At 40.9% G+C, this 59,292-nt stretch overlaps 2 long non-coding RNA genes across 2 annotated transcripts; both read left to right on the forward strand.

Moving 5' to 3' along the window:
• The first annotated feature begins 11,175 nt into the window (after positions 1-11,175).
• Positions 11,176-35,103, forward strand: LOC146766632 (uncharacterized). Its single transcript, XR_014957314.1, has 4 exons — positions 11,176-11,541; positions 13,390-13,512; positions 13,589-13,690; positions 20,672-35,103. It is a non-coding gene; the product is annotated as an uncharacterized LOC146766632 (long non-coding RNA).
• Positions 35,104-41,760: 6,657 nt separating this feature from the next.
• LOC146766633 (uncharacterized) lies at positions 41,761-58,345 on the forward strand. Its single transcript, XR_014957315.1, has 2 exons — positions 41,761-46,466; positions 47,085-58,345. It is a non-coding gene; the product is annotated as an uncharacterized LOC146766633 (long non-coding RNA).
• Positions 58,346-59,292: the final 947 nt, after the last annotated feature.

The raw sequence follows: 59,292 nt of genomic DNA on the forward strand, positions 1-59,292 counted from the left end.
TCTTTAGTATAACTATACCATAATACATTAATATACTATTTAAAGGAGATACAAAAACTACATGCCTACTTTTTCTAACTTGCAACTCGTGACCCTCTCTCGAGAGTCCAGGCACAGGTGGGTTGGATTGGCCAGAATTGGCCAGACTCAATCCATTCAGGCTCAAACAGTCCTCACCAGAATCCAATCAAGCAATCACCCCAGGTAAACAATTATTCAAACACATTCCACATGGGAAAAACAAGGAGCAGAAATAGAAATTGTTTTCTCTTTCTTTTCTCTGTGCTCCTCTATGAAAAATCCTGAAGGAGAGAAGAATGTGTCTGCCAAATCTTCCTCCTGGATTTCATTCTTCCCTTCAAAGCTTCTCCTACCATATGTAGGAATATCTCAGAGTTTTCCAGTGGAATGTTAAATAATATAGCTACCATCTGGCACATGACAGGGTGCCTGTCATCCTCTCCCTGAAGGGAAATGTCTATGATGTGAAGTGTCATGGCTGTGTTTGTGCTTGTTAAACACACATTGCTACGCAACTGTGTTAAAAAAGGAATAATGAGAAAAGTGGTCAAAATAGGAGAGAAGGAGCCTTGTGATGATCCTGCATTCCTGGGGGAGTTTTCTAGATCTCTGGCTGTTTCTGCCAGATGTCTGACTCCAGAGAAGGCAAACTCTAGCCTTTGCTGTAGAGAGCTCCACCATGCCCAAGGAATGAATATGTTGACCATAGTCCTCATTACACAAGGAAAATAGCCTTTTACATTTTGGGTATACACTGGGGACAGTCTGAAGGCAATCTTGGAGCCCTAAGGCCTTCAGTGCCTGTTTCTGGGTTAAACACCCTGTGTTTACACAATGTGTATGTGCATGCATGTGCAGAAGTGGCAGCATACCATGGGGCTGTTGAACTGTCATTGCTCACTAATTGCCAATGTACCTCAATGGTTCACAATTTGTGCATAACAAACTACATTTTTCTATAATGAAAAAAATTATTTAGGTGTTTAAAAATTGATGGAATTAATGTTGAAGTTGGGAGACCAAATTCACTCAAAAAAAACCCCCAGCAGCTGTTGAGCTGTTCTTTTACTCAGCATCAAAAGTACTCGTGTGATACAACATGGTAATTGAAACTAGACTCCTAAAAATTCTTCAGTCAAGTTGAGGCTGCCATGGTGTGAAGCAGCAACTTTAGAAGTGAGAACTGCTTGTGAAAGAATTTCTTAAATACAATATACGCTGTTGGGATAATTTTCCCCAAACATTTAAAAGTATGTTTCTATGCCCAATTTTGTTCCTTACATAAAGTGGGGGTTCCTTATATAAACTGGTTGTGTTTTTTTTTTGTAGTGAGAAAGGGTATTGATGTGAGGCAGCAGTTACAAGAGAAAGCTGTAACCAGGTAGTCAAAGTAAGAAATACCACTTAGCAAGTTCCTTTGTGCTGCAGGACATTTACAGAGTGCAGATGGTGCAGGAGCCATGCTTTTGTGTCCCCAGGTTGAACTCTGAGACGCTTTCCTATATGATGCAATAAGACGAATTTTCCTTATGCTATCCTAGCAATGCAGCATTCTCCCTCTTTAAACATACTGTACTTCTCACCATTCATGTTTTTGTCAAGTTGCTCAATCTCTTTTCTCTGTAAATAAAAATGAGGATTTTTTAAAATGAGAGTACCATGTGAGAATTTGTATGTGGTCCTTTGATGTGAACAAAAGCTGCTTTCCCATGCCTAGTCATCTGTCTCCTATGTAAATAGTTCTGATTGCCAAAATGTTACTGTTGAATTTTATAAGCCATTTGTGAGCAGAGGGAGAATGCATGCTTATTGCAGAGTGTTTTCCCATCGTATTCATTCTACATGAGTTTTGAAGGCAATATTAAAGAGTATGCTTTAAAGCAATTACCATAGAAATAGTAACAATGCAATTAAAATATGTAGTACAGTTTCTGATATTACTTGACAGTATATTAAACTGAGAGGGATAATCTTGCTGTAGATCAGACTTTTTTTTTTGCTTCAATGAATGGCCACTAATTTGGTTGGATCCTGGTGCAGATTTTGGAGAATATTGGGTTAGATGAACTGAATGACTCGGTATGTTTCAATCTCTGTCCAGAATTATTTATTTATTTAAGTAAAATTTCCTTGGATGATGGCTGGGCTCCTGTCAACTTTCCAAATGGAACATCTCTTTGCCAATCACCACAGCTTTACTGTTATGCTCTTTATTCACAGGCAGGCTCTAATGAGAAGCCTGTATTCCTGAGAAAGAAAATGGGGCTAAAATTCATATATATATGATATAATTTCATGCATGAAAATCCAGGGGTTAAAATCTCCATCTGCTGATCAACTGTCGCTATACTTTGGTGGGTTCAGAATCTGTCCTGTATCAAACAGGGATCTGCACAAAATTCCTCTGATTGTCTTTGCTTCTTGAATTCATATTTGGAATGATGGCTCCACACCTCTCTTTCAGTAGTTTTCCATGTAAAGCCCTTTAAACCTTCAGAATATTTTGAAATATGGATCCAGGGTTCAGTATGTAGGCCACTTTGTGGGTAGCCAGGGTTGGTTGCTTTGTTTGTTTGCCTTAAAATCATACAGTTATCTAACTCTACATCCTGAGGGGAGTTCGCTTCTCCTTCATGATCATTTCTGTTCAGAGCTGAAACAGATAAACAGCTTTCAGAAAGCCCTAAGTGTGATAAAGCCAGGTCTCTAATACTCTGATTCCAGCTACAGAAAGAAAATCATGGCTGGATACTGTGTAGACAGACATGTAACCCTGTAGGACTATGATCCTTTTCCACAGATCATCAGGACAGCAAGACATCTACTGACAGCTTTGATATTCTCTGCTTCTTTCTCACAAACAGATACTGCAAACTATTGATCAAATTACTGCAAATGAGCACCCTCTTCTCAGCACCAACAAAGCCAATCTGATTGGTCATGAATGGATGGCAAAATGCCACTGAGGCTCCTCAGATTTTTTTTTCTATCCAAAAGCCCCTCTCTGCAGGCACTGTGAGCAATATAGTGTGTGTATTTCTTCAATATTTGAAAATGCTACTTCTTTGTGCCTGGTTTTGCTTCTTGTTAACAAACCAGACTGTTTCTGGGTCACCTTTCTTCTCTGATATTCCTTTCCATAATGAATTATGTCAAAAGGACTTATTTATTCTGCATAGATAAGGTCTAACTGAAGCAACAGGAAATTTCAGCTTTGTTCTGCTTTCTATCCAGTTTTATATCTAAATTGACTAAGGCATACAGAAATCAGATTAAATGACTTCCTTCAAGTCACACAGTGAGCAACTCATTTTGGATAGAATCCCAAGAGGATGCTTGTGGTTCCCAGCCCTCCTCTGTAACCTCCAGACCACATTGTCTCCCCAATGCACAGTGCAATGAATTCAGTCTGAACATTAAATTACAGCTTTGGCCATGAAGTAAGAGTTCCTGGGGCTCCCATATTTGCTGTAACTTGAAATTTCCAAAAGAGCTCCTCATTGTGGCTTCTGCAGCCTTCCCTGTTGGCCATGTCCATGGCAGTGGGGCCCAGTGTGTCTGCAGAGGGTTTTCAAGGGCCACTGCAGCTCTTCTGCCAGTTCTCATGTTAGCTGCACAGCAAAGTAAAATTTGTGGTTCTTTGTCACCAGAAGAGGATGGCAAGTCATCATAGTGATTTGTTCCAATTTTCCTGGCTTTTTCAGCCAGCCAAGTCACTCAACATGGGCAAGTTGATGGTGGATTTCCATCCCCAGAACAAATGTTTACTACTGGGGAACTCTGTGATCTTGCTGCGAAGAAGGAGATAATGAGAGGGGACCTTAAGATCACATAAATGTCTGTCTTTAGGGAGGGTTTGAAAATAAATGCAAAATGCCTTTGGTTGTCTCAGTAGCCATGCAATCCTTCCCATTAATTATAACAAACATTATATAGGAAGATGCCCCTCTAGATTACCTGAAGTCAATATCCCTTTATATCCCTACAGGCCTCTGAGAAAGGCTTTCTTTGATGCATCACACTCTTGTGATTTGGAAAGGCTGAGAAAACCAGCCACTTGAATGTTCTCTTGACTGCCAAGTTTGAAATCTCATATTCAAAACCAGAAAAGAAATACTGCAATTCAGATTTTCAACTGTTCTTTGAGTTTCTGTAACTCAAAGATCACTGAAAGTGGTCTCCTAGCTTGTATGTGATAGGAATTACATTTAAAACATCTGTGAAAAATTGAGCTGTCCCCTTACAAAGCAGAAAGATGTACCAGGCATGTTTTTCCTGTGTGAAACTCTTAAAGACTGTTGGTAACTTCTGAAACAGAATAGTATAAAGCATTAGCTTTATACTATTCTGTTTCAGAAGTTACCAACAGTAACTTCTGAATTCAGATAGCAAAACCTATCAGGATAAGTTCTGCTATCCACTGTACTGGAGTAAACCTCTTTCAGTTTCTGATTCCTTACAGAAATCTGTGGAGTAGAATAGAAATGATGCACTCTTTGCAGAAACCTCCCCTTTCCTCAGTAAAATAGTCAAGTTGGTTCAATTTTGCCCCAGAAGAATAATAGAATTGACTTCATGTTATTTTACTTGGTGATTTATTTATCTTATACAGCAAACTGTAAATTGTTAGTGAATTTCATTTTCTAACTTTTTTGTGCCTGAATAAAACATAGTAGTCTTCCCATCTTTTGTTGTGCCTAAAAAATTATGTTGATCTGCCCTGGAATAGTCACCTAAGTTTTAGTTCAGATCTTTAATGCGGAACTGGGGGAAAATTTGCTACACATTAAATGGTAGTAATGTATTCCACTAGATAAAGAAAAATAATTTGCTGATATAGCACCAGTTTGTACACATAGTCTAATAGATATCTAGTTCCCTCTTCTTGTTCTGCTTTCCCTTCATGTCACTAAAGAGAAATTGTAAAGATATCTTACAATTTTTTTTTAAAAAACAAAGAGACCAAGTCCCTTAAAACTGCAGATAGTAGTATATCCAAAATGCTCCTAATGAGTAACCCGAAAGCCAGAGCTAATTCTTTATGTGAAGTCAAGTTCCCACACTGATGTTAAGTGTTCTTTCAGCAGCTCTGATGTCAGACCACAGACAGTCTTCTTTTTGTGCACTCTATATAATTAACACATTCTTGTAGTCACTGTCATCTTCCCTCTCCTCCCCTGCTGTCTCATCCCTAGCTCGGGCTGCAATGAGGCAGAACGGGCTTTGCCAGCTCATCTGGCTCTGAGCAGCCTCTCACCTGCTTCCCTTGTGCACGGGGCACTTGGGATCTTGGGAGTCTCAAATATGGTTAAACTCCTAAAATCAGGCAGGGTTTAGAGAACCCTGTCTAGTGTGAATGAGCTCCTTCCTAGCTTTACAAACACAAACTTATCTATCTTAAACCATATTAAACCATAGTTTACAGTGCTATGACTGTATAGAATGCCATAAATCATAATTTAAGAAAATCAGAAAGCTTCTATGCAATGTTGAAGTTTATTGAAATTACTCTGTTTGTTAAAATCAACATGCTTTACCCAAGAGCAAGGGATTTTGATATAAACATCATAGTTTCTTGAAGGTTTTTTTTTGTTCCATTCAAGATTATTAGTGTAGATAGGAAGGGACAGAAACCATACTGTTTAGTCACAACAAGGACAGTGTGAGCTTGTTTGTTCACTAGCTGCCAGAATGGGAGGGAGTTGCCTCTACTTTTCTCCCTGTTTGTTTACTTTAAATAGTTTCACTTCTTTGAATGTTAGCAGGCAGGAGCAGGATCTGTATTTATTGGTTTATAAACTATTTGACAGCAAAATAGTGGACGAAAGACTCTTCCTGCCTCCACATTTCCCACCCTTCTCTACAGCTAACCTGAAGGATAGATAAATATGTATTAATGAAAAAGCTCTTGTTTTCAAGGCTGAGCAGCCTAAACTGTGGCACAGAAATGGATTCTGTCAAGGAGGGAGCAGTTTTGGAGGTAGAAGAGAAACATTGTGGTAACCCTGGCACTTGTTTTGTGTACGTACTAAGAGGCATGATCTTCAGAGAACACATGCATCTGACCACAGCTTTAGCTCAGGCCCATCTCCAGCTTGAGATGCCAAGTAGAGCATTGCTGTAACTGGAACCATTATTTCCTGGAGGATGCAGGTTTCACACACTGTCCTGCTGTGGCCAGGAATGCCAGAGGTCTGCATCACCACAGAGATTGCACTCTTATATAAGTGATATCCTAAGGAAAGGCCATGGCAACAGCACATCCCTCCCAGGGAAAGTGGCTGACTGACCTAGAAAAAATGGTGAGAGGAAGAGTTGTTTATAATAAGCCTTCATTGAATTAGGAATCTGAACACTGGTCAAGTTTTACAAGAGAACAAAGTCCAAAAGAATCCAGCAGAGGTGGGTCCCTTGGCCAGCAGCAATAGTACAAACAATTCTTAGATAAGCAAAAACACTCCAGCTCTTTTACCAAGGCAAAGGCTTGATCTGTGTGTTTGAGGATTCACATGAAATCACAAGAGACAGGGCTCTGCCTGGGAGATCAATATAAGTTATTGTTATTCAGCACCTGGATAAAATATTGTAGCAGAGCACAACTAGTCTGAGAGTGGGAAAATATGTGCACAGCTTATCAAATACTTCTACTTAATTGATCAGTTTCTCACTAAATTTTGAAATATGGAAAAAGTTCAGGCTATTCTAGTAAGCCTGAATCAAGACTTCATTTGGAATTTAATGGTGCTCCAGGCCCCTTTCACAGAAGAATTGTTCCATAGGTTCAGAAATTGGTGCATCAGGCTTACAATAAACATGCAGTGACATGGTACAGTACAGAGGGTTTTCCTTTTAAAATGTGGATTTTCACTGGGTCTTAGGTAATGTCAGGAATTGAGGATTTAATTTATTCTGTCCTGTATTGCTTTCCCTGACCCTCAGTGCCCTGCTCATTAAGAGTTTTCCTTCCTGGTATGTTTTAACTGGGATCAAATTGGGAAAAATAGACTCAAGCTTATGTGAGCAAGAACATTACTATCTGCTTCTGTCCATTCAAAGATAAATTGGAAGTTACCTTAGAGTGGCTCACAATTTCTCCAGCTATGCTATTCTTTCCTTTTGAGTGGGGACATCACTGGCTCCTTGTAGTATTTCTCTGTGAAGTTGTAGACATTAATTTTGTCATCCTTGAGTTTAGTAAAAAATAATGGGTTATTTTCTTGCAACCCATTCTGTGCCTGTAATTCAAAGAGACTTTGTGTCTTAACCTACTTTGTATGTCCACAACTCCACCACTGCAGCTCATTTCATCACTCAACTTTTTCAAAACTCAAATGTGTCTTGTCAGTGCCTTCTGATCATAATGTGATATGAGGCCCATAAAATAAGAAATTGTTATTCCAAACTTTTCTGAGTATATGTTTCTGCAGGTTTAGCAACTGCTGAGCATGTGTAATGTCACTCCTGTCCTGCACAGATAAGTGTGAGTGTCCCCATATGCACAGATTTGAGACACAAAATGCAGATATATTCTAATGCAAGAGAAACAAATAGCTTTCTTGATTTTTCTTTCTGTTGTTTGAAATGCCTTTTTGGCACACTCTATACATACTTCTTCTGGCCACAGAGCAATACAGCTGAAAAAATTGTCACAAAGTTCAACAAAGAGAAAGTGAGAGCCAGGGCTGAGTCATTGCATGCATGAGAGCTGGGAGGAGGAAATGTTGGACTGTACTGACAGAGATTCAGAAAATGCTGAGGAATAATCTATCCCAGAGAATGCTGGCAAGCTATCAAGAAACAAAACAAGAAACAAAATAAACCATGGCTCCACAAAGGGATGGAAACCACCCCCCACAAAGTCAGCCAAAAAAACTTTCCATCACAACATGAATATCAGTCCAGCTCTCCCTAGTTTTCCCAAGATGAAGCAACTGCAGCATTGATACTTTTAGCAGCTAATTTAAAATACTGATCTAACAGATGCTCAGTGCTGGGCTGTTCACAAGAGCTGGCACACAGGTACTGCTCAGGAGGAGCTTGGAATGTCCTTTGTGTCAGTAGCTGGGGGTGACAGTGTGGCAGACAGCAGCCCCTCTGACAAGGCTTGTCCCACAGCACCTGAATGAGGGTGCAGCAGGTCCAATGAGAATACCCAGGTCCAGAGAAGAGTCCAGCGATCACCAGACAAGTCTGGAGACTAGGCAGGCCCAAGGTCAAGTGAAGAAGTCAAGACAAAGTGGAAGTTCAGCCAGGTGCAAAGCCAGGTGCAGTGAGCCTATCATATACTTCAGAGGAAAATCAAACACATCTCCCAGTCCAACGGGCAGAGGGTGTCCAAGTGGAAAGTCCAGAAGGGACAGCACAAACCCTGCTTCTCACATCTTCCCTGTTTTTATGGAAATTGGATTCAAGGGTATGCAGCTGTGTGGTATTAGAGCAGCCTTTGGATGTAGGCAAAATGAATCTTTAAAGATGGGAAGAGGTTGTAGGAAAAGATTATGGAGGAAGGTGATTATGAAGATATCTCAAGACATCAATGTGTAGCTTTTACTCAGAGAGCACAAGGAGCCTTGAGAAACCTGGAGCTGTGTCCCATGCCATCCTGCATGAATTTGCAAGATAGTGACTTTTTGCCTTCTGCTATGCTTGTAAGTATTGGTGCTAGGTGCAAGCTCTGCACAGGTAGTTTATTCACACCTAAGATCCTTGTCTCAAAGGGTAGGACCATCTCAGTGTCTCCAAAGGAAGACACAAGGAACACTCTATCAGATAGCAGTAACACAGCTTTATTTACTGGGAAATTTCCTTTCTTGTCCTTTACTTTTTGCGCAAAATTTTGCTGTTTAGAAAACAAGCTGTTTTCTTAAACACAACACTATGTATTTTCAAAAACTACACTTGGGATATGATTCACAAGCTTATTGGTAACCAATTCATTTTTGTGTTCTTTTTAAGTTTATGTGTGCCTTAAAGTACCTGCTAGACCATTCTTTTATGTGTCAGTCTCTAAGTGGTTAAACCAAGCTCCACTCTCCCACATCCTGGATAACCTAGCAGGACAAGCAGAGGAGGTACCAGCACTTGTGACTTAATGGGAACAGAGGGAAATTAATTTAATTCTTTAATTTTATCATAGTCACATTCTCCTGATCACTGACTGTGAGTCATGTGGAATACTCTGGCCTTCATTTCAGTGCATTTGTTTCTTATTCCTGTGGTTACTGTATTAAGGTTACTGTGGGGTGTGGGTTGTATTTATCTTAGGAGAGATTTTTGATTCTAACAAATCAATAGCAACATCTTTGCTAAGAACTTCTATCTGCATATTTTCATTTTAGGGTGCCTTTAACAAAGTCAAGGTTTGAAAAAATTCCTCTTTCTAGAGTTTAGTGTTGCTCTCCTGGATTGAACACTCCTTTGATATGTTGCCCCTGTCCCCAGCCAAGGATATTGCATGGATTCTGTGGTGGCAGTTGCCACTAGCAGCCCCACTAGAGCTGCTTCTTGAGCTGTGCCAGACCAGGCTCGAGTGCTTCCAGGACAAGGGTCAGAACATCCTCTCCCCTGTGTGCTCAGAACGAGTTGTTCCAAGAAGCAATTCCCCAAAGGTCAAACTTTCTGATATAAGACCAGTTCAGAAGAGAGCAGTGGAAATCCTACATAATGATTTTATTGGACTCTTGTCCCTTTCATCTCCCAGAATTTTGTGCTCAGCAGTGTTTAGTAGAGATCAGTAGCAAGTAACTCTCATGAAAGGTCCTGTAGTCTTCTGAAAGCAGAGATCTGTTTTCACTGCTCAGTTCTGGCTGCACAAAATGACATTAAGACTTCCTGAATCTTTGAACTGTTCCTTTTCTCTATAATCCCCATTATCCTTTGGCTTCCACTGAGGAGTTTCACAGAGAATAACTACAGCTGAGCAAATAAAGGGTTCCCTCATTCTCTAGACAGTATGGTGAAGATTGTAGAGGAGGAGGCTTTCCTGGAGGAATCCCTTGTGATCATAGAGGCAGTGTGATTTGATTTGAAAGGATTCATGCCATTGCAGTGGTAATTTTTTTTGTTACAGTCAGACTGTGATTCTTATATAATGGCCACCCTGTGGGTCTGAATATTCAGTGTCTTAAAAGCTCCAAAGTGCTCTGCTCTAGCCCTTCTGAGGTAGCCTTAAGAGAATGTCTTTGAGGTCTGGGTGGAAAGACAAGGATCCAGAATGCTGGAAAAGGGCAAGCATGAAAGCCTGCCATAAGAAAGAGGTGCAAAGGAAAAGGAGGAACTATTTAAGGCCCTGTATTTTGAATGCCACAGTAGAATCATGGAGTAGATCCTGGAGTGAATTTGATACTGCATGACGTAACTCTCAGATATATAATGAGCTTGCTGGTGTTTTCTAGCTGACATCTCAGCTGTATGCTCAGTTGTGCATTTGGGGGGTACTTTCTCAAATACAGGCTAGTGAATTATTAACTATATGCAACTCCACTACAGAAATTGCCATTTTTACATCTTCTAGTGCATACAAATGATAAAACACAATCTAATCACAAAACAAAGGCAGGAACAGCAATTTTTGTAGTAAATGTCTGTTTTCCAAGTCCGTGTGCCTTCCTTCATTGGTATTTGAATTTAAGTTTCATCTTGAAAGTTTAAACTTACCCTGTGTCCCCCAGGGCTGGTGGGCAGCTGGCTTGAACTTTGGGGCACCAGAGTCACATGGTCCCTGCAAGATGATTTATGTAGCAAGCAATCAACTCCACTTCCCAAAAGCTGCACTGAACACCTGTCTTAGAGATATTTTAAGTTGTCACAGATTTAAGAGCCCCCATAGTAGTAATTCTAAAGGAGTTTGCATTCTCTGGCTTATGTTGAGCATCAGCCACTTGGCACTCCTGTTGTCAAGCCCTTGTTGCTGCTGGCTCTGTTTCTGAAGAGAATTGTCCAAATTAAATAAAGGAGGAAGATAGAACTGGATTTCTTGGTGTGCTGAGAAATGCTCAGTCCTTCCCTGTGGAGCAGGGAGCAATGAGCACACCACAGCCTGTGATGGCCTAGTGCCCTGGGAGGTGTTTATGCATGGCAAGAGCTGATGAGGTACAAGGGAGGCTGTTTGCAGCAATCTGCTGGCCAGGTGTGCTCACACCTGGGGTCTGCCTGGCAGATCTCACCACCAGCTGTGGGCACTGCTGCTGCCTTCATCAGCAAGGGGAGGTAACCTTCAGTGCAAGCCCTTTGCCATGGCTTGCATCTACAGTAAGAGGCAGCTAGAATCTGGGAGCTGTCTTGTCATGAGCTTCCCTGGAGATTTATCCCACAAGTGACCCAGACTGTGAGCTCCAAGCAGGAACTTGGAGTGGAGTCTTGCTCTTTCTTTTGTGGGTGAGAGTCCACCAACATTCCCAGGAGCAGTGAGGTGGATAAATGTCTTCTGTGCATGTGGGGCAACTGAGGGTGACAAGTTCATGGCCCATTTCAGGGTGTCTTAGCACCTGCATCTCCCAGATATATTTTGGAATATTTGGGGTAAGCTGGCCTATGCTTGTAATTCAATGTATTTTAATAACTCCTTAATATTTAATAAAACTTCCTCATTTGAAAAAAATACCAAATATTCTCTAACTTGGGGAGAAGATGTCTTTCTGGCCATTTTAAGTATTTAATGGTGAAAGGAATGGCTCTTAAAGTCTCAAAAGGAGTATTGTAGAAGACATCATAATTCCATTAAAGGCTTTACAGAGCTGGAAGTGGTTTTCAGGACAAAAGAAAGTTTAGAGATTTTTTTTTTTTTTTTTTTTTTTTTGCCAGAAGAAGTGGTAATTATATGCTTTGTGTTTCACATGAGCTTTGTGGGTTTTAAAATGTTCTCATAAAACAAAGCTGTTATCCTGGCTGGCAAATGGGGGCAGAGAAGTGGGGCATCCTGGCCCTGGAGATCTACCTTTTCATGACCCTGAATCCTTCTCTGCCAGCCCAGCAATCCTCCAGGTGAACTGAGTCAGAATGAGAAACCCTGGAAATGTAGGACGTTGGCAACAGGAGCTGATGAGCCTTCCATGGTCCTACCTCCATGTCAGACCTCTTCTTTTTAGTTTTGGTATGCTTTGGTTTCCCATCTGTGCAGCACAGTGCCTCAGGCAAGCTGGCAGACGCCTGGGCATGTTTCCACTAGAAGACGGATTTCCACTGTAGTTGGCCTTTTCTACTGCTAAATGCTTTGGTTTTAATGAATCAGCATTTTCCTATGGAAAAACATTCCTTTGGAGAATTTCCAGTCAGAACAAAACCTGGATCCAACACACTACAAAATACCTCCAGAATGGGATTTATTCTCTGTAGATGTACTTATAAGCAATTTTACTCTTCCTTAGTTTCTCTCTATTATAATCAAATAATAACACAGGTGCAAATATCACAGGTAAAGGTATTTATAGTGAGAATAACTATTTTTGCCACTGAAAAGATTATAAAGTACATAGATATTTCCTAAATATAGGACCTGGGAGGGAGGTAAAAATCTTTCCGATTCCTGAGTGGTGAAGTTATTAATTTTGAGACCCTATTTTGCAGTGCAGCAATATTAGAGGTCATGGAAAATGAAAATAATTTAAACAATTCAGTATTTACTTTGCATTCCCTTAGTAAAATAGACTTAAAACTAAGCACATATTATTGAAAATCATAAATTTGATCAAACACTTGTGAACGCATGTTTATATTCGGCTCTGGTTGATTTTGACTTCATGTTTCTTTTGGCTATCTATCCTGGACCAAAACATAGCTCATGCTGTTGGAAAAGAGCAGTGGCCATAAATTGGTGTGGGTGTGAGCAGCAATAAATACAGCCCTTCTCTCTTGTCCTCTATAACACAGTAGGTGTGAAACAAGCCATTAGTTCAGACTTATATTTATGGGAAGGCAACTGTACATTTGTCATGCAAATTCCCATCCTTCCTTTCACAAATCAGCCATTACTTTAAAATGAGCTTAATTATATTGTTTGATTGCATGTGTAACAAGTGTGGTCCCTTCCTTTTCATTGGATTAACAGTTTAATGCTTCTGAACTCACCTGTCCATGAAGGATTTGCACAGGATCTTTTGCAATCCATTTCAGCTCCCTACCTAGAGTGCAGCTAAGCCATAGAAAATCCTTTTGCCTTAAGGTGAGGTAGCAAGTTAAGGGTGATTCAGTTACTTCTGGCATCTCTTTTTAAGCAGCTGAAGTTGAAGGATGAGCTCTGTGCATAACCTCATCTTTGAAGATCCCATCTCTGAATAAAACTATGCATGAAAAAAAAAAAAAAAAGAGGGAAAAACTCATCACTTAAGTTGCAATTCAGAGACCAGTCTTCTTCTGTCATTCTTATTGTAGGCAAAGAGGCAATGCAACTTGATAGTTGTGTCATCCTGTGAAAAGAGGTTCTCCTGTGAAAAGAAATCCTCAAGCTGCCCCTACAATGGAGATGGTTTGTGACTGAGGGTCATGGAATTGCAGGTATGGCTGAACTGAGGTGAGTTGATCTGTGACTACACAGGCTCTGCCACTTACAAATCTTGTGTTTCAATGGCAGTGAAGTTAATGACTGGCTGAGTCTGCTGAATGAACTTTTGGAGGGGCAGGATTTCATCCCCCTTCTAACCAGCAGTCCCTTCAGAGGAGACTTCTGTGGCAGGTAAGAGCTTATCTCTTTGCACATTTAAAATAGCTTGTTGCTTAATGCTGTTTGATTCCTCTGTATCCCTCCTGTTGGGTCTGCCCTGTTGTTTTTGCTCTGTGGAGGCAGAGGAACTCTTTAGCTAACTGTGATGAGATCAGAGATGCAGCTGAAAAACAGTAACAGAAAGATAAAATCCCTTTATTTGACATCTGCCAAAAAGAGAGAGAAAAACAAAGAAAACTAGAAAGAAGAAAAATTGTCTATTATACCTTTTATGGTTCTGAGCTGCAGGAGGCAATTACAAATACAGCAGAGCTACTTGGAAATTTTAAGTAGCTGTTTACTGACTGTATGTGTGGATCTGGAAAGAATAAACATAGCGAATTGTGGAATTTTGTTAGCCTACTTTAACTAAAAATAAATCTGAGGCACTAATTTCCAATCAGTGTGATCCAAAGTCCAAGCATGTTTAGATTCAGAATGAATGATTTCTATCCTTCTCTAATTGGAAACTCATCTACTTAGAAGACTTTATGCTGAGGGAGCAAAACCTGACTTTTTCCCTATGTAGAAGTCACACAATGTAATTTAAAGAACTTTCAGTGCCAAAAGCAGTACTCCATTTCCTTAGAGACTTGGCATTTGTAGCATGGAGTTCATCAAAGCAGCTGACTCAGCTTCAGCTGAGCTCAGAGATCACTGAGTTGAGTATGTGGCTGTTCTTCTTTAGATCCTGGTTAGGAAGACAACTCACTGAGTTGTGATGCCAATCAAACCTAGAGGTGAACACCCTCCTAAAGGAGAAGGGTTCAGCTGTCCTAAGCCACAGCAGGGACAGAAGAACACAGGAGAATGGGGTTCCTCTTTGGCTAGATCAGTACATATTTAATGTGAAAGTGCACCTGCCTCAAGAGGCTGCTCAAAAATTCTGTACTCTGCATTCTTTAAACACAGACTAAGTTCTTTTGCCTTTTAGGGAGCAGAAGAAGCCCAGTATTAGTGGAAAAATTTCCAGGGGTTAAGACTGAGTTTACTTTTCTCCTACTTAGACTGCAAAGGAGCCTGTCTTCTGGTTGAAAGCACAATTTGAACTTATCTATGGGGGTGCAAAGTTCTCTCCAAATCTGATCTCAGCTTGTTATAGGACTAAGGCTTTCCTGTGAAGACTTTGATAGTTTGAAAAGCACTGATTCAGCATATGCACAGGGGGCTGGGTAATTTTCAGGACATGCTTTGTTTGCCTATAGTGGCTTGAAGCATCAACTGAAGCTTGAGTTGGAAGTTCACTGCTGATTTTTCCCAAAGAGTTAAAACATTTCAAACTTCTTAAGCAATCAATATATTATATAGGTAAAATCACATTTATAAATACTTTTGTAACAAACTGATGTTGTCATAATTTTCTATGAATATAGTTGTTAAAATTACTCCAAGGTGCCCAAATTGTAATCCACACCAGGTTCTTTTTATTTATTCTAGACTGTAAATACTGCAGGTATTCCTAGCTCAGGTTGTTAACTGGAGTCTGAAAGGATCCACATTTACTGTTCCTATGCAATCATTCAAATTGCTTTTCTGCAGTAACTTCCATTAAACTTACATTTTGGGTTTTTTCCAGTTTAATGGAACCTTTGGCTCAGATGGCTTTATATAAATCTTTAATGAATATGTTGAACCTGGATCACTTGAACTGCTTTCAGATGATTTAATGCTTACTTCTGCTGTTATCAAGATCCCAACTTGTGACCAGGCACCAGTATTTTCCTTTCTTGCAGAAAAATTATACTACTCAGGAAGGGAACTCAGGGAGGGAAATATAGCTTATAAGCTTATGTCCCTCTAAGGAGGGACAAATATTTTTATTTCATATATACATATGGTTGTTAAATACTTTGGAAAATATGTTGTTTTCTGAAACTAATGAAAGTTTGTTAATAGTAGAAATGGTTTAGAGCAATTCAGCTATTCTAGCAATGCATGCAGAAGTTTTGGAAAATTTTCCACAATTTATTCTTTCTGTGAAAAAAAACATTGCTTTGTTAGCAAGCCAGCTCCTGCTTCCAGCTCCATTTTAGGCCAAACTATCTTGAATTGGTCCCAGAACCAGCTGTCTTTTTTGATTCAGATCAGAATGGACACAGACTGAGCTTTGAGTAGTGGCTTGAGCTTTTCAGTGGTTTGCTACTGCTTCAATTTTGTATTTAAATCACTAATGATCAGTTGATGATTATTATTCCAAGAGTGTTTAAAGTCCCAGTGTCCCTTTTGTGAAATGAACTGGTATAGAGACTAGCAGAAAAGTAATCATAGCCTTAATCCCCTCTTCTGTCCCTGGCACAATGAAAAAACTAAGGAGAAGGTGAACATCCTCATTCCACATTTTGGCTGGATTTATTAATAGATTTGCATTTATTAAATGAGTTTTTACTGGGCTTTCATTGTGTCATAGGTCAATATTCTATATGGGTACTCAAAGGGTGGTTCTGGAAGTGGAAAGCAAATTCTTTTTACAGCCATGATTTATCTTCATCTTGAATACTGTATCATATTAACAAAACATTTATAGTGTGAGAGATGCATAAGTCAAAGTATTACATTAATAGTTTAAACTAAAGATGGGCCAGAATTTTTCTCTGGTGTCCTCTGATGTGTATATGTAATGGACTGAACAACCAAAAGGAAATTTGAATGTGGTAAATCAAATTGTTGCTCAACCCACCAGCAGGAATCAGGAGAAAGTTTACACAGCTGCCTCTCAGCAACTGCTAATAAAAAAGTATATTTCTACTATCCTGTAATATTTTTACCTGGGTGAACAGCAGCACTTGGCTGGAACAAGTGGAGGAAAATGTGACTTCTTTCTTTTTTTTTTTAAACTTCCTTTTAATTGGGTATTATTTGCAATATTTGCTTACTTGGGGAGTGCTGTGTTGGAGATCACCATGTGGCTGCCTGAGGAGCTGCTTTCCTCCTTCTCTGGTGGCAGTGGGAGCCCTGGGGGTGGCTGCTGTGTGCACTGGGTCTGGCACTGGACCGAGCCAGGACTGCCTGGCCAAGCACTAACACCAGCGACCCAGAGCATTGCTGGGGTGCCCTGTCTAGATCTCCTGTCCAAACGGCCAGCTTGCATTCACAATGATGTCCAGCTCTGTCATGGGTTTTGGATTATTATGGACATATCTTTTTATTGCTTTGTTTCTCTGTTTCCCCACAATACAATGAAATAATGCTATTTACCCTCTCTGAAGAGTGTGGCAATTTTGCAGGAAATAGTATCAAAGTTAGGCAAGACTTTTATTTTTAAATATTGGCACTTTGATTTCTGAATACTTTAATTTCTTGTAACCAGGTCTATACAACCTCAGTTCACCTCCTCCTGCTGACACCTTTAGATGTCTGCTCCACAGCTGCCACAGAGATTCTGCAGGGTTCTGGTATCATTCTGGGCAGGAGATAGTCAGGCTTTGAGATAAGCAGGCTCTCTGTGGATGCCTCTCTGGCTTTTTGCATGCATTGGAAAGAGCAGCAGAAGGAAGGGAGAAGGGAGGAAGGAAAGTACAGGCATTTCAGAGAAGAAATAGGACTGAGTCTTTGCTGTAGAGCTCTGATACTATGCTTGTCTGATCCCTACAACAAAGTATTGGCATGTTATAATCCATGTGGTTCTTTTCTCAGTGTGAGGCAGTGATTTACAACTCCTTGATCACAAGCTGCAGCTTTCTCTTCCCCTCCTCAGTGTTCCATCTCCATTACCCTAAATGTGTTAATGCAGAGATTGTTTGGTACCATCAGATGTGCTGCAGGAGGACACCTGCCAGGTGACAAGTGCTCCTTTCCACACTGCTGTTTGGGACTCTGCATTTTGATTGTCTTTTAACTGAGTGAGGTCCCTGGACAGAAAAGTGCTGTGGTGAGATTCAGTTGATTCAAATGTATGTGACACAGTACTCACTGGAGTATATACAGCAGCTGGCTTAGAAATTCAAAGCTGCTTTCTCTAAGTACAGGAGAATATTTAATATATTTAGAGAGGGGTCTTATCAAGGTTACTAAAATTCTCTGCACCACCCTCTGTAATTTCCTTTAGTCAGGAAGTAGGATGAGGGTCTCAGTACTGCACCCCTCTGCTGTGGGTGCTGTGTTGTGCAGGGCTCTGCACCCCCACCCTGAGCTCAGGCAGGGGTTCTGTGCTCATGGGTATCTGATAAGGGTTCTGCTTGCCAGCCCTGCTCTCCACACAGCTGGGGGTTTCTGTATGCTGGGTTCTGGGGCAGAGAAATTGAAAGGGTTAAAAATCTCATCTTTTGGTTTCTCAGATAGCTTTGGCATCTTCATAATGCCAAGTGAATCAGCTGGGGCAGAGCTCAGCACCTACAGAGCTGCAGTGAAAGCAGTTCTGGGCTGGCTCTGAACAAGATGATCTCAGAGTCTGCATAAGGGGAAGGAGAACTGCCTGGGTTGGCTTGAAGGAGGTGCTGAGCCTTGAGGCAGGAATTCTGAGATCCCAGGGGTGACCCAGCCTGCAGCACTCTGCCCAGCTGATCTCTGCCCATTGACTCAGCAGAGCCAGGACTGACAGAGGCACTCGGTGGGGAGCTGTCATCCTGCAGCATAGCCAGAGCGCAGAGCTTTTCTACACAAAATATTTACATTTCTTACAGCTGCCTAGAGCATGGTGCTCTTTCTGCTTGTTTTGGTTAGGCCAGGTATGAGCTTTTCTTTAGCTTTTTTTTTTTTTTTTAATATTGCTAAATTGTTTATTAGCACAAGACAATTGAAGGTTATTGCATCTCCTCAATGCCATATGAGTTTAAAGCACCAGCAAGCAGCATCTTTAAGCTTTGCACATCCTCATTGTGTGGTATTGTGGTTAATGTTGCAATGAAAGACCAGTCCCTTGCTATGCAATATTGAGCAGAAGAGGATACAATTCAGTACTACTACCCTGGTAGTTAATTCCATACTGGAGCACTAATGTGAAAGGAAAAATAACCCAGACCAAATCTGCAGCTTCTAAAGTGGTTTAGCTTCATGGAATTCACATGAATAAGCTGCAGATCTGGCACACAGTGATACAGCCTTTCTCAGCTGAAGTGGAGCAGTGACATGAAATCCAGGGCTTGGACAACCCAAGCCCTGTCCCTGAATCATGGAGATGTTAAGATCAAGAGCTTACTGTGTGCAAAGAAAGCACATTTTTATTTCTTTAGCAGACATAGGATACTCATACATAGTATAAGCAGCAACAGTACAGGAGGTTTAATAATTTTGGTTCATATGCAGTTTGGTTTAAAGCCTTTTGAATGTAATTCCAACCAGACAATGTGAGGAACAGGGTGGTGTTAAAAGGCTGTCAGGGGAAAACCCATATTCACACACAAGATGAAGTCTGTAAAGAAAATTGTTTTCTATTTAATATTTTGATTTTTTTTTCCTCTCCTGCCTTCATCTGAACTTAAATCACATCCAGTAGTATTATTAAAGGACCTTCAGCCATTCTGCATTGCACTGGGGGTGGTTTTGACAAGAACTTTATTTTTTTCCTCAGCTCAGACATGCGTGGGTGATATTTCTCCTGTGCTTCTGCTGTTATTCATAAATAATCCAGGGTGTTGATCTATATGTTGAGGAACTTAGTAATCAGGAAATTTGAAAAAAGTAATGACTCACCTGAACCTTCAAATTAAAGATCAGCTATGATTCACCTGGACTCTCCTAATTGCCTCATTTTAAGTTTAAGACTGTAATCTGTTTTAAATCTAGTTACCACAGAAAAACAATGAAGAAGCCTTGCATATAAATGTATTTTGTTGGGTAATACCTGACTTTCTCCTCTAGAGGAACAGATTCATAATTCTGAAACATTTTTATCAAAATAGGCAACCTAAAAAAAATTTTAAATATGTAGCCTCACAGGACATTTATTCTACTTGTCTTATGCTATATTGTCCTGTATTATATTTGACTTATTATTTTCAAGAGTGAAGAAGTCTTTTTGTAAGCAGGGAAGAAAATCTTGAGATGGAAAACTTCTTATCCAGCCAAAGAAAGTGCAGTTATAGAGCAGCCATCTAAATCTTCCACACCATTGTAAAAAAATACCACTCAGTTGTTTCTAGTTTAAAAAAAAGAAAAATAAATCACAAAGAAAAGTTCTTAGAATATAGCAAGTCTAAATAAGGACACTTTTACAAACTAATTAAGATTTTCACATGAGAATCACTGGTTCCAAGTCAGCCCAAATCCTTTCTAAGCATTTAAAGAATCATTGTCATAACTATGCATTCTCTTCTCTTTATTCCTGTGTAGCTTGCAAGTCAATTACTTCACTGTGAGCTTGTGTTTATGCACCTGAATTTAGGCTGCTTTATTTGTTGAGGGTGATTATAATTCACTTATCTACTGGCAAGGAGGCAGATTCCTGGGTACTATTCACAGTGCATTGGTACATTGGAAAATAGAAAGAAAACTGAATGATCAGGGTGAAAACTGCTTGGGTGTTAACATTTCCATGGGGAAGAGAACTGGGGTCTACTGCAAAGTTATTTATTATTGCAAGATAGGAATCTTGTCCAAACAAAGTCTAATGCTGCATCATAGAACCTATGTAAAACAAGTCTGAAGGCAGTCTTGAAATCAAAATTAGACTTGAGGGGGTGTTACTACTTTTTACTGCCTTTTTTTATATTTTTGATAGAAGAGCAAAATCTCTAATGAAGTAAAAGCCAAAGCCACATTCACCACACATTAAGATGCAAAACTAGAAAAACTGATCTGAAAACAAGTAACTGTAAAGTCAGAAGTATCACTGTGGCAGCCTGTGTATGCTTTGTAGGTGAACACCCTCGTGTCCCATTTTTGTTTCAAGGCCAATTACAGTTAGTCTGTATGCACAGAAATTCTAAAATTCTCAGCATCCAGGACTCCAGCACAAGTTCCCCCTGAAATCTTCCTTTAATAGGGGTTTCTTGTTTTATTTTCTTTCCACTCTTGAAGCTCAGGCATCTACCTGACCCAGCAGGGATTTGAAATTGGGTGCAAGTTGTCTGTCGCTGAGGGAAAGGAAGTGAGGTTGTTTTGATCCCCATTCCTCAGGCAAAGGGGTAAGTTTCTACTGTTCTCAAAAGTTACTATGTAGCTCCAATATCCATTAATTGAAAGAGAATAATAAATTATATTAGAATTGCTTTGGATGGAGCTTTAACAGTGCCTGGATTACATGTTTTTCTGTGGGCAAAATATTCAGTAGAAGTTAATTCATATAAGATAAAGCGTTCATGAAACTTGAACAAATTCTCTAAGGGTCAGTCCTTTTAAGTGCTGTCTTAACTTTGTCAGGTTGAAGAGTCAAGTCCCCAAAGCTGTGAAGCCTCAAGTCCACGTTCCATTGGATTCTGTGTGCTTACTGGCATTACTGTGTGTCCATGGAACAGGGCTTTGACCTGGCCTGTGGGACCAACAAGACATTATTTTCTTGTCTGACAGAGAAATCCCTCTGCTTTTGTGGCCAAGGCTGTGTGAAAGCAATGCCACAGGACTTGCAGGAAGAGCACAGAAGAGGAACATTTCCCCAGATGTGAGCAGATAATATACTGTGCTTTAGAAGACAAAGCAACAGAAAATTATTATCAGTGTTGGCAGCATTAAGTCCTGCTCCATCACCTTGCTTGTACAGGAGTCCAGCAGCCTTCAGCTCCCTAGTGGCACAATGCCATTTTTTGCTAGCCAGTCTTTGCTGAGATGTATGGAAAGGGTTTGGTAGAGTCTGCAGGGTGTACAATGAACAGAACTTCACTACAGTTGAGGATGCCTTGTTGTGCACTGAAGAAATACCCATTCAGAATTCAGTTTTTCTGTGTGCCCAAACCTAGCCTTTTTAATTTTCCCTTGGGGATTTCACTAGCAAGGGCTTCTTAAGAGCCTAATGAGAAACACTAGGCAGGCTCCACAATTGCTGTTGGGATCTTCCCAACTTCATATGGGAGAGACCACAGTGAGAGGGAGAGCATCATCTTATGAACAGAAACATGTTTGTTCTCCTTTCTCTGAGAGGCTTTTCACTGAAAAAAAGAAACATTTAAAATTTTTTTCAGGGCCTTCTTTCCATTTCCCCTTTCCTTTGAGTTGCATCAAGAACTCTAAAGCCCCTTTGCTATACTCTGTGTTCCCTTTTTGCTTAGGAACCCTTCTCCAGCACCTGCTTGGGTTCACAGATTAGCAGTTCTGTCAGGACTCAGTTTTGCTTAAACTGTTTCTTTTTCACTCCATTTCAGGTGTGTGATGATTTTAAGTGAGTCCAAGCACACTTCACTGGTTAGGTTTGAGCAAAGTAGGCTGTGGGGAAACCATGGCAAACTGGCTTACCTTTGGATCCAGGCTGTGCATGGCAAGGAGCACAGCAGAACAGCCCTGGGAGGGGTTCAGGGCTGCCAAGAGATACCCTAAAGCCTCAGGGACAAGAGGGGCTTTTTGTCTCTGTAATGACCCCACTATTTGATAAGCTTCTAAATCTCTTTAAAAATCCACTTTGGTTGAGGACACTGAGGAGATGGTCAAATCTACCTGATTTGTCCCCTTTATTCTGGTATAACAAAAAAGGTTGTAACAAATACGTATAACAAAAAAAAAATGCTAAAATGTCAACATAATTAGTCTTTTCAGTAGCTTTTTTTTGTTAGCTTACATATAACTTCATAATGGCAATTAATCCTGATGTCAGAAAATTCCATCAACTTTTTTCCTAAAAGAAAAAATAGTTTTATTTCTGATAAATTCAAACAGATTCAGAAGAGCAGCATTTCATTCAACAATCCTACAATATTTACACTACTTTTTTTGGTCTCTTGCCTTCAGTGCATAAGCATTTGCTGCAGTGATAATGACATCCCACAGCCATGATAATGGCAAAGTTTCTGTCAGTGTTCTTTGCAGCTCTTTGCCACTTTGGTGAGTATTGCTCCTGTGCAGAACTGCACAAGTTTCTTGTCTTTACTTTTAAGAGAGGTAGCTGTTTTTCTCCCAGCAGAAACTCTACTTAAGCAGTTTGTGTTCTGCTAAGCTTGTTTCGGGAAGCTCCTGGAAATTTCTTCCCTGTCAGAGCTTTCTGCTTTGCTCTTTGACACAATAATCTTTAAAGTATCTCACAGGAGTATTTAATAAATTTAAGCCCCAAGTGGTATGAGATTGGCATGTGGAGCTTCTAAAATTGTGTGAATGAGAAATGCCTTTTTGGCCTATTTGGAATCACGTCAGCTGTCATAATCTTCTCTGCTTAACTTTACAGATGTGATAAGTATGCCTCAAATTTTGTGTATGTAACTGCACAGATTGGAATTCACTTTTTTTTTTTCATCCAGTAGTATGTAAGTGATTTCCCATGACATTCCACTTCTGGTTTGGTGGTCTTGGAGAAGCTGTTTGCAGTGATGTAGTAACTTCCTCAGATGCTGGTAAACCTTATGCACACACCTGTCTGGCTCAGGTTTTGCTGTATCAGGTGAAAGGAGGCACATGGTACTTAGCTTAGGGACTAAAACTGGGCTCCAAGGGGCAACCGCAGATGGGAGGAGCCTTTCTTGAGACACGAGGTGATGCATGTTTTACAAATCCTCTCAGTAAAACCTGCTTGCTTGCTTTCATCTTATAGCTAAATTCAGTTATAATAATTATAGATTGCCTACTTAAATCCCTTTTGCTGTTCAATTAGTTGCTGTATTTGCCTCACACTTATTCTTAAACCATAACTCTGCAGTTTCTTCAACAGCTGTCATACTTCAGTGCAGACTAACCTCTTTAACTTAGTGGGGAGTATGAGTGTGACTGTTTCATACATGCTTTTTATGATTATAGTCACTTGCAAACTGCTTTAAGTTCTATAGGGATAAAAGACTACATAAATCTCTGATTATGGTTATTATGACTATGCTAACAAGAGCTGGCTGAGGAACAAGAAATTCGGTCTTGCAACAGCCTCTAAGGTTTTGAAATTCCCCATTGGAGCATGATCAAACCTTATACTGTCTGTGAAGTAGAGCTGTTGAAACATCCATTTTCAGATTCCTAAGTCAGACCCTTTTAAAATTTGGGATCTTTGTGACTTCACTTGAGATCCCATATACCACCCGAACTAAACTCCAGATGTCACTAAATAACATTTCATAAAAAACATCTTGTCAAAAACATTTTGAAGGGCTGTAACATTCACATCTAGTGTTTCCACTTCAAGGAGAAAACAGCACACATTCTTATCCTCTACTTGGAAAATGGGAACTTACTTTATTTCTTTATGTTTAGCACTTTGGAAACAGATCCTCATGGAGATGAGATTAGTAAATAATTGACAGGGGTGTGTATTTAGGGTGTCTACCTTAAAAGAGTGTAACAACCAGTCTGAATGTCACTCTCCCTTGGCTTTGTGCACTGCTCGCTTTCTTCAGTCACTTGTGTGACACTTGCCAGTTTTCAGTAACCACAGAAAACAGGTCTGTAAAACACACAGGGAGAACTATCAGATAATGCCAGCATGCAAAATGCATTGTGTTGAAATGGAATTACTGGGTGACCTCTGGGAGAGTGGCTGGGGGAAGGTGGATAACTATGTGTCTTGAAAATAAATTGTCCTTTCACTGCCTCAAAAAAGGAATGTGTGAAAGCTGTCAAAGGTCTGTTACCAACAGGAGTTTCAGACATGTTGAGAAAGCAGAGCAGATGCACAAGGTCTGCAAGGCTGCCCACACATATCTGCAGATCAGAGCATGGGGCAAACAGCCCGGGCAATGCTCAGGTGAAGAATGGACTTTTCCTAGTAAATAATTTTGCCACTGTCAAAAAGGCTTGCATCCAGATTTCATTCTATGTGCCCTTAAACATTGCAGAGATAATTATGTCTTCAAATATTAGCGCATTTCAAATGGATGTTTTTGTTCTTTTACACAAAAGAGATAACAGGCACACCTCAGATATGGCAGGGGAAATGAAGTCTGGCTGTATGCTGTGCACTTGGAGCCTCCTCATACCTAAGAATGGGAAGTTGCCATCAGTGTCATGTGAGACTTGCCCATTATGTTTTTTTCTCCATACTCCTAAGCATACTTTTGAAAAATGAATGTGTTCTTTCTGTTGGAGACTGGGCAATAGCACAGCAAATAATCTGTTCACAGAATTACAGGAGAGACTTCTACCTGCATCCAGGTCATTATTCTCTTGGTTCTGCTTATATAACATCCATTTCTCCCCCGTTCTTCAACCTTCTCATGTGGAGAATTCATTGTATTGATTAATTTCCAAATATCCCCAGGGTTTTTGCCATCTAAAATTTCAGCTACTTGCCAGCTCATAACAAGCAAAAATATCAAGTGAGGATTGTATGAGCTCAAGCTCTCTTCTGTATTTTCTGGATGATGAATATTTTCAGCACTGCTAATCGTTTCCACCAACCCTTTTTTGGAAACATGGAGGACAGAGATAATGGTCTAAGTGAGGAGGGGCAATAAACTTTTTTGACTTTTTATGTAATATAGTGATGTGGTAATATCTGGGACATGTCCATATGGTCTGGTTGTTTGATGTTGAGCACTCCTGTGTGTTTCAAAGCTGCAGCTGATCATTCCCAGGAGCAAGAGCACAAAGAAAGTGACTGGAAGGGACAGCTTGAATAATCAGAAATACCCTTTTGAACGGTTTCTCCCAAGTACTTCTTCTGTTTCCATCTTGCCAGTGTTTCTTTTCTCCTGTTGGGACACCAAGCCCCACAGAACAGGTGGAATGGCAGCAATATTCATGTACTTAAAATTAACAAGGAAGGCACAGATGAATGTTTGGGTGGGTTTTTTTTTGTTATTGCTCTTCCTTTTTTTTATTTGGCTTGGGGTTTGAGGTTTTTTTTTTTTTTGTTGTTGTTGTTCCTATTAGATTGTTTTTCTTTTTGTAACAGCTAGTTAAAGCATTTCTTGCAACAAGGCTTATCTACTGCTTCTCCAGCAGACAGGAGTGTTTTGTTTATTTTAGCTAGATGGTTAAATCCTTTAAGCCTCCCAGAAACTTACTCCTGCATTTCAAAGAGCTCTGTGATTACAAAGTGAAGAGAAATATAAATATGCAGAGTGAACTGTCACCCTAGCATTACTTACTTATTACTTACTTACTGTGTATTTGCCTCTGATGATTTGAGTGCCTTTGTCTCAGATAATTTCTGTAGTCTTCTGCTCTTCTTGGACTGTTGCTCTTATTGGCATTCTCATGTTCCTCATAGTAGTTTTTTCAGGATTTCTTCTCTTCCAAACCTTGTTACCCTTGCTACAAGCAGTAGTGTCACACAGCCCCCCCATGTCCCACTGTTCCTTTACTTCTCTCCCTTGGCTGCCTTCTCTCCAGTTCCTATCCAGGACCTGGCTCTGCTCAAATTCTCTTGTGTTTTTTTTATCACTGACTGATAGAGGGAAACACTAGGAAGACATCAGACACTCATGGATTGTGCAGATGGCAAAATGTAATATCTTTTTGTAGAATGTAAAGCAATTGCATAGCTAAGGCATAAATCCAATAAATGAATAGGGTCCTGTTAGTTAAAGGACTTCAGAGATTGCCTCTCCTCCCACTAAAACCTGGGTTAACATGTCAGTGCAGGAAATGACAATCTGCCCATGAAAAAGGAATGTTATTTAAAGTACTACATTACATAGGAAGCTAATTCAAGAGCTGCTGTTTTTATGACTTTAACATTCACAAATTAACCCCTAAACACTTCCCATATGTAAGTGCAGCATGCACAATAGATACATGTTAACACTGCTTTGAGACTTTTTTCTTTAATTTCCCAAAAGGTTTTTTCCCTTAATCCCTTTGCATTTAGTGCCCTGGAATCAATGAAGATTGTTTGGTAAACCAGAAAAGCAGGTGGTTGGCTGCAGCATCTTTGAGGGCTTTTCACCAAGTAGCTGATGAGGTGGATTAAGACTTGTATGCCATGTCCCATGGACAGCCTCCTCACCTTTCCCACAATCCAGGCCTTGGTATCTTCTGGAAAGCTGATTTTTCTGTCCTTCACTGGCTGCATGAAGAGGACCCAGAGGCAGATTCACAGGGGAACAGGGCCTGACCTGTGTCCAGAGCAGCTGTGACCTGTGCTCAGCGCTAGCGCAGCCTTGGGCACAGGAACCTGAACCAGTCTTCCTCACCACCAACCTGAGTCCATCTTCCTCACCACCAACCTGAGTCCATCTTCCTCACCACCAACCTGAACCCATCTTCCTCACCACCAACCTGAACCCATCTTCCTCACCACCAACCAGAGTCCATCTTCCTCAACACCAACCTGAGTCCATCTTCCTCACCACCAACCTGAACCCATCTTCCTCACCACCAACCTGAACCCATCTTGGTCAACACCAACCTGAATCCATCTTGGTCAACACCAACCTGAATCCATCTTCCTTACCACCAGAATTCTGAGGTGGGCAGCTGGAACCAACCCTGGTAGCAAGCTAAAAATACAGCCAGTGGAGCTGGAAGCATGAGGGAATGTAACCCAGCTGGCTCATAGCGTTTGCAGATAGACTCCCCTCGGGTTAATCACTCAGCAGCTAGAAATCAAATGGAGCTGATGCCTGAAATGCACTGTGAAAACAGGAATAAAAAAAGGAAAATACATTAAGCCAATCATTATGACAAGGAAAATAAACATGCAAATAAATCATAACAGATTGAAAAGCAGTAACTTATAAGGATGTGTTTTTGTTGTTTTTTTAATAGTTCCCACTGAGCTAAGAGGAGAAATTAAAAAGGAAAAGCTTAACTGATGTTGAAATCAAATTGCAGCATTCAAAAGAATGTGATTAGAATATTTGTTTATCCACCCACCTCAAACACTCTTCTCCTCTTGGGGACACAAATATTGCAATCATAAGAACAATTTTAATTTACGTGGGAAATACATCTTCATTTTGCCCTACTTATAACTTGCTGAAGGGAGATGAGAGCCAGTGCTAGAAAGTAAGTTTATGGGAAGCTTCACTTGATAGATTTGAGGGAGAAAACATTGTGTGATCAGTAGGAAATTGCACTTCTACTGCCAGCAGTGGTGTTGTGGGTGTGTGGTAAATCCTTATGGCAGTTTTCATGTGAATGAAAGCATTTGGAGTTGCTTGTGCAAATGAAATGAGTGGGATTCTGCCAGTGCTCAACAGCTGTGATGAAGTGCTCCATTTAGGGAAAGTATTGCTGGTAGTCATATCCATTGTCTTAATTTTTCATGTGCTTCCATTAAAGAATTCTAAGATAAAAGTTTTAAGTCAGAAAGAGAAAATAAACTCAGATGACATGCCATCCTCCTGTTTTACTCAATAGTCTTTAGAACTATTATGAATTAAAATACTGCTGTGTTCTTCTTTGCAACTGTTTTCACTACAAAATGTGCATTTGTCAAAACCATTTTTAATGAAAGATGAACTAAACAATGGGATGACAGCTAGAATAAGTGAATGAGGACTGAAATGAGCAATCAGAATGATTCTTTCTCAAGGTTACTTTTAAAGTTTTAGTTTGTGACATTTTCCATGTAATGGCATATGAATTAGTATAAAAAGCCTGTTTTAAAATGCCAATATAGGAAAAAATATTCTTGGTCAGAACTAAATCAGCACAGCACAAGTACTTCAGATCTGTTGGGAAGTTGCCTGAGCTCTACTGAGAACATGGTATGTAAATTCAGGACTTTATCTTTCTCTGTATCAGTTTACCACAGTGTTATCTATACTTCTGTTCTGAAAGATCTCTGCTGAGATGGACACACCTTCATTGTTCCCATTTTCTCAAAAGGAAGCTGTTCATTAACCCTGATATTTCCATGTATCTTTCCAGAAATTGGTTTCACTTGTTCTCCAAAGTCTACCCTATTTTTGGATAGCAAAAGCCAGTGTTTAAATTTCTCTTTTAGAAGGTCAGATTAATGAAAAGCTGACATTTGTTAATGTGTTTCATTTCAATGAACACAGACTTACTCCTTTGTCTTACTTTAGGATGAGACAAAAACCAGTTTTTACTGTAGGTCTTGAATATGTATGTGGGCCAGTATAAATATATTTGTGAAGGAGTACTTATTTTGTATCCCACTATTTTTACTCATACCCAGCCTTCTTTTTGCTATTTACAGCTGAAGATTTTTTTCCCTGAAATATGATTGCAGAAGAATATATATACATCTTGATGCAGTTGATAAAGAAATAGAGGTAGAATTTCCTCTTCATCTTTCTGCTTTAACTGCTAATGAGTACAAGGAAAAACTTTGAAGACAAAAATGCAAAGACAGTTCCCTGAATGACCCGTAGCAGATAATTTATGCAATGTTGGTTTGCTTCCACTCGGCCCAAATATGCATTTCCCATTTCTGCCTGAGAGCAATGCAGTCATAGGAGCAAATTATGTATCCTAGTGCTCTTGCAAGGGTGTGTGAGCACTAGGCTGAAAACCAGAGACATCTAAATTGAGATTTTGGAGGTATTGGAAATAGCACGTCTCATCTGGAGGTTTAGGCTCACAGAATATAGAGGTGTAAGCTTTGGTAGAGTGTCTGCTTAGTGTATGAGTTTGCATTTTGATTGTAAAGACAAGGAATATTGGCTTGAGCGGGATCTGGTCTTTGTTACTTGGTTTAAAGAAACACAGGGTTCTTTAGTAATGATGCCCAATTCTCTTCTCATACTTTTCTCCAGTTAATTATTTTGAGATTCCTGGATTTACCAAGATCTAACAAAATTTTACCAGGTGTCTGAGACCATATGTTTAAGAAACCAAAGATTGTCTTTTTCCTTCATCCAGCTTTCTTGTGTCAACTGTGTCTTATTTAACATCAAAATTTTGCTGGTAAAAGAAGTGTCAGATCAAAGTTTTAATGTTTACTTTTTTTTAACCTTTAAAATTTTTTTTCATTTTTTGGGGTTGTTCTCTTGTTAAATCTCCTTGTTTCTTAGCGACTATCTGTGCCATGAGCTCTTTCTGTGGAACAGTGTGGCTAAGGTTTTCACATGCAATGCTCTTCCTGTGTGGAGGGAGATGGATTTCCTGGTGTTACTGAGTGACATCTAAGAGTCTTTCTTGGTTCAGAGCTAGCAACGACGTCATGGGAACAGGCAGCATCAGGAGGATGGAAATTTTCCAGATGTCTTAGACTTCCTTTAGGCAACTGGGGTCTGGTGAGTTTAGCAGCCAAATCTGCAAGTTTTCAAGCTGAAATCTGGATTCTCTCTGCACTGGGTTGGAAACCTTCTCCCCTGCTCCCAGCACATGGTGAGACACGTGTGCTTAGCTTTGCCCTCAGCTCCCCCAAGAGTTATGGCCTCAGTGCCAAAGTCATTGAATGCTACTGATGGTGTTGCTGGGGGGGCCATGAGGTTAAATCACAGGTGCTTGGTTTGTCCTGGTTTAGAGGTGGCAGCAGACAGATAAAGGAAGAGTTTTCCAGACTGAAGAATGAGGTGAATAAATAGTGAGCAGGCAGAGTGAGAGATGTGGCCTTCAATTGCAGCAGGAAGGTGGCAATTTAACTTTGATGTAAGGAAACCTTTTGGGTGGCAAAGCACTGGATTCTTATCCTGCATCCTCTCCACCTGACCTTGTGCCACTGTGACAAACAGGGTATCTGCAGCTCTCTGTGATAAGACCTCTACAGGTGACTTCAGATCCTGTTTTGAATTATTTGAGTCCACATGCATATCTATGGATTGGCACTGGCTGTTTCTCTGTACACTAAAGCATTATGCCATTCACTGCTCAAGAACAAGCTTGTGCTTTCTCTCTGAAGTTCATTAATTTAATTCTCTTCTTTCCTGTTGATATTGGCAAGTATCTATCAGAGAGAGTACCCTGTGTGTTTTCATTGTGGCCATCTGTCCTGGTATTAACAAAATGATTGCATAATCCAAACAACTGAATCCTTTGAGAGAGGAAGAAAAAGAAAGCTACACAAGAGTCATGTGGCTGACATGCACCACAGTGATCCAAATAATTGTGGAATCAGAAATAATAATAATGTATTAGATTTCTCAGTGGAAAGATGCTTTATCTTCTGAGGAACAATTAAAAATACAATGTGCAATAAAAGCACTCAACTGTAATACAAATGTGTGCCTCAGGCTCCACAGCATTTATAAAACAAAGTCATCATGGTGCATTTTAAAATTGAGAAACATAATTAAAATGCCTTCTTGACAAGGAGAAGAAATGTTCTCTTCCCATTTGACTGCCTATCCTATCTGCTCTCTCCCTGTTGAGTGCACAGGGGGAGAAGGGACCAGTCCTGCTCTGCACCACGAGGTCAGGGTGGTTGTGGCTCCTCATTCCTCCAACCTCTGCAGCATGTCCAAAGCAGCATCTGGAGGCACTGATATTAAGTGGGCTCTACCCAGAGTGAGACAGATGGGAAATTTGGTTTGTTTGTTGTAATTATTGGGCTGATGAGTCATATATGTTGCTTGAAAGAAGGCAAGGTTTTAACATGATGGAGTGTATCAGCTGCCACCAACTCTAATCAATCTCTTGGGAAAAGATTGAGGCCTGCAAGTAAAAGTGCAGCTGCTCAGGAAACATTATAAAAAACCTGCAGGCATCCTCTGTTCTGTTACAAAAAATAATCTATACAAGTTAATTCATTAACTTCAGGTTGCTTTGCTTTCTTACCTGAGCCTAAGTTGTACAAGACAGAAGCATGATTTCTGAGACCATTCTAGAGCTATAGGCGGGGTATAGCTGTGGGCAGCTTTGTGATACCCCTGGAATTAAAATTGATATGTCAGTTGGAATGGGAAAAATGCATGTGGTAGTGATGTTGTGGTATTTTTCTTATTAAGAGAAAGATAAATTTTCAGGTTATTTGTGGTGAAGAATGCAAAAAGGTGCAATTTCTTGCTGTGTCCTTTTTCAGAGTGAGAGTCAAGCTCATATTGACTCTGAGAACAGACTGGCAAAAAAATTAAGATAGGATGATTACACATTGGCTAATGTTCTTACATGCAAAAGGATGATCTTCAACTGTTCAAAAATAAAATTTTAATGATAGAAATTATTCCTTTCAATGACTGTGGAGGTGGTAGAATTTGAAAAAACTTTAATGTTGAAAAAAATTATAAAGAATATTTTTTTTCCACTTTTTTGTTAGCCTACTTATGCTTTTATTCTATAATTAATTATTTGAATGCTTACTATTTGGTTATGGTGATATTTATAGCACAGATAATTTATTATCTTTGGTAACAATTGTTTTTTTCTAATGGTTTGTCTAATTCTGTTTCTTTTAACTTGGTAATAACTGGGAAAAGCTCAGCCCATTGTCAAGAGCAGAGGCAGAGCAAGAGCAATTTCTGATAACTCCTGCCTTTGATGTTCATATTCCATATTCCAAGAAGAGCACACAAAGACTATACCTTTGTGCTTTCAGTAATTTACAATAACCAACATAAGGTTCAGTATGCTGGCAAGGAAAATGTAATTTATTTTACTCTCTCCGAGAAAGACTTTCAATGTATGATGTGTTATGGTTACTGGATAAGAGGATCAGGGGTTGGTGTGATTTATATATACTCTCACTAGCATTTTGCCATTTTTTTCCCGTATATGGGAACTGTGAGGATAAAGAGGGAAGATTTGAAAACTAAAGAATATACTTTTGATCTCCTGGGAAACGTGCTTTCAGATAACAGACTCTTTGCTGCCCCTTTTTACCAGCACAAGTAAGACTGGCAAACATGACTGCACCCAGAGAAGATGGATGGATCTGCTGGTTGCAAACATTTCATCTAGAGATTATATATTGTGCTAACCTTGGTTCTCTGTGAAACAGCAGTTTATGTGCTCTTTAATTTCCTTTTTAGTTAGAGCTGGTGCTGGAGGCAAAAGCCAGCTCTTGCTGCAAGCATAGCATTGGTGTCAGGGGTGTGACAAGAAGCCAACAGCTCCCATTGCTCTGACACTGCTGTGGGAGAGGGTGGGCAGGAGAGCTCTGTCAGCGTGGTGACCAGCCTGCCTTTTGCTCCCTTCTCTTCAAGGCATTGTGCAAAGGTTTGGTAGAAGGAACACACAGTGCCAGTAAGGACAGGGACAGGAAGGCAGTGGTGGCAGCTTTCTGCATCAGTCTTCTCCACTGCTGGTTAGTCTAAAATGAATTTTTGTAAGCCTCAAAGGTCTTTACTACCCTGCTGTTGTTGTAATAATGATGAGCATAGTCCCAATGGTAAGAAGCCTTTGTGGAAAAATAGAAGAGCTTGTTTCCTTCATCTTTTTGGCCATAAAATCAAGGGGAAATTGCAGCAGACTGTTGAATCCCAGCTAAAATTTTTCCACTGGGATCTGTTCCAATGGCGAACACATGACAATTTGCAACCAGATAGGATGTCTCTCAAGTTTGTCTAGCTTGAACTTGAAAAACTCAGGAAAGGAAAAAGAGACCCACAATGTTACAAATACTGCAACAAGTTTTCGGTTTGAAATTGCAGAAGTCCTTGTGCAAAGAAAATATAAGTACACTGGAATTGAATTCAATAAAGACGAGCTATACTAGGGGTTATGCCTGGAGCAGAACTCCACAGCTCCACACAGCTTTATTAACAACGAAGAGAGCACAGCCAAGGCTTTTTTAATGAATGTCTGATGCCACAGAAGGACAGTGAGGAACATTGCTCAGAGCATTGCTTGTAAGGAGTCTTGTACTTCTGCCTCTCCCTTTCCTAAACTCCATAGTAACTAGGGAGACAGACATATATTGTTTTATTGTGAAGGAAATTAAAACAGGCTCTGACTTGGAGGAAATCTTGCAGAGGAACCAAAAAGACTGCCTTGCCCTTGCTTGTGTTTGTATATTCAAAGGCACTTTGGGGAGAACTGGGGGAAACCTGTACAGTTCTCTTCCTTCTTCTGAGCAATGCAGTGGGTTGTGCTGGACACAAATCTAGAGCTGCTTAGAGCAAAGGAAGCTTGCACCTTGTGGTGCTTCAGAAGTGGGAACCCACCCCATCCACTCATCTCCCCGCACCACCGCAAGATCAAAGCTTGCCCTTAAAAGCAGCCTGTAATATGGCTGTGGTTGCTGACATTTCTGCTTTTGCTATTTGTTTCTGGCATTCATTCCCTTGGGCTGAAAGGCTGAGAGGTACAATTTGTGTTTTGACAGGCTTGGGTTTTATTTCTCATTGAAGTGAGCTTGGAAATGGGCTGCTTCATTGCATTGTCTTAGGGACTAGTGGGGTGGTCTCTTTTGTATTGTGGTGATTATATTTCTTCCTGTTATCAGGACTGCATTTTGGATTTATTCACACAGGACACATCTGTCATTGGTTTTCAGCAACATAAATATATGGTGACAAGAATGAGGTCCTTTGATGTGAAGGAGGAGATGATGATTTACAGTAATGATTTCATCTTTAACAGGCTGGGCTAAAGGGGTGAGTCTTTACCAGAGGAAGTGAATAAATGTGATGTATAAATGGATCACTTGTGCAATGAAAATATGCTCACCTTTCTTCAGCAGTCTTTAACCTTTCAGGACCAGTTTATCATATGCTGATGTAATGCTGGTCCATCAGAATCTGCTGTCTTCAGCACCAGAAAAGAGATACTGGTCACATGTAGCCGCTGATCTTGTCAGCTCTCTCATGGGTTAAATGTGAGCTTAAGAATGATGCATTTCTTTCTGCCCTTAAAGCCAAAAGGCTACATTATTGCTTTATTATCTTTTTCCTTACATTTCTGAATGTGGATAAAAGCCTCCAACTTTGGCCTCAGTGTACACAAGAGATATGAAATTACAAAGGCATAAAACAATACCCACAAGTACTTAATTTAAACTCTTTCACCTGGCCCTTTGTCTTTTTGGGGAAGGGGAATTGATGTGAGACAGTTTTCAGTATTTGAAGTTGACAACACTGTATTTTACAGATCCTTGGAGTAATGACCATGTTCTTTTCACCCCTCTTTGCACTGAAATAGCTGATGTGGATAATTATTATAGAAGCAGAACCGGACAGTTAATATGTTGTTGCTCTGAGCTCTTTGCAACTCGAGTAGGCGTTACTGCATAGGTTGTATTTGACTCACATTTTGAAGGTTACCTTCACGTCCTATGAGCACTTGAGACCTTTCCTCCCCAGCTTTTGTTTTATAAAATGCTTTTTAAAATACTCCCCCACAAAAAAAAAAAAAAACACTCAGGAACTTCAAATTTGAAGTGAGGGTTTTGGGTTTGTTTTTTTCCTTCATGAAGGAATCCTTCTCTTATAAGGAAAATGATCCCAATATATATCAAACCTGGTACCCTACTGAACAAAAGCAGGTAGATCCTGGCTTCTGCAGTCAAGCTGTCAGTAGCTAAATTGTTATAGACTAATGACCTTGCATCCCCTCCTTTGACGTGCCACTGAATAACAGAAAGACATTTAACATTCAGCCTGCAGGATACACACTTCAAATCCTGCATGCTGCCTCTCTTTTCTGGTGCTCACATTTCAAGGTGATAAGGGCTTTTTTCACATCAGTAGAAGGCAAGATGAAGGGAAGAGTGGATGTTTCAGCAGCAGGGTGTACTCCTGCCTTGAGTTCCATGATCTTTGGGTGATGGCTCTGGTGAGCAAGATCAGCTTTATTGCTGGACTGAGGATTGCATTGGCTATTACCTGTGGGGATCTTGGGAAAGACACTTGGAAAGTGTTGCAATGCAGCTGGCAAGGGGTTAAAAGAGCTATTTGCATTTGCTGCTGTTGCTGTATTTACTCCATTGGAGTGAAATCAGTCCCAAGGATCACAATCACTTGTGCTACTGCTACTTGTTTGTTCTGAGGCAAAAAGACCCACCAGAAAAAACTCTTTGGCCAACATAACTCAGTCTGTACTCTGGTATTTTACTGACAAAGTTCTACCTCAGAGCAAAACAATGTCTGTCGGGGCACCAGTAGTGCAGGAAAGCAATCACAACCTCAAGAAGAGAAGTGTATTAATTTATAGCAGTGACAGAAGTATCCCTCACATGCCAATGAGGGCCCAATAATGTATAAAAGTGCTGGTGATTGACTGCTTTAACTTGGTATCAGAAGTTGACTATTATGGATGTCTACACAAGAACTGGTTAAGCATTCCCACAAACATATTCCTGAGAGGAAATGACGTGGGTCATTTGTATTGGAAACAGAACTCAGAGCATCTTTTGAAATGTTTGCAGGTTTATTTATCTAAAGACAAACAAAATAGATCAGGAAATATCTTAGCTCTTCCATGTCTCTTTCTAGTTGTTAAAGGATAGAAATAACAATAACAATAACCCCAGGAAAATCCGAAATGCAGATATTAAAAATAATAAGCACTGTTTCAAATGTCTGAAGGATTTTTCAGAGTGTTTTCCTGGCTGGTTTGTTCTGTCCTTTCCTGAGCTGGCTGGAGCACAGCACCTGTTGTGCAGACTCCATCCCTTCCAGGCAGCTGTGCTGTGAGCACTTTGGGTTTGTCACCCTGAGCTCACAGCAGTGACACCAATCCTCTCTGTTCCCTGCGTGTTGCAGTGCTGATGTAGGGAACTCGTCTTCCCTGCAGAGCAGCCACCCAAGGGCCTCCCTCCAAGACCACCTGCAGCTCAGGCTGAGCAGGGAAGGCTGGGTTATGCACATCCTTCTCCATCACTGTCCACACAAGAGCAAACAGCCTGGGGCTGCAGGGAGCATGGGCCCTGCTTCAGCCTGGGGTGCACATCCTCTATTGCTCCTCACATCTGCACCCAGCCAGAGCTTGCACCCAGCTCTGAGCTGATACCTGCTCTTTAAAGGGCAGGAGATGCTTATGCTACAGATCTGAAGTTGACAAAAGCCAGGACAGAATTAAAGATGTTTGGGGTTTTCTGTTTTGTTTTTTTGTTTTTGTTTTTTTTTTTTTGTTTTTTTTTTTTTTTTTTTTTTGTTTTGTTTTGTTTTGTTTTGGGTTGGTTTTTTTTCCCAGTAAAGTTAAAAGCTGTGACTTTGAACTCAGTAATTGGTGATGTTGTATGAAAAGGGCTTTTGCACAGAGTGATTCTCTGGAATAGGAATTTGTGTTTTCTTTGACCATTGTTACTGGCTGTCCTAATCACTGCTTCCAAGAGGAACCGAAGCCTTGCTCAGGAATTTTCCAAGAGTTACCACAGGTGAAGAGCCCGAGCAATTGTCTGCTTTAAATTGGCATCAGTGTGGAGGAGAGCATCACCCCTGTCTCCTGCATTCAGTTCTTCACCAGCTGGGGAATTAACAGTATGTTTTATGTTGAATGTTGAGGGATCAAGTGTGGCTGAAAGCCATGACCTCTATTTTTTCAAAGGCTCATTCTTTTCCCTGATGTCATTAGTGTTGCTATGGAGTTTCACAGTGCTCCTCTTGAAAGCTGTTCATGCAGTTACTTACAGATACACTTAAATGACTTAATGAAATGTATACAAACTTTTATTAAGATGATCTCTGCTTTATTGATTGTCCAGTCTGCTTGGTTAGATATAAACATTGGGGCAGACTCCGTCTCTGTCATTTGAGAGTTACAACCAGATCTGGCATTACAAATCAGACCAAATGCAGGTCCCAAGAGCTTTGACTTAAAATCCCCCAACAAAAGGCAAAACCCTCTTGGTCTGAAGATGTGGTGAGTGATAGAAAATGGATCTTGTACTTCAGTCAGTGTCAGAACATGCTAGTGTTGATGTTTTTGGTTGTGTGTCATGTTTGAGAAGAGGGAAGATCAGTATTCCCTTCCCCTGACTGCTCCACAGGTTCTTGGGCCACTTCACTTCGGTTCAACAAGTTACAATGCAGTAGGTTACCTGTCAATGTTTACTTAGTTCACAGAAATGCAGGCCAATTTAAGCTACAGTAAAAAAAAGTGAAAACTGCTGTCTTAGGTCAAAAGCATGCTCAGAGGTAGCTACTAGGTCTCAGCTGGTACCCAGTGGTTTCTGGTTTATGAATCTGAACTTTAGCCTTCCTCTACAGTTCTGCTGAGATGGGTCTCTGCTGAAGAGATTTGCCAGCATAGCTATGCTAACAAAACAGTCCTTGTGTAAACCCATCTTTTACTGAAGGAAAAGTGCTTTTGCTATTAGAGTTCATCAGTTCTGTTGAGTGAAATAAGCCAGAGCAGCAAAAAGACTTTAAAATTCCGTACTCTTGGACTTTGTCTGCCAAAGAAATGTCAGTTATACCTAATTAGCTTATTTATACCAGCAAGGGCTCATACTGCAGGGTTGGCCTTATTTTCCTTTAGATTCTTATAATTGTTCCACTTGACATTGAACCTGTAAATGGAAAACAGGAGTGATGGGGACATTCACAGAGGGTGTCCCACGGTCCTGCCATCCATATTGTTTCAGCAAATTAATTATCCTTCTCTACTGATTAAGTAACTCCATTGATTTTAAGATGGAGTTAAGATTCTCACTTGAAGAAATTTTCATCAGATTCAAACATAAAACTTCACTACCACAGAGATAAATCAGAGCTCAGGTTCAGGCTTGCCTACATTGAAGGCAAAAACCACATACAGGAATGCTGTGGTATAATGTGGTTTTGTCCATCATATATACTGATACCAGATCTGAATGCTTAATCAAAACCCTGTAAGAAATAATTCACAATGATATAGATCTGTGAACTTAGATTATTGATCTTTAGGCCATCAAATATCACATATAATTTACTGGGGAGGTCAGCTCTGTGATCTCTAACGTCAGTGCTTTTTGTAGAGTGTATTATGACTTATCAAGCCTAGAACAACTATTAACTGGGGATTTATTTCTCAGATTTATCATTCTTCTGTTCCCAGTTCCCCTCATTACTAGTCTGAGTGTTGCAGAATCCCTCAAAGATGTCACAAATGCTCTGACATTGATAATTAGCCTGGAGCACATAATGGATGGTAAGGAAAGGCTGTCTGCCTAGGCATGGCTCCAGCCACACTGCCATGAGGATGGAGCCGAATAACAAAGGCTTTTCAGAAATCTTTATCTGTTCTTGTTCTACAGAGGATAGACATCTTACCCAGTGAGGTAAAGTCTGCTTTTGTTCACACCCAGGTGCCTTGGCCACCCTCACATGAAGCTGAATTGTAAAGCCAGCATGTGTTCAGAGAAGTGAGAGCTGAACCACATCCAAGGAAGCACAAGCTTTGCAGCCTGGAGTGTACCAGGCCTTCTAAAAGCACCTTTGAAGTTTTCTGGTGTTTTAATAAGCACAGGTAAGGCTGTGGATACACTCTGTTCCCATCTGCTGTGATGCTGTGCTGTATTTACTCTTGGCTCATGTTTGCCCCTGTTCTCAGCCCTCTCCAGTGAGATGCTGTTACTGTATTTACTGCTCAGAAGTTTAGAAATGTTTGTCACAAATTCTGGCTCCACATGCCAGAATTGTTCAGGTAGAAGAGAAGACTAAAGCCTGGCATCCCACCCTGCTCTGCTTTTTACTCTGATGGTGATGAACATTAAGTCATTCTTGTCATGGTGAATTATATTTTATGTGTTTAAAATACAAATACATATATTTATGACTAAGAAATAATGTTAAGTATAAATTTATTAATAGAATTTAAGATGGTGCACTTGTAGCAAGATTGGCTTACTTAATCACTAGCTTTAACCTGAAAATTAAAGCTAATTCAAAAGATGTAGCAACCAGTCTGAAAAGTAAGAATATATTTCCATGCTCTCTGCTTTGGTTACATTAAAAAATGTGCTTGTGACCTTACATTGTTTTCAGAATAGGAAAACAGAACTGGAGAATGGAAAGCAATATCTCAGCATGGACTGCCAGTGTTAGCAGACAGGGACATGCCTATCTGCTCAAGGCACCACAGACAGGGAGGACTTGTTCAACTCCTTTCATCAGTATTTTTGCTGTGAGTCTGAAATGTAAGGAGCAATATGAAATTGTGGGACTGCTGAGATCTCCTGGGAACAGATTTTTCATGATATTTATGACCCATTTCACTTCTAGTTGGTCTGGTGTTTGTGTGAGCACAGCCTTTTCCTCTTTGGTGCTTTCAAAGTCTGTCTGAACTGCACTGCTAGAAGGTTGGGTTAGTGAGAGAGGTGCAGAGGAAACATCAGTGGCTTGTGTGGATTCCTGGGGCTTGTTTCACAAATCTCCTTTCAAAAGTAACCCAAGAGGAACACATATCCTTAAATCTGATATCCCTCCTAAATTGCAGAAAATATTCAGTTGTTTGGGCTCCTAATTGCAATGGTAGCTTTATTCTGAAAATTACCTGTTGTCATGGTCCACAGAGGCTGTGAAGGCTGTATTTCTCTCATTAACTCTTTTGCTTTCTTCTCTTTCCATTTATGTTTTAAATTAAGTAGCCGTCAGGCTTTAGGGCAACTGAAACAAAGGATTCCCCATGCTGGTTAAACAAAAAGTCCTTTCACAGTCACAGTATAAAAGAGAAGAGCTGAGAAGAAATGGGTCACAGCTAGGGATGCACAACCCCTGGAACTCCCAGCCCTCAGTGAAACTCACTGTGAGTTTCCCAGCCTGAGCATTGAAATGTGTGGAGCTCTGTTTGCCCTTTTGTTTGATGTCCTCTTCATTTCCTGTTTGTTAAGTGATCTGAAAGTAAAACAACCAGCCAACCAACCAAGGGAAAAAAAGCCCTTTCATAATGACAACTGGGCCCAGCTGTGTAAGCTGGACTGCACAGACCCTACCCAGGCTGCCAGAAGAGCCTGTGTGTCTGGGATCCTTTGCTCTGGGGGTGCTCAGCCCTTGCACAGGAATTGCTCTTTGCTTCCTCTGAATGTCTGGCCTCTTTTGAAAGCACCTCTAGCAAGGTACTCAGATTCATTAGCTCCTGAGCACAGTCCCTTTTTCATGTCAGCATCTATCAGAACCAGTGCTGCTGGGTAAGAGAGGGTACTGGGGTCGCAGATGGCAATGTCACATCAGTCATCTCTGCAAGTGCAAGAGCAGCAGTCAAAGGAAAAGGGCTTTGGGGAAAGATTTCCCAAAGCACCTTTTGATATCAGTACTGAAGGTAAATGACCTGCAGGGACATGACCTGACTGCAGTCACAGCATGACTTGCAGTGGGTGTGTTACAGTAATAATAAATTGCAGAGTATGTCAGTAGTGACCTGTGAATGACACAAAACCAACCCAAAACTTCCTCACCTTGCCTGCTGCTACAGGAATACAGGCTGCACAAGGTGCTCCTTCAAAAGCATTTGCTTTGCTTGAGAGGAGAGAGAAAAATGTAGGAAGGGAAACTCAAGCAAGAGGTATCTAAATGTACAGCTGCAACAAATATAAAAGTTAGACTACATAAAACTAGGTCTCTGCAGATAAGGGGTAGGTAAATACCCCTCAAGCACCTCAAGCTCAAGTGAAAATGGTAGTACTTAATTAAATAAAATCTATTACTGTCTGAACTTGGAGTGTATTGACAAAGGCTTCAGCCTTTTCAATAGACTCAATAGTACTTAGTAAAGACAGGGAAAAAATCCCAGACAACTCTGTGCATTCAAACTTTTTTCAAAGAAAGCAGCAGGAGAAATTCAGTGAATTGATCTTTCTCAGTATAATTTTAGGAAGGGCAGCATGGGTAAGAAAAATATGCTTTTCTTTCTAAAAGAAAAATGTCACCTTCTCACCTACCATTCATAATCTAAGTACTTGATTGCTGTGTCTGTAGATAGAGGGTTTGAACACACAGAATCATTTTCAGACTGATCCTTTTCAGTGAATTCTACAAAGCCACCACATTTTTTTTGCTTTGCCTTTGCCACCTACAGATGGTTTTCTGGCAGAAAACGCTATTTAAGAGCTATTTTGTGCATTTCTTTGCAGAAGCTGTTCCAGGCAGCAGCCAGGGTGTTGTCACTTCCCGACCCTCAGCTCAGCAGGGGCAGGGTGCAGGTTGGAGCTGGAGCACAGGCAGTGGCCCCAGAGGCGGGAGGAGGATGCTTTGTGCTCCCCAGTTTGTCCCAGTGAGGGGAGCCTTACACTGAGGAGTGTGAAGCAGGCGCTGACAAAATGGGCCAGCACTGACAAAATGGGCCAGCAGCTCTCCAGCACTGACAAAATGGGCCAGCAGCTCTCCTCCTGGCCCAGCTCCCCTCAGCCTGGTGGGATGTGTTTGGATGTGTTTCCCTGTGCTGCCCAGGCCAGGGCTGCTGGGTGGCCGGGGCAGAGAGCTGCTGGCCTGGGAGGAACTGATGCTGCTGGTGTGAGGTGAGGGGCCTGAAGCCCACCTCCATCCCAGCATGGGCTCCCCACCTCCTCTGGAGAGGGTGCTGTGGCTGTGGGGGCAGCTGGGGCTCCCAGGGGCAGCTGTGGGCAGGCTGTGCAGCTGGGGCAGCCCTGCAGGCACCTCGCTGGCCTCGATCTCCACCCAAAGGGCCGTGCTGGAGAGCTCATCAGCCGTGTGCTGGGCAGGGAGCTGCCCTGGAGCCAGAACCTGCAGTACAGGGGGAGTCATACAGGAATATCCCTGCTTTGCTCCTCCCAGGCTCCCATCTCTCACCACTCAGGGACTTAAGGCATTTCTGCTATTCCCTCTGTAAGCAGTGACCTAGGAATAAGCAGCCGTAGAATTCTGATACCACTGAATGTGAAAACTGGTAAAAATACAGAGGCTTGATCTTGTGACTCAACCCTTGGAGTGAATCTTCTCTTTCCTTAATTCCCATAGGAAACCAACATAATGGTAGTGGAAGGTTACTTGTCCATTATTCCTCCCAGAACTTTCTTTCTGCTTAAAAAAATGTAGTTAACTCCTTAATTTTGTTCTTGCATTCTCACAGTTAGAAGTGTCCATGAGCTCAAGTAAGGTATATTTGTTCTAGTAAGTACTCTGTCTGCACTGAGAACCTCTAAACATCGTTCACAGAATCCTTCAAAACAACTCAACTCTGGCATTGAATGTCTGGGGTCTTCCTTGGCTTCCTTCCTCTCCTCATATTTTATTTAAAATTCTTAATTCTAGGAAATCCAGATGAGATGAAAGCTTTCACCTTTAATATTCTAGATGCAAATCTCATTAAATTCCAAGCCCCAAACCAAGCAACACTGTAAACTGGGAATAAAACTGAAATGAAGGCAATCAATCACTCTCAAGTCAGTTCAGCAGCTCATACAGACGCATTCTCTGTGGTCTCATCATATTCATATTAATGGACAAATTTGCCTCTTGCATTATATTCCATACATTACACTGTGTAATTAGAAGCTAATTGGAAGCAGTAGGCAGCATGCCAGTATTTGTAGCATTCAGATATCATTCAGAGCTTCAGTATTTGAGGAAAACCCTGATTATTTGCCAGAGAGATTTCCAACTATGTCTACAAATAAAGCATGCTTTTGCAGCTTTCTTCCTCTGGACTTCCAGATTCTGGAAAGCTTGAACTACTTGCATGTGCAATGCTAAGGGGTTATATTTGTCATTTAAAGAAATCCTTAAGGGTCACAGATCTATCCAACAAAGATGATTGTTAGGCCTGCCAGCTTCCCCAGGCTAACCTCAAGATTAAGAAACTGCAAAAGTGTGGTTTCCTAGCCTTGAGGAAATGCTTAAGGGTGCTACTTGGGAAAGACAGCATGAAAGAAAGCACAGCCCTGCACACCTCTCCAGGCCAAGGCTGCCTGTGACTGCAGGTCCAGGAACAGTGCCCAGTTCACAGGTTGTAGTACAGACTTAAAATTTGACTGGGGAAGCTGAATGTGGCATTTTGTAAAAGTGAGAAGGTCATCCCTTCAGAGGAGTAAGCATTCACAAAAGCAGCTGATGGAGAATGTTTGCCACACACTAAAAACCCCAGGTAGCTGTTCCCAGCTAACTATGCCATCAGTTATGTTTTAAAAGGGTTTTTGAATAGCAAGGATTCTCCATGTAAAGACAAACCTCATCCCATAATAGCAATCTGTTCTCTCCAGGCATGGCCTGATTTATATTCTTGGCTCCAGTTATAAGCCAGTGTCAGCAGAACAAAGCTTTAGTGGGGTAGAACCCTTGAAAATTTTGTCACCTGTCTGCAAATATCTGCTTGTGCAGTGGCACCTTGTCCAGGAGCAAGTGCAGCTTGTTCAGTTACTGGTTATGAACTCAGTATCTTTTAGCTCTGTTCCCATTTAGCACACTTTTCTTGATCTCTATCCCTTGTTTGCTGGGTGTGTCTGGCACACATCTTTGCTGCCCAAAGGCTTTGTGGCTGTGTCTTCCTGCTCTGATTCAGAAGTAACTGTTAATTTCCTGTGGTGGTCTCTCACTTTTTGTTCTCATTGTTTCCATTTTCTTATTGTTTCCAATTTCTTATTGATTTAAATTATTGTTTCCACTTCTTATGAGAGTCATTGAAACTGTATAGAGGAAAAAAAATTATGATGACTTCAAGCTGCAAATTTTTTCCAAAGAGTTTCCCAGGTTAAAATGCATGAAAATTTTTGAATCTGTAGAGGTTTTTTGTAAAAACAAGCTGTCTGAATATTTGTGACTGGTGATTGTTACCATGCCAGAAATCAGTCTACCCAATTCACCTTTCTTGTCTGTGGATAAGGATGCTCATCTTTAGCCAGGTTCCATATAGGTTCATGACAATGGAGGAAAAGCTAGAGAAAAGTACATATTTTAGCAAGTAAGTAATCCTGCCTCTTTTGAAATCCCAAAGCAGTAGAAAAAAAAGAAAGGTAAAGGAGACACTCACTTAGAACTCTTCCAGAAGCAGTCAAGGATTGTTGCTTTTTCTTTTCAGATATCAGATTACATTTATTGGTTTAGTAAACATTAAGCATTGGAGAAAATAAAAGTCTAGACTTTTTGTCATAAGGTCAGTAGTTCAAATAGCCTGATTTTTCTCCTGACATCTGACTCTTAATTTTCTCCCTTCTTATGGCCAACTAAGAAAAATTGCCAAAGTTTATTGGCCAAAATGGCCCATTTAACCAAAAGCAAATATTTCACTCACACACTAAACCATTGGGATTTCCTCTAATGTAGTAGATGTCAGCTATAACAAGTCCCTATTAATAATTAATTCAATTCCTATTGAGACTGCCCGAACAATTTTCTTTGCTTCTTGTCAAGCACCAGTACAGTGCAGTAGCCTAATTTAGTCTGACTGTATCATGGGCAAGTACATCCATCCTGTGTGATGTGAACACCCTTTCACCATTTTCCCTGTGCCAAGGTTTGAAGCCTTTAAAGAAGGGCTCATAAATACAAATTTGTCATGTTGTCTTAAGATTGTAAGGGCTTAAAAACCACTGGGGTGGCAAGACACGTGTGTGTTCTGGCTAATACAGGCTGTTTCAATACCTCTGATGGCCTTGCTCTGGTAGCACATCTTACAGCTGAGAGTGCCACAGCCCTTGTACTTCCTCTGGGGCTCAGGGCTTCAGGGAGGTTGTTCAAGGGAGGCAGTCAGGGTTAGGGTGCGTGGCGTCTCCTCTGGCCTTGCTCCTTGAATGCTCAGGCCGGGATCAGTGGTGTTACTGAGCTCTGCTGTGCTCCCCTCTCAGCCCTGCTCAGTGGGTAATGGTGTGGGCAATTACACGTTTGTCACCAACCCCTGCTGGCAGGGCAGTGCTTTTGGGGCAGGTTGTGGTGAAAGACAGTGAGACCAGATGCCTCTGTTATATCCATGAGTCCGGAAGCTTTGTGGTTTCCCATGTCGATTGAGAAGAGCTTGACATGGTGTATTTAGAGCAAGCAGGGCCCTGCTCCCTGGCTGCCTCCTGACACCCCAGATTGCCCCAGGATCCTGCTCATGGCTGCTGTCTAAGCTGGGGCCCAGGCAAGCTCGGGCTGACAGTGCCACTGGCAACAACCAAGGCATTCCAAGTCTTAGACTTAGCTGGAGGGGTTTTATCAACATAAACATGGCAAATCCTAACAGAGTTCAGCACTTGTGCCTGTTGGCCCTGTTAAAAAAATAATGTGTTAAGCTGGTCAAGTAAGTGGACTATTCACAGTCAATATGGGAATTTTGATATGACTCATTTCTTACACTTGCTCTTAGTTACAGCTCTAGTAAGTCTCAGCTGTATTAAAGAGACCTAAATTATTTTCACAAGGAGAAGAGGAGGAAAGTGTTTTATTCTCTGATCTCAGTTTCTAACTACTATTTTCACTGTTCAGAGATATGCCGGAAATAATACTCTGAAAAAAAGAATACAAAAAATTACAGAGGGTCATTAGTATTCTTTAGTTTATTTGTTATATGTCACTAATGTGGAGCAAGATTTATTTTTTTGTATGGGTTCCAAAGGATAAATGTCATTTGTTTTGCCTGAAGGCTTTAGTTTGGTGAAGTTATTTTCCTGGTTCCAGCCCTGTTCTTTTCAGGACATGTATCCTGCTATTTGAACTATCCCTTGAGCTGAATAGACTTAGCTGAGCTGGAGTTCATGTCCTGACCTGCACCCAAAGTCGCATGAGATTTTGTTTTAAAAACAAAGCCTTTAGGATTTGAGCAGCTTTTGTCTCCCTCAAGAGATATGGAATATATAAAACCTCTGAATCTACATATTTTATTCCTTAACCTGAATAGGTTTTGCCTTTTCATCCTACTGGGATAGAAAACTTGTACACTCTCAGGATTTCCTGGCTCATGAGGAATCTCAGCTCCTGCAAAGCCCATAAGTAGCTGCATATCAACAGCTATCTGAAATAGTTTGGAACAGGATTCTGCTTGGTCTGAAAGTGCTGGAGCAGTGATGACATGAGGATGGGGCTGACAGGGCTCACACAGACCTGTTTTGCTGACAAGAACTGCTGATTTTTCTGAGATATCCTTGAGGTATCCTGAGGGAATCTCCCTTCAGGTAAGAGCATCCACCAAACTTACCCCCTTTAGGCTAGATTGGACCATAAATCTTACCTGTATAGAACTGCAGAAGCACAGAAAAGGAACTTAAAAATCATCTAGTTCCACACCCCCTGCCATAGGCAAGGAAGCCATTCCCTAGCTCATGTTGATGAGCCCCATTTGACCTGTCTTAGAACACTTCCAGGGATGGGGCATCCAAAACTTCTCTAGACAGTCTGTTTCAGTGCCTCACCCCCCTCACAGTAAAGAAATTCTTCCTAACCTCTATCTAAATCTGTCCTCTTTCACTTTAAAATCCTTGCCTCTTGTCCTGTCACAATGCTCTTCATATGTCCTGTCCATATGAAGAGTCCCTCTCCACCCTTTTTATAAGCCCCTTTCATATGGTACATTAAAAAACCTGCACCATGTCCATTTTTTTGGCCATCATATGTGTCTTTATGATATGTGATTTTAGGAATCACTTGCTTCTAGTCCTTAAACTTTGCTGTGTAGCTGCAGAGTGTTAAGGCTTTATTACAGTTTGTTTTCCCTGTGTGAGTTGTGTATCTGAATCCAACATTTGACTTCAAAACTCTTCTGTGCTGTAGCTGTGATGCCTTTGTAATTTCAGGCTTAACTGGAAATTGCTTCTCAGATTTTGAAATCCCTGCTCAAACTTGTGAGGAAGAGGGTCTTGAATGGAGACACAGGTTTGAAACATGAAGTTGAATTCTAGTGCTCACCCTGACTTCCAAGGTGAGCAGTGTTTTGTTACTGCTGCTGTGTGCAAGGCTGAGCAATCCTGGTGAAAGGCACTACAGAAGTTGACTCTCACCTCTAGAGGGAATGACTGCTGGAGGACCAGATAAACTGCTTCCCTTTCCTCAGTGAGGATCAGCTACTCCAGGTATTAATTATTCAAAGTTGATATTTCTGCACTATTTAGGAAGAATCTGGTGGCCCAAATGGCTCCAAGAATAGCTTCCCTTTGTTATTTTTTAATGTGAACTTTTTAGTTTGCTTCATTATCCAGGGATGTTCTTGCTAAAGCTATATACATCACCCTGCTGAAAGCACATGAAGCATTAAACATCTTAGCCCAATGTTTTTACCTGAATGTTCAGGGCTTGACAGACAGCAGTTTCTAAGGTCAAAGTATATGTATCTATGTGTATCTCCAGAAATTGTGGTACAGGATTGTGAGATTTTAATGCTGTTTTTGTAAAAAAGTGGCCTGCAAGCTACCTAATCCATTGGGTGTATGTGGAATGCAAGCCTTCCTGCCAGGTAGGAGAGACTCCAACTGCTGCAGGCTTGTCTTGGGTTACAATGTAAGATGTAACCAAAATTATATGTTCTATTCTCATCTTCACAAGCTGTGAAAAACTGATGGGGCAGTGTTCTTTATCTCTTCCATGACTCATCCCTGATAAGTCTCTTGGGGAGGCTATCTCCACTAAAGGGCCATGAAGTCTCACTGTATCACTCATGGAGTTACATCATCCCATTGTGAGATGTAACTGTGCCCAGCGGAGGAACCAAGCATTCCTACCTGGATATAATCTGAGATATGGAACACCAGGAGACCACTCCCCACTGGATTCCCAGAGGAGGAGAGCTCGATAGTCACCAAAGGACTTCCAGAAGAAGACCAGACTTTACAATAGGATCACTGCCTTGACAATCATATCCACCACTCCAATGGGACTGCAGCCACCATTTAATTGGAGTGCTACTGCCACCCTGACCAACAGGGTGTCAGGTTGTATCCTGACTGTTAGTTTAAGCCACTGTTTCTCTATTACTGCCTTTTTCTTAATTTTCCTAGAAAATTGTATTTCTGGATCTCCTACTAGTTGGCTTTCAAACTAGTACAAGGCTCTCACATATTACAGAGATCCACCACTAGTAGTCTAATTTGTTTCCCCGAGCACTTCCTTGGGGTTCATTGCAACAGAACTATCAATCAATAAGCAAACCTCTGCAGTGGCACCACTTGTCTGGCTTGTTTAACTTTTTGAAATATGTATGAGAGAATGCCAGTGTCAGAATTAAAAATGGAAGCACCGGTTTTTTCATCTTTACTAGACAACCTTACCCTGTGTAATATTTGACATATTAGAATATACACCATATTAATTTCTTTGCCTTTCCCAAGCAAATCATTGGGCTGGCCGATTTTGTCTGCCTACCTCTACAGGCCAGGATAGTTGCATTTAGTTCACACATGTTGATTTATGTTTTATGAATACAGAAGTGTTGGAAAATATTTATTGATTTAGGGGAGTGTCCACCCTGCTCCAAGTTTACATGGGAACCTGAAAAGTTCTGCATGAGATCTCCTGTTTTGTGTGAGGATATAAAATGCGAAGGTTTGCTAAAATTATACACAAACAAAAGCCACGTATCTAAATATTTCTGAGTATAGTGGCTAAAGTTATATTTCTGAGGGGATGAAATTTGCTCACTGGTGTGCTTTCCCTTCCAATGAGTGAGACATCAGCCTTTATCTAAGCAGCAGTCTTTGTGGCGTCAGAGGGAATTTTGTCTGCTTTAGAGGATCTTTGCAGAAGCTCTTCATCCCATTTTTGAATGTTACAGGATGCTATAGGATTCTGATACACTGACTGCTGTCTTTCATGGCCATGACTTCCTGAAATGTCTTTCTCCAAGTCTTCAGTAGCTGTCTGAAAGAGAAATGAACCAACAGGCAGTGGAAAGAAAAAAAAAAAAAAAAAAAGAGAGAGAGAGAGAAAGAACTTCACCATTGTAGGGTTTTGGTGGTTCTTTTCAGTTTTTTCCAAATATGATAAAATGGGTCCTGGTTTCTTCTCCCTGGAGAACCTAATGGCTGAAAACCCAGAGTAGGGGGAAAGGGAAACCTGGAGAGGTTTATGAGGTTCCTGTTTGCTTTTTGTAAAGTACTAAAATCTTACTGGCAAAAGAATGAATTTAACCTTACAGGAACTCGGCAGTGCTTTTGGCACTGTCTTCCCTGAGGCCTTTCGGTTACCAAATAAATCAGTGCACACAACTGCAAAAGAGCAAAGTGAAACCCAAGCCCTACCTGCATGTCCCAGCAGTGCGAGGCTCTGCTGATCAGTTCCAGCCCGCAGTCACGTCCGCCAGGGCTGGGAGCAGATAACTGTGTTTATTTGACAGCCCTACCACAATGTGCTCTCGCTAGCTGAGAATGATTCATGAGCTCTGAGATGACTTTTCCAACTCTTCATAATAGCTAAACCCACGCTGAAGTACACGTGAACCATGGACTCATCTGAAAAGCTTACCTTCCCTGTTCCATGCCCTGTGACTCTTCTTGCTACAATTGCATTCATTATTTTCACTCTTTCCCAGCGCTGGTGTGCCCAGCACAGGACTGGACAGCACAACAGGAGGATACTGGATGGGTAGGAACACACCCCTAAGGAATTGCCCTCTCCACAATTCGCTAGACCTCCTCTCCTGAGTTTGCAGCCCAGGATTCCTTTCTAGATTCTGCTTTCTAAAAGTTGCAAGGAGTGCAGTGAGGAACCAGAACCAGGGAGCCTGACACTCCTCCTGCTGAGGTGCCCACCATCTTACTGCCCTGAGGGCTTTGAAAAATAGTAAAACAAAACAAATCAAAACTATATGTTTTACAGCTCAATAGAACAATTTAGTATTTGTAATTGCAAATAGGTGCGGAATACCAAGGCTGCCTAGGAAATTCCCAATAATTAACTGGCCTACATTTCCAGACTTAAAAATTCTATACTGATTATGATTTCTGAAGACCTTGTGAGCTGCAAGTTACTAAAGCTATAAAGCACTTTGCAAGGTTTAATAGATACATGTAATTACCCCAGGAAATAGGAATACTGTAGCAAAAAGACCTTGAAAATCTATTAGTATAACCATAGGTCCCAATCTACATTCTACAATAAGCCACAGTTCAGATGGGAGTTCATCTACAATGCTGGCATGTCAATAAGGAGAAAACATTAAAAGGCTTATAGAATTATTTTTCCTTTAATATGGAAACTTCCAGAAGCCAGCAGTAAGTTGAATCTGCTGTTGCCTGAGCTACAAAACCAGCTTATCTGAGAAAAACCTGAAGAATTGTCTTTTTCTGGAGGTGGATAGAATACAAAGGTATAGGTAAACTTTGTAATATTTGTCTTTTTCTAAAACATATCAAATATTTGGTTCTCTCACCTGATACCATGATAGACTGAGAGCCTTCCTCTCATAGAGGAAGCAAACTGAGGAAGGTAAAATGAGTCTGAACGCTGCCAAGGACTATAAGACTGACAATTAACTGGGATGGGGGAATACATGTAAATACTGTTTGATAGAAAGGAAAATGTTACCAGTGTTTCTGTGTTGGAAAACACACTGGTAAAACCAGGAATTTTAGAGACATTATGCAAAGCAAACATGGAATTAGGGAAGAAATTATCAAGTTGCAGCAGTAAAATTGAGAAAGTGAAATGCAATTTTATAACAATAATCAATTGTGTTTTGCTTTGCAGGGAAAAAAAATGGTAATTTGGAGGTTGTTGAATGCTTGGAGAGCTGTTTTCCATTTAATGAATATGCCTCTTATACCCACCGATTTCTCAGAATACAAGCTCCTGGAGAGATAAATTACCTGCATGAACTGAACTAAGTACTGGTCATTGTCTCTGGAAATCATGGAGGGCATGAATGTGTGAGAGTTGTATTTGGCACTGTTCTGTGTAAAAGGAAATCTGTGCTTCCTGAGTTTGTAGTTCAGGGTTCCAGCAGATCATCACCCGCAGCTCAGAAGAGCATTGTTAGCCCTCACCTCCTGCCAAGTGCCACTCGCTGTTTCTCTGTTCACTTTCCTTGTGTGTGTGCATCCATCCCGTGTGCACCCATCCCAGGTGCACCCATTCCCTGTGCACCCAGCCTCTGTGCACCCATCCCAGGTGCACCCATTCCCTGTGCACCCATTCCCTGTGCACCCAGCCTCTGTGCATCCATCCTCTGAGCCTTCCCTGTGCATCCATCCCCTGTGCATCCATCCTCTGAGCCTTCCCTGTGCATCCATCCCGTGTATCCATGCCCTGAGCCTTCCCTCTGCATCCATCCTCTGTGCATCCATCCTCTGTGCATCCATCCTCTGATCCTTCCCTGTGCACCCATCCCCTGTGCAGCAGGTCCGGCTGGAGCAGCACACCCCTGTGCGGGTGCCTACAGCCCCTCAGCGCTCTGGGAGCTCAGCAGGACCTCGCCCACCCCTGACCCCCGGCCAGCACCCGCACCCGAGGGCAGTGTCCGGCTGGCCGGGGCCGCCGAAGCGTGGGGCGGTGTTGACCTCTAGTGGCTGCAGCGGGGACCTTGGGGCGGGTGCCCCAGCGGGCTCTGGACCGCTCATCCCGCACAGACACCTCCCAACGCACCGCTCATTCCTTTTTTAGGGTCACAAACTCACATTTTGCATTGAATCCATTGATGGCTCATGGGGACTTTTTCCCAGAGTGTGTTTGTTTCCCATACAAAATGTTGCAGCTGTCTGCTCTAGGGCAATGTGTTATAAAAGCCCTAATTCATATCTTCATGTTCTCCTTACCCTCCAGGAACTTCTGTTCATGATAGCCCACGATGTGCTTGGGCCCTTTCACATTCATGAGGAGCAGACTTCTACCCTCTGGAGCATCTTGGGAAAGGCTGCTCAGGAAGGAGAACAGGATGTGCCTGAGATAAGTTCTCCTCCACCATTGCATTAGAAACAGGAATGTGACAATTTGCAATGCATATTTCAGATGTGCACTTATCTTTCAGCCAAGGCCTTGAAATTTTTATTGAGAGAGAACAAATTTCTGGCCATCTCACATGCTTCTGTGAAACAGCTCTTTCTGGAGCACGGGAGAAGCCAGTAGTGCTTACTGGTGTTGCCGACAGTAGAAGCAGAACCACGGGATCATTTGTGATCCTGTGAGGGTGTGACAGATATTCTACACAGTGGTGACCCCAAGGGAGTCCTCATCATGACATTACTAGGCTGAAGCTGAACAGGCCCTGTTTCTGTGTCACAAAGCAGACATCCAGCCTTACTAAAGCCTGTGGAAACTGTCAGAGGGTGGCAACATTTATCCCAAACCTTATCTCATAATTTAGCTATAATTGAATCCAGCCCTGAGAGCCTCAGTTTGGAAAATGAGAAATGGGCTGTCTCTTACATCTCTAACCAAAAGTGGGCATAAATAATTGATAATAGATCAAATTTGCTGAATTGTATAAAGGAAGTAATCTGTCTCCTTGCCAGCTGTTATGCTGAATAACTGAGAGGTTTTAGTGGAGACAGATGACAATGTTTAACATCAGTTGCTTCATGCATATTGTTCTTATCATTGTCTGTAATTTGAAAATTGTGCTGGGGGCTAGAGGAGATTAACAATACGAAAGTGAGTACCAGAGAAAACAATATAGCTCTCTGAAATGGAAGAAAAACAAAATAATGTATCTGGCACATCACAATAGCCCTGAGGAAGCTTCAGAGCTTGTCCTCCAGCTGGGAGCTTGCCACTACTTGTGCAGGGTCTGGCAGGGCCTCCAAGGCTGCTGTGCTCTGGTGTATTCCTCACCCACATCTCTCTTGCAGAGAAACTGCAGTGCCAGCGTCTTTGTTCTTTTGTAGAGAAGGTGGCTCTTCACTGGCCTCCAGATGTTTACAGCTACAAAATAGCTGAAGTAGAGATGATATGCCTGATAATTTATATTCTTTTCAGTTATACCACTTGGCTTAAATAGAAAAGTACCTCTTCTCACACCTGAAAAGAAAAGATTGAGGTGTGGAAGGTCATGACTGCTTAGATACAGAGATGAGTGTGACACAAATTAATGTCAATGAGGTGATGAGGCTGTTTCCTCTCTTCTTGTCAGCCTTTTCCTGCAAATAGAAGCTATTTTGTAACTTGCTTCCTATATGTAGTTTGGGGGCTCGTGATCTCTAGATTATAGGAGTCAAACATTCTCCAAGGGTGTTATTTGCTTATATTGGATCTTATTTGCAAATCAATAACCTACATTTAGTTTTTCTGATCTTAATCTCACCTAACACATTCTTGAGCAAAGAGCTGATAGTTTTGGACTTCTATTTATGGTAGACAGTATCACAGCAGTGTCTTCCACTTTCACCTTCTGATTCAAGACATCAGCTCATTCCTGAGCTCAACTCTTGAAAACAATGGTAAGAGTGGCAGTAAAACATTTTATGATACATTAACCTTTCCAGCTCTGTCATTAGACCTCTGAATGGGAGAATCAAGTATGTTTGTTAATTGATAAGCAGACTCTTAAAAGTGCTCAATTGTTAAGAGTGAATTTAAAAAACAAATACAAGAAGGTGATGGCAAATCCATCCATCTGGAAAGCACATCTTAAGAATACAGCTGGTTTTGTTTAAACAGGAGGCTTGCAACTAGTGTTGTTCCATCATCAATGATATGATGTTCTTGTTGCCTTCTGCTGTAAAGTTTTGCTCTAATAAATGTCAGACTTTGTGATTACATTTAAGAAGGAAAAAAATGTGATTTTTATTTATGTCTGTTTTTGACAGGCTGCCTTTCTAGTATGGAATTTGAGTTTAAAACAGAAACCTTGAACACTGTAACACATTTGTTGACTTCTGTTTCCAGTGCTTTTATTGCTTCTTTAACAGGTGTGCATTCAAATTAAAACAATGTTCTTTCAAAGTCACAGCTGCTATTTGCAAGTGAAAGCTAAAAGGTATTTGTAGAGAAACCTGTATTTTGTGTTTATTATTAGCAAAGTCACAGTTCTGGAAAGCTTTGTACTACTTGTGCTGAATTTCATGTTGCTTCTAAAGTTGTCTTTCTCAAATATGTAGTTATGTAAACTCAGGAAACTGAAAAAGGAGGGGAATGGATTATAATCAGATTAATTTGTATATATTGTTGGAGTTATATTGCTTGAGATGTCTGATCAGAGAAACAAGCTAGAGAAATGTCAAGAAATTTGTACATCAGAGGTGTACAAGTACTGCTACTGCCTCTCATCTTCCCCCTGCTGTGTTTCATGACTGGTATTGCAAAGCACAGATTTAACCAAGAGGAAGCTGTAGTCATCCCTTTGCAAACATTAATATGATTATCTACCCCCCATGCAGCATTATTATGTATTTGTCAGTCACATGATGAATACTTTTTTATGCTGAAAATAATTATTTCCTAAATTCAATCCAAATCACTTTTGGTCTTTCTAGCTGTGGTATGTTTTACAGGTGAACTGAAATCTCCTCAAACTATGGAAACAATCACTGTGTAAGTTTGAGCTACACTCCTTTATAATGACACCATTTGGCTGGCTTTAGAGTAGTTTAAATTGTTGCACAAAAATTTGCATTCTCTCTTCTTTTTTTGAAGTAACAATTTTGGCATCCTAATCCATGGCTATTAGTATGTTTTGTGTGCAGCAGTTCTTTGTGCATAATTATATTCAAGTAGAGCTTCCCTAGCCTTTACAAATGTTTCGTATTTATTCAGAGCAGCAAAACCCATGTACTGCTCTTGAACATATCTGAACAAACCTCTGTCAGCCTCAGCTTGACTTAGTCAATCTTCCTTTTTAAAAAAATAAAAAGTTATTATTCTATAGTCTTTTTTCTATCCCAGTTAAATAATGATCTAGAAAGAGAAAAAATTATGCCAAATGACTACTTAATTTGTCAAACTACTTAGAACAAACAAACAAACAAAAATCTTTTGATTCCTTGCCTGACCTGTTATGTTACATTGCAGTGAATACTTTATTTATGTGCTTCATTCTCTTTTCTTTATTTCATGAGCAAGGGCTGAAAGAAGTTTTGTCTCTGAGCATGGTGCAATACACAACCAAAGCACTTAATGGAAACAGCCAGATGCTTAAATGTCTGCTTGACTGAGGTGGGAACACTGAAGTTCACTTCTTGTCCTTGGAGGGGAAACATTTGGGAAGGAATCCAAAACTAGATGAATTAAATAGCAAATCTCCTGTGGAGAGGCTGTTGGTGTTTCAAGATGGAATTCTGTTGACACTAACAAAATAATGTATTTTGGGGGTTTTTCTCTTTTTGAACAAAGAAGTTTTCACATTTAATCAGTCCTTTTGCCAGGTAGGGTTCAGTTGCAGTGAGACATTTTGTTAATGCAGATGTTGTAGCGTGTTTTGTATATCCATGTCCTTGAAGTGTGGTTGTTATAGCAACAGGCTTAACTGTTAAACAGGTTTTAGTCTTATATCTGCTTCACAGAAATAAGGTAATTAGCTTTTTGCAGCATCCTTAAATATCTTGCTAGCTAGTAAAAGAGATGAGTATCACTTATCCCCCTTAGTAAATTAGCTATAGAGTATTATTTTTTCCCCAAAGGCATTATCTCTAAAATAGGTCTGTTATTAGTCTGCCTAATTTCTTTCTGCCTGAGAGAGAATGTGGGAAAATAATACTTAATCTACATATGCAGTGTTAAAATGTGCAAAAATGGTTGCATTTCAAAGAGCTCACAACCTGGATAATTCCAAAAACCAAATTACATCTGTGGCCTTTCAGCATCAAAAGTCTTAGCCAAACTTTGCATCTGCACTTCATAATTCTGTGCTCAGTGCTAGCTATCACTGCCATCACATTGCTCCAAGCCTGTTCTGCACCATGTTCTCATCAAGGAGAGAGTTAGATAAACAGCCTGGTGAAATGGGTACTTCTGAGATTCCTTTTGGATCTTCTTTTTCCTTAAAATTATCTTGAAATTAAACTCCTTGTGAATTGTTAAAGAAATATGGATATTGATCTAGTGCCAATATCCAACTATGACGGACAAAAACTCTCTGCACATTGTGCCTTTCAAGTGATTACAGAGCCTTTTTATCAGTACAAGTATTGAATACCCAAAATACAAATCCATATTCATAATTTTGGTACCTCCCATTCTTCACTTCGTATGCTAATCATTTCAAAAGCTACTAAGCATGCATGGTTTGTTCCTTGAAATGGGTCAGTGGTCCCTTTCGTGAGGATGGGTATGAGGAAGTAAATGAAGTCTTCCTCGTTCTGACCTTTCTACCTTTTCAATGCAAATATGACAAATGAACTCTTGGTAGAACTCCCATTGCTTGTCTTCAATTGGTTTCAGAACAGAGGAGGCCCACAATTGTCTTTTGTTCCTAAAAGCTATTTGTCACTTTCTATATTCTTCATTATAAACCCAGCTAACTAAACATTGTGTTGACAAGCAATCAATTATTAGTTAACTACTAACTCTTAATTTCATTAAGGCTTACTCATTTATTTTAATTAACTCTAGTAAGACTTATCTCTAACTAAAATCTTAGCTCCTCTAAAATTTCTAAATTCCTTAAAGTTTATGCTTTGCTAGTTGCTGTGTGAGCTTTCAGCTTGAAATTTACCTAGCAGAATTATCTATGTTAGGATCTGGTTGTGGGAGCAATCCCTAAAATCTGTTTTTTCCCTTCAAGCACCAGAATACAGGAAGGGGAAGGTGGAGGAGTGAAGGGAGAAACTTTCAACTTCTGTTTGCATCAAGAGATGTTCCCCAGACAGGAATAATGCAGCTGTGGAAAGGTTTTACAAGGGGTTCTGCCTGCAGTGGTGATGAGCTCCCAGTTGCTGCCTCTGCAGAGCTCAGGTGGGGCTGGTCACGCTGGGCATGGGGCACAGGTAACCCTGGGAAGGACAAGTCCTATCCCTCTGTGTCCCCCTGTAACAGCTCTGGGGAGGACAGCCCAAAGCAGCTCCCCTGGACACTCCTGGGCTGGTCTCACATGGAGATGATGAGGTGCCAGGCACAGGGATGAGGAGAGGAGCCGTGGTGAAATGCAAGGTTCAGCTGCCAGAAAATGGGCACTATGAGGTGCTGAGGTCCTTCCTGCAAGCAGCACCTCCTTAGGCATTGCAGCTCCCAGGGCTTCCATCTGACATCCACCTTTCAGAGGCCTGGGCTTTCTTCTGGGTTATGGGGTTTTTGTTACGTTTTGGGGTTTTTTTTATTTCTTCTTCTATTGAGACATCTGAAAAAGGAAAATGCTGTTCAATGGGAAATAATTACTTGCAGGACAAACTGAGCTTGCAGTGTAGTGTGTATAACAGATTCTAGTGTAGGGCCTTTTGAGAGAGCTTTGCTGTTATTCTGTCTCTGAGTTGAAGCATTGAATTTCTTCAGCTACGTGGGATTGCAGCATCTTGATACCAAGTCTCGTGTCTCAGGGTTTGTCTCTTGGAACCTCAATCCAAAGTCTGACAAATGCAATGGGAGAAATCCTTCACAGTCCTAGGGAGAGCTAGGGAGGTGGGGTGCAGCAGACAGCACAGACAGTGGAGCAGATTTTGGGGGTATAGTTTTTTAAATTAAGAAACCTGAGGTTTAATTATTACAATCTTTATTGTCGTGATCAGATTAACAAATTAGGAAAAGCAATTTGCCTTACAATGAAATAACAGCTGGTTCAAAGAGAACAGCAAGAGTTGTAGCTGTGTGTGCATTATAGCATTTTATTTGCCCATGGCACTGTGGTAATTGAGCATACACAAGTGATCTGAAATTAAATTTTCTTATTTTTGCACAAGCTAAATGAGTGGGTTTTTTCTGGTACATATAGCCCAGAGTTGCACCAGATATTGATAGTCTTGTTTCTAGGTAGTATTGATCTAGTAGGTAGTATTGATCTACAAGAAATGTTAATTATATTGATGGATTTTAATTAATTATTTGTAATTAATGAAGTTTTTTTTCCAATAAACTTCTGTGCTAAGTACTAATAGGAGAACTATGTAATGCTTGCAGGACTGAATGTTTAGTCTCATGGCACAGTGCCTGCAATGTATCTCGGTAATTGTGCTCCAAAATTAGCAATTTTGCGGGGTTTGAATGGCTATAACTCATTGATTGTCATATGCACCACTCAAATCTGTCTAGGGTTAAGTTACTGAACCTACAGTCCAGCTTTTAATGGTAAGAGGACAATCAGTCTTTGGAGACAATGTACTTGGTTTGAGGGGGAATTGAATCTAGGATGAAATAAGCAGGGTTTTTTTCCTTTTCCTTTTGTACTTGTCTTAAAAATAGAAATGGAAATCTCAGTCATGCCTTTAATGACTGTCTGCAAATTGATACCATAAATTTGTGAATAGTGTTCTGCCACTTTAAAAAGCAGGCCAGAACTCATATGATATTCTTGCACAATATGACCTTTTATTTTTACAAAGGTAATTTTCAGCTCAGCCTCCAAACCCTGCAGCTTCTGGTTTCAGAACTGTGTAAGATTTGTTTTGTAAATCTCTCTGTTTCTCTCTCAACCCATTACTTCCCTGCAGCTCATTTAACAGACCGGTGTGGTAGTTGGATGCTTCTCTTTCTCCTCATTAAGGGCCTCTAGAAATGGGCCACCCTCCCCAGCTCCCCTGCCCGCTGGGTCAGCAGCATTGCAGCTCCCCTGCATCACCTGCTGCACTGCACATCTGCACTGGAGCAGCCTGGCAGTGCCACGCTGCAGTGGCAGCTCGTGGTTTGGGAAGGGCATCCTGCTCCTGGGCTCCCTGAGAGGCAGCACAGCTGCTCTGGTACCCCGGCAGCCCTTGCCACCCCTTGCCAGCCCAGATGGATGGAGTATTGTAAATGCAGCTGAACCCGGTGTGAAGAAATGATGTCTGACTAGTTCAGAAGGCTGAATGATTACTTTATTATAATTATGCTAAAATACATTAATATACTATATAAATGAAGATACTAGAATGAGAAACAGACTTTCTCTTACTACCAAATCTAACTCCCAACTCGTGACCCTCTCTCGCGAGTGCAGCCACAGGTGGATCAGGTTGG

This window comes from Lonchura striata, chromosome 9 (assembly GCF_050655825.1).
Source record: "Lonchura striata isolate lonStrDom1 chromosome 9, ASM5065582v1, whole genome shotgun sequence".
Taxonomy (NCBI): domain Eukaryota; kingdom Metazoa; phylum Chordata; class Aves; order Passeriformes; family Estrildidae; genus Lonchura; species Lonchura striata.